Below are 72089 nucleotides of genomic sequence, written 5' to 3'. Positions count from 1 at the left end.
AAACAGAATACCCTGGAGTAGAGACCTTGCTGGCATTGAACGCCAGTCAGGAGGTAAACCCTGGGCGTTCAATGCCCAACAGAGGCACAGACCTGGCGTTGAACGCCAGGTAGGAGGTAGACCTTGGGCGTTCAACGCCCAATAGGAGGTACTTACCTGGCCTTGAACCCCATCCAGGAGCAAGAGCTGGGCATTTAATGCCAAGAAGGGGGCAGGAAATTTAAATTCTGTAGCCTCTCAAGACTAGTGGGTCCCATAGAATCTCCACATACCCCACCTACCTCACCCTCTATCTCTCCCTCTTTCTTCTTCTTCTACTCTATTCTTCCCTTTTTGTTCTTATTTGTTCGAGAATGAGCAAAGTTCTTAAGTTTGGTGTTACAAAAGCTTTACTTTTTAACTTCTACCATCCCTAAGTATGGCACGAAAGACTGGTGAAACCTCAAGGAAGAGGAAGAGAAAGGCACTTGCCTCTACTTCCCTCACCTCAATTGTCACCTATGCAATTCAATTGGAATTGTCATAGAAGAGGACAAACCCATCACTAAAAGAAGGATGGAGCATGTTAGAGAATCGGCACATGGACCACAGCAAGAGCATGTGAAGCCGCCTCAAGAGGAAATCCCTGAGATGCCTCAAGGGATGTAATTTCCTCCCCAAAATTTTTTGGGATCAACTGAGCACCTCTTTGGGAGAGTGGAGTTAAGACGTGGATCAGCTGAGGTTAGACCACCAAGAGCAGTCCACCCTCCTCCATAAGATAAGAGAAGATCAAAGAGCTACTAGGAAAGAGCAACAGAGGCAAAGACGTGACATAGAAAAGATTAAGCTCTCCATTAGATCCTCCAGAAGGAGTAGTAGCCACCATCACAAAGGTGGATTCGTTCCCTTAATCCACTATTGTCTATGTTATTTTTTGTTTTGTTTTCCATGTATTTTGCTTTACTGTCTATTTCTGGTGCATGATCATCTGTCTTTATTTCTTAAATCTATGAAATATTCATGCATCTCTTACCTTGCTTAACAGAAAATTTATTTTATTGAAAAAGAAAAGTAAAATGCATGAATTCCAAGTTTTATATTAGGAATAGTTCAATTATGTGATAAGTGGCATTGCTTTTGTTTTCTGAATGTATGAATAAATAGTGCGTATTTGAAATTGGAATTAAGAATGTTGGCTCTTGAAAGAATGATGAAAAAGGATAAGTATTATTGGTGATCTGAAAAATAAAAAAATTGATTCTTGAAGCAAGAAAAAGCAGCAAAAAGAAAAAAAAACAAGTAGAACAAGAAATAAAAAGCAGAAAAATCCAATAGCTCTTTAAACCAAAAGGCAAGAGTAAAAAGCCAATAGCTCTTTAAACCAGAAAGCAAGAGCATGGGTCCAAGGCTTTGAGTATCAATGGTTAGAAGGGCCTAAAAGAAACAAAATCTTGGTCTAAGCACTCCAAAGGAACAGTGTCCCTAACTATATGCTTGTGGTGTGAAGGTGTCAAGTAAAAATCTTGAGACTGAGCAGTTAAAGTCGTGATCCAAAGCAAAAAGAGTGTGCTTAAGAACTCTGGACACCACTGACTGGAGATTCTAGCAAAGTTGAGTCACAATCCTAAGAGGTTCACCCAGTTAAAGTGTCTGTGACATTTATGTATCCGGTGGTAATACTGGAAAACAAAGTGCTTAGGATCAAAGCCAAGACTCTAAAGAAGCTATGTTCAAGAATAAAAAAGAACATAACTAGGAGAATCAATAATATCATCTGGATTTTAAGTTCCTAAAGATGCCAATCATTCTAAGCTTCAATGGATAGTGAGATGCCAAAACTATTCAGAAGCAAAAACTACTAGTCCTGCTCATCTAATTGAAACTGAGCTTCATTAAGAACTCTGAGATTTATTTTATTCATCTACTTCTTTTTATCCTACTTTGTTTTTGGTTGCTTGGGTACAAGCAATAATTTAAGTTTGGTGTTCTGATAAGCGGATATTTTATACGCTTTTTGGCATTGTTTACATATAGTTTTTATTATGTTTTATTTGAGTTTTATTATATTTTCATAGGTTTTATTTAGTGTAAAATTTATATTTTTGGATTCTACTTTGAGTTTGTGTGTTTTATGGTGATTTCAGGTATTTTTTTGCTGAAATTGAGGAGATTGAGCAGAAGTCTGATTCAGAAGCAGAGAAAGCACTGAAGATGTTGTCAAGATCTGACCTCTGTGTACTCGAAGGAGCTTTTCTGGAGCTATAGAAATCTAAATGGCGCGCTCTTAATGGCTATGGAAAGCTAACATCCAAGGCTTTGTATAAATATATAATTGTTTATACTTTTTTCAGAATTGAAGGCCCAAAAATGGCGTTCAACGTCAGCCACCAGTCTCAATCCTGGCGTCCAGCGCCCACAAGGGAGCAACTAGAGTTTAACGCCCAAAAAAGGGTCCCTAGCTAGCGTTCAATGCCCCCAAGCGACATTAGCACGTGGGAGACACTCAAGCTCAACCTAAACACTCACCAAGTGGGCCCCAAAAGTGGATTTTCGCACTCCTAAATCTAGTCTATCATATTTCTGTAATCCTTAGTCATTAGATTAGTATATATAGGAGAAGATTACCCATGTTTATGATCTTCTTCCCCCTCCCCCCCCCCATTTGAATACTTTACTATTATGTACAAAATGAGTTACTAACCTCCTAAGGTTAAGGTTAGGAGCTCTGCTGATTTTCATGGATTAATAAAAGTACTACTGTTCTATTTCAATTCGTGTTTGATTCTTTCCTAAGATGTATCATCGTTCTTCAACCTTATGAATGAGTTGAACCGTCACAAGTTATCTCTATTCTACATGGGTTCAGTGAGCGTCTTTCATCGAATATTACTGAACCACTAGCTTGAAGATACATCTCTTAGACGGCTAATCCACGACTTTGTTGGGAACTTCTCGAGACATCAGTTCAGCCGAGGTATGGGGAGATTAGGGTCTTTGTGGTAAAGGCTAGAACCAAGGCACAGCATTCTCTGATCTGGAAGATTCGACCTTGTCTGTGGCATTTTGAGTAGGATCACCAAGGGGATGAACTGTAGGAGTTTCACCCTCATTCAGACTAGATGCACACTAAACCTGGTGTTCAGCCTAGAAAAAGATTGGCAGCTTCTCAACTGGCATTAATCACATACAGCCTGCTATAGAAGAAATCATTCACATATGGAGTAGACAGTAAAAAAGTATTGATCCAGAAGAACAAAGCATCTCTGAAGCCTTAACCACCTTCTTATCATTGAATTCACAACCACTGAGTAATGTTATTTTTATTTTATTTTACTTTTATGCGCTTAAATAACTAAACAACTTTTCTATCCGCCTAACTAAGATTTACAAGATAACCATTGTTTGATCCAAGCCGACAATCCTTATGGGATCGACCCTGACTCACCTCAGGTATTACTTGGATGACCTAATGCACTTGCTGGTTCAGTTGTGCGAGGTTAAATTCCGCGCACCAACGCTAGTGGCATTCAACGCCCCTACTTGGGGTTTAGTGCCAGGAGGCCAGTAACACTAGATTTGCTTTTTGTCCAGCGGCCCTAAACACCGATCCTAGTGTTTAACGTCAGTAGCACATTGTCCACTCTCCACATAAGGCCTTATTTGATTTTCTTTTATTAATTTTTAATTTAGAAAAAGATTTTATGAGGTTTAGAATTTTAATTTCAAATCAGTTAGGATTAGATATAAATGGAGAAAAGATTCAGTCATTCAGGCTCTCTGCTCTTCTTTTTCCTCATTCTGCACTTTCATACTTTTGCTTTAGGTTTTTCTCTAAGCCATAAGCAACTAAACCTCCACTGTTAAGGTTAGGAGTTATTCAGGAAAATTAAGAAGGAACTCGGATTGGACTCTCATTAAAGTTTGAGTTTTCTGCTTCCAACAATCAAGTAGAATATGAAGCTCTACTTGCTGGCTTGAAATTGGCTAAAGAAGCACGAGAACACTTAGCTTAGTTCTCAAAAATAGAGGTCCGACATAGAGCTCGAAAATCCAATATCCAAGCTGACACCCTCTCTAAATTAGCTAGCATCAAGCCAGAGGACAACAATAGAAGCCTGATCCAAGAAACTATTCACACACCATCAGTGTTAAAAGGAGACGACATATCAGACACAATGACTATATCCAACCAAAACCTATGATAGATGACCCCATAGTCGAATATCTTAAATTCGATGTCATTCCTGGAGAAGAAAGGGAAACAAGGAGACTCATAAGAGAAGTACAAAACTATACCATGGTACATAATGTTCTCTAAAAAAGAGGAGTATCCACACCTCTATTGAAGTGTGTCCTGACCTCCAAAACTAACAAGGTCTTAGAAGAAGTTCATAATGGCATATGATCACTTAGGAGCACAATCATTAGCTAAGAAAGTGATCCGAGCCGGCTTCTTTTAGTCAACCTTGCAAAGGGAGGCAGACGACTTCGTTAAAAAGTGTCTACCTTGTCAAAAGCATGCTAACTTCCATGTAGCACCTTTAGAGGAACTTATCAGCGTCACCTTGCCTTGGCCATTTACAAAATAGGGTCTTGATCTTCTCGATCCATTTTTACAGTTACCTAGGCAGGTAAAGTACCTTATAGTGGGATTAATTATTTCACCAAATGGATTGAAGTAGTGCCTTTGGCAACCATCACAGCCCAAAAAAGTTAGAAGTTCCTTTACAAGAACATTGTCACGTAGTTTGGAGTTCCATAATCCATCACCACAGACAATGGAACTCAGTTCATCGACTCAATCTTTAGAAGCCTGGTTGCCAGGCTCAAGATCAAGTACCAATTTACATCAGTAGAACACCCCCAATAAAATGGGCAAGCAGAAGCTGCGAATAAAGTCATACTGGTCGGTTTGAAATGTCGACTACAAGATGCGAAAAGTGCCTGGGCAGAGCTCCCTCATGTGTTGTGGGCATATCGGATAACTCCCCAATTAACAACTGGGGAATCACCTTTCTGACTTGCTTACGGCATAGAAGCCATGATTCCTGTAGAAATCACCAAAAAATCTCCAAGGGTTAAATTCTATAACAAAGTGATAAATGTCCATGTTCAAAAGGAAGAACTCGACCTTCTCCCAAAAGTCTGAGAAAAAGCTTAGATAAAAGAGGAAGCATTGAATCAAAGAATGGCCCTGAGGTATAACAAGAAAGTCATCAAAAGAAGCTTCGCCACAAACAACCTCATACTAATCCGAAATGACATTGGAGTTTAGAAGTCGGGCGAAGGAAAGCTGGCTTAAACTGGAAAGGACCTTATAAAGTTGTCAAAGTTTTAGGAAAATGTTACTATAAAGTGTCCGATCTCAAAGGGAACGAGCTCATAAGGTCCTGGCATGCGTGTAATTTAAAGAGGTACTATAGTTAGAAAGCGCATTTTGCTCCATGGTGTGCTCTTTTTTCCAACTTCATGGTCTTTTTCCGAGAAGAATTTTTCTAAATGGGGTTTTAACGAGGCACCATAGTGAGGGCTAAGGATTAAAATAAATTCCTTAGTAGCAAAAAAGACTTATGTAAATGTTGATGACAAGTCATCTTAGCCTAGTTTCACTAGTCTTTTTCTTTTGTTTTCACTTGAATTATGCACTTTCTTAAGGTCTAAGCAAGCCAATTTGGGTAGATTTTCATGCTTCCTTTGATTGAATCAACCATAGATGAATTAATGCAATTTCATGAGGTTTTATGCTATATTTGTTACATATTGTGAAAGAATGAATATCTCATGATTTTGAGCATAGCTTTGATGTGTTTGGTTGATTAATGATAGGTGAAGAAAGCTTGGAGAAAGGTTGAAGCAAGAAGGAATGACTAGGAGGAAGAGAGGACAAAAAGTTTGAGCAAAAGTTTGCCTCAAACTTTAGCTCAAACTTTTGGAATAAGTGAAAATGAACCAGGAAGCAAAAAGCTGGACCAAAAGTTAGCCTCAAACTTTTGCACAAACTTTTGGGTGAAAAGTTTGCCCCAATGTTAGCCCCTAACTTTTGGGCTAACGTTAGCACATGCAAAACTCTCCCTGGGCACCAAAAGTTTGCGCCAACGTTAGCCCCTAACTTTTTGACTAACGTTGGCGCATAAAAATCACTCCCTGGGCACCAAAACTTTGCGCCAACGTTAGCCCCTAACTTTGTGGCTAACGTTGGCGCATGAAAATCACAAAGGAGGAGCAAAAGTTTGCGCCAACGTTAGCCTCTAACTTTTGGGCTAACGTTGGCGCCATAAGTGCACTAAGGAAGGCCAACGTTGGAGCAAAAGTTAGACCCCTAACTTTTGCACCAACGTTGGTATCAGCAAAAACATGGAGGCTGATATGAAAAGTTGGAGTAAAAGTTTGCCTCAAACTTTTAGTCAAACTTTTACTCAAACTTTTGCAACATTCAAACCCGGTTCACTTGGTTCACTTCGGTTCCTCTCCAAACTCCAAGAGCAATCAACCAAGGCCTCTCTCAACCCAATTCCACCAAGAGCAAAGGCCCAACTCAAGGCTTGAAGATCATTTGAAGAAAGTGTATAAATAGGATAGAATTCAAGTTATTGAGGAGCTTTCTTTTTAGTTTTCATAGGGAGCTTTCCCTTTTAGTTTTCAGAATAGTTTTCGGAGAGCTTTTGGTATTGAGTGATCTTTAATTTCTTAGTTTCGGGGAAGGAGAATTCACTTCTCTTCCTCTTAGTTTTATTGCTTTCAATTTCAATTACAATTGTCTTGGATCTTGGGTTGGAGAATTGAAGAAATTCTGTTTCAATCTCATCCTTGGATCTCTCTGTTTATTTACTGCTTAATTGAATTTCAGTTTCGGTTAATTGCTCTTCATCTACTTTCTTTGCAATTTACATTTCCCTTGCAATTGTTCTTGTTGGATCTAGGAAGGCATTGAGATCTAGACTTGGTTTTCTAGTCTCTGGGTCCTGAGATCTGATTCCAAAGTTTACATTCTGTTTTTTGCTTTTCATGTTCATTTACTTGTTTTGCTTCAGATCTGATTCAACCCAAACCCTCTTTTACTCTTCTGTTTGATGCAATTTACTTTTCCTTGTTTAAATTCTGTAAATCCAATCCCCAATCCCCTTTATAATTCAAGCCATTAACATTTCTTGCAATTTAAGATTCTGCAATTTATATTTCTTGCGTTCTAAGTTTCTGCCATTTAATTTCTTGCACTTAAGATTCAGCACTTTAAATTTCAGTTCTCTTTAATTTCATGCAATTTACCCATTCCCTTTACTTTCCATGCAATTTAAATTCTGTTAATCACAAATCTCTCAACCAAATCTTGATTCGCTTGACTAAATCAACCACTAAACTAAAATTGCTCAATCCTTCAATCCCTGTGGGATCGACCTCACTCCCGTGAGTTATTATTACTTGATGCGACCCGGTGCACTTGCCGGTGAGTTTTGTATCGGATCGTTTTCCGCACATCAAGTTTTTGGCGCCGTTGCCGGGGATTGATTAGATTGACAATGATTAAGTGAAGTGGTGATCTAGATCAAGCATTTTCTTTATTTTTGTTCTCTGTTTTAGATTGAAACCAAGGTGTTTGAGTTTATGCCTCACTAAGAAATTCTCATCTCTGATATGAGTAATTTCAATTTTCAATGGTGTTGTGTTTTCCAAAGTTCAAATGGAGTTCAACTCATCTTATGATCAAACAAATTTTAGGGGATATTACCCACCATCACCAATCTCTAATGGTGGCTGGGAATATCACCAAGAAAATACAAATTATAAGTACTCCAATCCATGGAGATTTACTTCAGAGACACAAGATGAGCAGGAGAATCATATGGGATACCAACCACCACTATAAAATAATTCATATTATTATCCTCATGGTAGATGGGAGTATCACCACAGAATGAAAGAGCATCCACCCTCACGTCCCAGTTTCTCATTTAAAAGTTCTTCATCACTTGATTATGCCTCAATACAAAGTTTCCTCCAAAATCCATACCAGTCATCCCATCAATCACACAACTCATTCCACACCCCTCAACACAACTTCACCACAACACATTCACGTCACCAAAATTACTCTCAACCTTCATCTCTTGAATTAGCAGTTGAGGATTACCTTCAATGGTCCAAAGAACCCTTAGAACGCCAATGCGAAGCCATTGAAATACACAGAAAAGTCGTGGAAAGCTTCACACAACCCCAATCTTGGGAAGAAACCATCCTCAAGAAGATGAATGGACCCTTAGAGCAAACAAAGAGGAACTTAGAACCATCAAACAGTAAGGATGAAGACAAATTTGTGGGTGAGGAAGTGGAAAAGCAAGATGAGGAAGCCTCTGTGTCAAGAGAAATTTCAATGAAAAATGAGGTAGAGGAAACATTTGAACCTGACCTTGCATATTCACAGAAGCCACTTAAGATGACAAGGGAACATGAAAACTCACAACTCTCTCAAACCTCCTTGAAACAAAATGGCTCAACAATTGAATCCATGATTGAAAGATATGAAGAGGAGATGAAGAAATGTTGGGAAGATCAACAAACCTCCCCCATGAAAGAGCTATTAAAACAAATATTGAGTGTAAAAGAGGAAGTGGAAGAGCAAGAAAGTGAGAAAGACAACCAAAGAATTCCAAACTCAAGTGAAGCAGAGAAGTACACGGAGGAAGTGCTTACAGAACCACCATTGCAAGAGGCTCTTGATGAAAAGAAGACTCTAACAATCACACAACCACCAAGACTTGGATTCAAGAAAGTGAAGGCAATTAACAAAAGCACCGAGAAGAGGATTGTGACCAAGCTACAAAGGACAACATTCAAGAGAAGGTCAACTGCAAACAATCCTTCCCCTGAACTAGCAAGCAAGCTCAATCAAGCTGTGTACAAAAAGAGGCTTGCTGAGAAGAGACTAAGAAAGGGGACAACAGCCGAAACTTTCCCCCCCTTGAGGTCATTCCTCTTAACCAACTGGAAGAAAAGGAAGAAAGTGAAGAACAACATGTCAAGCTAGTGACAATAAAGAAGCGCTTGTTGGGAGGCAACCCAACCTGAGGTAGTTCTTTTTTCATATCTATTTCAATAAAAAGGTTAACTAGCTTTATCTAGATTGCAAGAAGCTAAGTTTGGTGTTGCACACCAAAACAATCTAAGGGAGAATGAAGAATTCTAAGTTTGGTGTTCCACCAAAATCCCATTATAACACACATTCTCACCTTATGCATAATATGGGCTTCAAGCATACTGGATGAATTAGTTAACTATTTTGCTGTTTTCTAGTTTTCAGCCTTATTACTTTTGAGAAAGAAAAAAAAGAATTTCACACATGGTTAATGAAAACCTTTGGCAAGGTACTAAGTTTGGTGTTCCCACACCAAAGTAAGTTCAAAAAGCCCACAAATAAATCATGCAGACTAACCACTGTTTCTAAGTGCTTGGGGAACAAGCAACTTCCAATATCACTGCAGAATATCATACAAACTTTTGGAGATTTTTAGCATCATCAACCAAAGAGGTGAAAGATGAACATGAAAGTCAGCATTGATGATGATGAGAAGAAGGAAAGCAAGTGAACTCCAACAGGTTGTATTGTTAAGTGATTGTTTTACATCAAATATTGCTGTAATTGAAAGTTGGATTGTATCCTTATTTGCCCTGCCTGTCTGCATAGTATAGTTTTCTTTATATACCCCTGCCTGCCTGCATAGCATAGTCTTTCTTTATAATTCAATAAGCAAGATGCTTGATTATTCACAACATTCTTATCTTCAAAACTTGTTTGCACTCAATTTTCAAGAATGCATCACATGAAAGTTCTTTGAAACGAAGGATTGAGGAATTAAACAATTTTGAGGTAAGCAAAAGATTAGGAGAAGTGGTGGTTCTAGTTGTATGATTATGTATTGAGGTTGCATGCTTGTGAAAACTTGCATGGGAGCTCATAGGCAGGATATGAAGTTCAAAGAAGTATTGTGGAGATTCTCAAAAATCAATTGATCCAAGAAGCAGCAAACAAAACAAAAAGAAAAGTAAAGAAAATACAAAAACAAAAAGAACATGGCCCAAGGCTCTGAGCATCAATTACTAGGCAGAAAAAGAAAGAAAGAAACAAAAACTCAAAGAGTTGTTATCCTAGTAAATGCTTGTGGTTGAAGTGTGTCAAGGAAAGAGGCTTGAGCAAGTAAATCCTTAGGGGTGCTTTAACACCTAATACCTTAAAACCAACTGGTTTAGGAGTATTGATTGAAAACTTATTTAAAGAGCCGCTTTGAGACATGACACTTAGAGTCGAGGCCAAAGCACAGAAACTATAAGCTGCTTCAAGGTGATTACATATAAAGAGATCTCTATGATACCATTCGGATGAAAATCCTAAGACCTACGACTCCTAATATGTAAGGACTAGTGAGCACTGAAGCCCTTGCATGAGCATATAATTTAGAGTTCGCCCCACTGTTACTTAATCACTTCACTCACTGTACTTTACAAGTGTTCTTCAATCCATCTTAATTGAAAGAACCTCTGAGCATAATTCATTTCTTGCTTGGGGACAAGCAAGCTTTAAGTTTGGTGTTGTGATGACAAGTCATCTTAGCCTAGTTTCACTAGTCTTTTTCTTTTGTTTTCACTTGAATTATGCACTTTCTTGAGGTCTAAGCAAGCCAATTTGGGTAGATTTTCATGCTTCCTTTGATTGAATCAACCATAGATGAATTAATGCAATTTCATGAGGTTTTATGCTATATTTGTTACATATTGTGAAAGAATGAATATCTCATGATTTTGAGCATAGCTTTGATGTGTTTGGTTGATTAATGATAGGTGAAGAAAGCTTGGAGAAAGGTTGAAGCAAGAAGGAATGGCTAGGAGGAAGAGAGGACAAAAAGTTTGAGCAAAAGTTTGCCTCAAACTTTAGCTCAAACTTTTGGAATAAGTGAAAATGAACCAGGAAGCAAAAAGCTGGACCAAAAGTTAGCCTCAAACTTTTGCACAAACTTTTGGGTGAAAAGTTTGCCCCAACGTTAGCCCCTAACTTTTGGGCTAACGTTAGCACATGCAAAACTCTCCCTGGGCACCAAAAGTTTGCGCCAACGTTAGCCCCTAACTTTTTGGCTAACGTTGGCGCATGAAAATCACTCCCTGGGCACCAAAAGTTTGCGCCAACGTTAGCCCCTAACTTTGTGGCTAACGTTGGCGCATGAAAATCACAAAGAAGGAGCAAAAATTTGCGCCAACGTTAGCCTCTAACTTTTGGGCTAACGTTGGCGCCATAAGTGCACTAAGGAAGGCCAACGTTGGAGCAAAAGTTAGACCCCTAACTTTTGCACCAACGTTGGTATCAGCAAAAACATGGAGGCTGATATGAAAAGTTGGAGTAAAAGTTTGCCTCAAACTTTTACTCAAACTTTTACTCAAACTTTTGCAACATTCAAACCCGGTTCACTTGGTTCACTTCGGTTCCTCTCCAAACTCCAAGAGCAATCAACCAAGGCCTCTCTCAACCCAATTCCACCAAGAGCAAAGGCCCAACTCAAGGCTTGAAGATCATTTGAAGAAAGTGTATAAATAGGATAGAATTCAAGTTATTGAGGAGCTTTCTTTTTAGTTTTCATAGGGAGCTTTCCCTTTTAGTTTTCAGAATAGTTTTCGGAGAGCTTTTGGTATTGAGTGATCTTTAATTTCTTAGTTTCGGGGAAGGAGAATTCACTTCTCTTCCTCTTAGTTTTATTGCTTTCAATTTTAATTACAATTGTCTTGGATCTTGGGTTGGAGAATTGAAGAAATTCTGTTTCAATCTCATCCTTGGATCTCTCTGTTTATTTACTGCTTAATTGAATTTCAGTTTCGGTTAATTGCTCTTCATCTACTTTCTTTGCAATTTACATTTCCCTTGCAATTGTTCTTGTTGGATCTAGGAAGGCATTGAGATCTAGACTTGGTTTTCTAGTCTCTGGGTCCTGAGATCTGATTCCAAAGTTTACATTCTGTTTTTTGCTTTTCATGTTCATTTACTTGTTTTGCTTCAGATCCGATTCAACCCAAACCCTCTTTTACTCTTCTGTTTGATGCAATTTACTTTTCCTTGTTTAAATTCTGCAAATCCAATCCCCAATCCCCTTTATAATTCAAGCCATTTACATTTCTTGCAATTTAAGATTCTGCAATTTACATTTCTTGCGTTCTAAGTTTCTGCCATTTAATTTCTTGCACTTAAGATTCAGCACTTTAAATTTCAGTTCTCTTTAATTTCATGCAATTTACCCATTCCCTTTACTTTCCATGCAATTTAAATTCTGTTAATCACAAATCTCTCAACCAAATCTTGATTCGCTTGACTAAATCAACCACTAAACTAAAATTGCTCAATCCTTCAATCCCTGTGGGATCGACCTCACTCCCGTGAGTTATTATTACTTGATGCGACCCGGTGCACTTGCCAGTGAGTTTTGTGTCGGATCGTTTTCCGCACATCAAATGTTTTCCTCTTATTAATGATAATCCATTTCCAACTAATTTTTCCATCCAAACGCATTAATTTAAGCTTAAAAAATTGCAAAACTTGTTGTCCGACCTAAATGGTTGGCAAGATGAAGAGATGAGGTACAAATTAGTGTAAGAAGTTATGTAAGCAGTTTGTGTTCTGACCTTAAAAGAGTGGGATCTAAAACGAAATGCAAGAGTAACTTGATAAGTCTAACTACTTAAAGTCAGAATTTTAGCGATCAAGAAAAAATAATATTTATATACGAAAGGTTCAAAAATGACTGGCCTACTCTGCCGACGTCTTTTCCTACTTAATGGAAATTTCTACTGAACTAACAGTAGTACCAACTAATGAAAGATGGTTAACAACACAATCATTCATGCAAAAAGCCACTATTAAAATAGTGGAAAAAAGTTTTTAAAACAAAATAAAAGTTGCTCAAACTACAACTATTACAAAAAGTTAAATTGTTCATAAAGACCCACAAGCCAGGTCATTCAAAGCAATGAGTTACGAAGGAATGAGCTGTTCACCAGTAGTAGTGTCTTCAGGCTGAGCAGAGGAGGTCAAAATACCTTCAGAAGAAGTAGGGAGTTCCTTAGGAGGAGGAGGTCAGATAGGCTCATTGTTCAGTTGAACGGCGACCTGAGAAGCTCCCCCGACTTACGTCTCTGAAATTTTGAAGTCAGGAATAGGAGTGTCCTCCTCATCTTTAGGAGCAGGGAAAATCTTCCTGTTAACCACCACATTTGTCAGGGCTGATGAGGGAAAGGTCTGTCTCAGGAGCAACAACCCAGAACTGAGCCTTCAGGTTCTCCACCATCTCATCCATACCTTCATCTATGGTTGCCTCAAGCTCTGTATATTTATCTCTGGAGTTGGTGACCTCATCTACTAAGTCGAGCTTCTCCCCAAAGACCCTACTGTAACTCTTCTCAGGCTTCTTTTTTTAAACCTTCCGCCATGGCTAAAACGGCATCAGCTTGTTTTACTCTTTCCCAAGATTTGGCCAAGTCAAACACAAGCGCCTCCTTTTCACCCTGCAACTCTTTTTTTGTCTCCCTCAAAGATGTCACTTCAGCTTGAAAATCGGTCATAGTACACTGAGTGGCACTAAGGGGAGTCTTTTCCAATTTCTTCAACAACAATGCACACACCCTTGCTGTCCGGATTTCACCACAGGCTAGAACTTAGAGATGACCTTTTATAGAAATATCATTCATACCAATAAAATTATTTGGAAGGATGTATTTTTCGGCCCAAGCTATGGCATCAAAACCTTGCTCATAGACTCCTACTGATTCGGTAGTCTTTCATTTCTTAGGCTTTGGGTCGGGATTGGGAAGAGGAAGTGTTTATTTCTCTGAACTAAAAGGATGAGGAGGAGTGGGATCAACAAATTTTTTTGATACCAAAGCACCTGAGTCCTACTTGGAGGGAGAAGAAAGATCGCCAGATCCACCGAACTCTTTCAATAATAGATTTCAGACAACGATATTCTTCTTGGCGGTCCGAAGAGTCTTCATGGCAACTGACTTAGGAGCCATCCTTTTTGCACGACATCAAAGTTAGGTTACAACAAAATCTAAGAAACAATCAATAAAATTACCTTTACAACATGTAAAAAAAGACTACTTAATTCGGGTTGCCTTGAATTTTCTAAAAATCTCTTAGTATCCAGATAAGGAGCTCGACCCCAACACTCTTGGATTAAAGATAGTACACTCTCCTCTGCCTCATCTAAATCTTCCAGGTTGTATTTGACTATTACGGGACTCTCCTCCCAATACAAAGAAAAGATTGGCTCATCCCTTTCACCTAGAAAGAAAGGTTGGAAACCCTCAACTGCTCAGATTTTGAGAAGTAATTCTTAAAGTCGTTGAAAGACTCATCAAAAATAACACAAACCTTCCTATCTTGGATAGCTCGAAAGGAGATCCAGCCATGATTTTGGAACTAAAAGGTTTAGTAAGCACAAAAGAGTAAAAGAAAGCTTTAGAGGAAGGTGGGACATCAAGTTCATGGTAAAGGAGTTAATAGATTTTCAGAAAACCTCCAAGAATTGGGATAAAACTGGGAAGGGGTAACGTTACAGAGCTTGAGAACTTCTACTTCAAAATCGGTAAAGGAAAGACTAACCCCCAACTGTGTGAAAAAAATTACTCATATACAAGTACATAAAGTGACGTTCTGATGATTGGATTTTTGACGGTTTAGAATTTTACAAATGAATTCTCGTTGCAAGTATAGTTTCTAAACCAACAATAATCCTTTCATACAAAAGATTGTTTGTCACAAGTAACAAACCCCTAATTTTATAAACCGAAGTATTCAAACCTCGGGTCATTCTCCCTAGGAATTACAATAATGTGTCTTGTTATTAGTTATGAGTTATTTTGGGGTTTTGGATAAGAAGCATGAAAAGTAAATGGCAATGAAAATAAACTAACAACTATAAAAGGCTCTTGGCAAGGTATGAAAATTAGAAGTCCTATCCTAGTTATCCTTCTCAATTGTGATGAGAATTGTTCATTGCTACCACTTAGTTAACCCTTACTAAATAAAGGAAAGTCAAGTGGATGAATTGACTTGAGCCACAAGTCCTAGCCAACTCCCAAGGAAAGACTAGCTTTAGTGCACTCCAAACCAATTAGCAATCTCTCCAATTATCAATCAACAAAGGAATTAGATAACTCAAGTGTCACTAATTACTCTACCTAGGCCAAGAGGAACAAAATCTACACTAAAACTAAAAGAGATATTTCAACAAACACATAAAGTGCAATAGAAGTAATCATTATTAAATGCAAGAATTAAAGGAATCTACAACTACAAAAACAAGAGATCAACAAATGAAAAGCAAAGAAGACACATTTAGTATGAATTACCTCTTATTGAATTGGAAGAATGTAGAAGGAACAATACTAGATCTACAACAAAATATAAGAACAACATAAAGGAAATTACAACAAAAGAGTAGAAGAAGATGAATGTATCAACAAAGAATTGAAAGGTAGAAGTAGAAGAAAGCAAAGATTAAAACCTAGATCTAAGAACTAATCCTAATCCTAATCCTAGAGAGAAGTGAGAGCTTCTCTCTCTAGAAACTAACTCTAACTACTAAAACTATGACTAATGATCAAAAGTATCTAAAGTATGAAAGTGTCTTCATTCCCCCTTCAATCCTTGGCTTAAATAGCATTAGAAATGAGTTGGATTGGGCCCACAAGGCTTGTAAATTCGCTAGCCACGAGTTTGCATGAAGTGATCACGTGCACCAACGGTGCGTGCGCGTACAGTGCACGTACGCATCCTTATACATATAGCAACAATGACAAATCTTATATCTTTTCGAAGCCCCGAATGTTAGCTTTCTAACCCAACAGGAACCGCATCATTTGGACCTCTGTAGCTCAAGTTATGGTCGATTAAGTGCGAAGAGGTCGGCTTGACAGCTTTTGCGTTTCCTTTATTTCTCCATGAGTTCTCCATTTCTACATGCTTTTCCTTCATTCCCTTGGTCCAATCTTTGCCTCCTAAACCTTAAGTCACTTAACAAACATATCAAGGCATCTAATGGAATCAAGGTGAATTGAATTTATTTATTTTAAGACCTAAAAAGCATGTTTTCACTCTTAAGCACAATTAAAGGAGAAGTTATAAAACCATGCTATTTCAATGGATAAATGTGGGTAAAAGGTTATAAAATCCCCTAAATCAAGCACAAGATAAACCCTACAAATGGGGTTTATCAACCTCCCCACACTTAAACCAAGCATGTCCTCATGCTAAAACCAAGAATGAAGTAAGGGTATGGCATTTATTCAATGGAAACTAACTAAATGCAATCCACCTATATGCAACTATCTACATGAATGCAATTGCTTAGTTAAAATAAATCAATCTCCAAGAAGCATATATGCACAAGGGCTAAGGACTAGCAAGTTTAATCCACAATTGAATTGAGTTATTAAATATTTTTACAAACTTGCATGAAAAGTGATGATTGTAGGTGGAAATATGAAATTGAGCATCAAACCCTCACCGGATGTATTTGCACTCTATTCGCTCAAGTGTTTAGGGTTGATTCACTCAATTCTATCATAATCATGCTTTCCAAGATTTGTTTTTCTTCTAACAATCAACAAATATTTCATGCATGCATACAAGTATCATGAGGTCTTTTCTTTAGGTTGTAATGGGGCTAGGGTCAAGGTAGGATGCATATTTGGTTAAGTGAGCTTGAAATTTGAATCTTTGATAAGCTTAAACTTCCCACCTAACCTATGACATCCTATACAATTAAGTTCTAACCTAACTACCCATTCTTCTCATTTTTTTTCACATACTCATGTATCCCTTTTCATTTCACAACACTTATGCATTGATCTTTATTGGACTTTGCTTTACTTGGGGCATTTTGTCCCCTTTTTATTACTTTTCTTTTTTTTTCTTTCTTTTTCTATTTTTTTCTTTTCTTTTCCATATTGTTTTTTTTTTCTTTTATTTTTCTCATTTTTTTTTCTTTCTATATACAAGAACCTCAATGCATAAGGTTTTACATTTGATCAATACATGAGTATGTACCCAATTCCCAATATTTTCAATAACAATACAAAACTTCCTTTTTATTCCCCCAATGTCCCAAGATTCCCACACTTGAATGGTACTCACACACACTAGCCTAAGCCAATCAAAGATCCAAATTGAGGACATTTATTGTTTTTTGCTTTAAGCTTGTAATGTGCTAAAAATAAGAACAAGTGGGTTAATCGTAGGCTCAAAGTTGACTAACAATGGAAGATAAAAGGTAAGGCTATTTGGGTAAGTGAGCTAATGAAATGATGGCCTCAATCATATAAATGCATGAATACATAAAATAATGGACATAAAGAATCAAACAAATCGAAGATTACATTCATAGAAAGAGAATAATGCACACAAGAAGGAAAAATAAGTGGTTATAAGATGTAACCATGCCATTAGGCTCAAATCTCACTTGCTTGTGTTCTTAGCTCAGAAACATGATCCACAAGATATATATAATTCAAGCAAGTTTTATGAAAAAGTTTTCACTCAAATCGATTGAGATGCCCTCTAGATAGAAATCCTTGAAAAATTTCATTATTTTGACTAAGCTTATTTTGTATATATATGCAAAATTAAGAAAATGCAAGTAAAAACCATAAAATCCTAGAATGAAATGCAAAAGTGTTGGGATTAGAAATTTGTCACCCAAAATTGCCGATCGGTCGGACGACCTCCCCACACTTAAAAGTTTGCACCGTCCTCGGTGCATTGAAGGATGAGCAAGGGGGTACGGCGAGTCTCCGGATTGCTGCATGTTCTTTCTTCCGCTTCCATGTGTGCTTGTGGTGCATTGTTCATGAAAAACAAAAATATAACACCATAAGATGAGAAGATATAAAAGCAAAGAAGCATACATTGTTGGAATGAGGTAAATCACTAGAAATGAGTGAGTGAATTAGTGTGACATTAATGACAAATAAGTGTGTGAATTCTAAATTAGGCACCTGTTAGAACACACATTAGCATAAAAAGTGATGTCACAAAAGAAGCATGTACTTCACTTATCCTAGTGTGCTTGAGATGCTTTAAGTAAACTTGTAAGGTAAAACAAGCATTAGAGAAGCATGAAAGCATTCAAGTCAAACATATGGATGGATATAATCATGAAATACAATGCATTAAGGTAAATGCTCAACATCATCCATCAAGAGATTGCCTAATCAAAGAATACGGTTCAAATCACATGGTGGCTAGCTACAACATGCAATTCAAAAGAGTTATAAGCTCGAAGGCAATTCTTATCACTTGGTATTTTTCAAAAGGTAAGCATGAAAAATTCAAAACCAAGTAGTAAAATATAACCTCAATCATAGAATCCAACAAAGATTATCTAAAAATATTCATGCTAAAATAGCATTTAGGCAATAAGGGGCAGCAATGTATAATAAACAAAGTCAATAATCCAACACTTATGATGAAGAGAGAGAAAATAAAATGAAAACTAAACTAAAACTAACTAATCAACTAACCAACTAACTAATTAACTAACTAAAATAAATGGTTACCCATGGTGTTTGGAAGTGTTGGATGAGGGATAAGAGGAGGGAAGGAAGAAAGAAGAAGGAAAGAAATAGAAAGAGGAGAAGAAAAGAAATGTGGTGAAGGAAGAAAATCCACGCGTACGCGGGCATGCCGCGCGCGCGGATGGTTTATTTCGAGAGTGGCGCGTACGCGTCATGTGCGCGAGCGCGTGAGTGGGGTTGTGCCAAAGGCACAACGTTGGCGCGGCGTAGGCATAACTCTCTGAAAAATGTATGGAATGTGGAACTTCTCAATCCACGCGTACGCACGCATGGCGCGCTCGCGTGGATGGTCGAAAACGCTTGATGCACGCGTACGCGTGAAGTGTGCGTACGCATGGATGGTGCTCTGTTTTTCAAAATTTTTCTATGTTTTTGCACCAATCCAAGCATTTCAAACCTCCAAACAGCTACCAAAACAACATAAAACCTTATTTAACATACTAAACTACCAAATATACTCAACTAACTAAACAAAACATGAAATTAGACTAATTCTACCAAATATTTACAAAAGAGGAAATGAAAAGATTTTACCATGGTGGGGTGTCTCCCACCTAGCACTTTCATTTATTGTCCTTAAGTTGGACTTATGGGGAGCTCCTCATCAAGGTGGCTTGTGCTTGTACTCATCTTGGAACTCCCACCAATGCTTGGACTTCCAATAAGCTCCATCATTCAAGATTAATATCTCCAAGCTTTGATGGAGTTCTTCACAAACCATGGGCTCCCAATGTTGATCCTCATGTGTTCCCGGATCCCATATTTTGTCTTCACACCCATCTCCAAGTTGATTATCATTAATCCATGTGGGTGGTAAGCAAGGTGAATTCTCAATAAAGTGACCAAACATCCTTCTAGACCCATGTAATCTAGTTCTACACCAAACCTTGCAATTAAGCTTTGAGCATGTGACCATAATGAACCTAGAATGATGCTTCCAACCACTAACCATCTCCTTTTTACTCTTAAAGCCACTAACTTTTCTGAGTTGACCATCCGTCTCAAGCAAACCATATTCAAGGGGAATAACAAAGCTTAAGTATAAGGAATTTACCCACTTGAATGCGAGAATGGATGGTGATGGCTTGGGGAGAGGTGTCTCTAATGTGCTTGCAAGCTCTACTCCCTTGTTTGCTTCCTTGTCAATCTCCACCTCTTCATAAACTTCTTCATTCTCAATCCTTTGTTCATCAACTTCATCTAATTCTTCTCCATCACTCAAGTCATAAATGGGAGGTTGAGAGAAATCTACCTCCACATCACTCTCAAATCCATTGGGAGAAGGTTCTTCAAATTCAAAGGATTCTTCACCAAGAAGATTGGATGCATGATCTTCATCACCAAGGGAACTCAATTCTTGCTTCATTCTCTCCAAGTCTTCATATAGAATATGCCTCGGAGGTTGTGCACATTCCTCCTCAACATCAAATTTACTCTTCTTGGAGGGATTTTCTTTGATTTTAGCTTCCCATGGACGTTCTGCATCTCCTAAGTCTTCAACCACTTCTTCCTTTTCTTCAATAATCATAGGCTTCTCCAATTGTTCTAATACAAAGTGGCATTCCTCATTTTCCACCGAAGTTTCCAATCTCTCCTTCATGCTATGCTCTTTAATTGATTCTCCACATGTGACCATGGGAGTGCTTTGAGTGCTCAAGCATTGGGAGGCTAAAATACTTACTACCTTGGCCAAGGTAGCCATAAATTCTAGTGTCTCCCTTTGCATTTCTCATTGCCCTTGAAGTATAAGGCTAAGGATTTCATCCATTGAGGATTGGGGTGGATAAGAGGGTTCATTGTCTTGGAGAAAGGGTTCATTATAGGAAGGTGGTTCTTCTTGGTAAGGTGGTGGTGTGTATTGAAGTGGTTCTTGGAAGTAGTAATCTTGGAATTGTAGTTCCATGTATGGCTCATATGGTTCAAAAGGAGGTTGGTATGGTGGGTAAGGATCATGGTCATATGGAGATGTTTGTTGAAAATAGGCTTGTGAGTGTGGTTGAGGCTCATGTTGAGGATATGACTCATAGGCATATGGTGGTGGTTCTTGAAAATCACAAGGTGATTCACCATAGCCATTGGATTGATATGCATCATAGAATGGCTCTTCTTCATAGTGCATTGGTGGAGGTTGTTGCCAAGAGGATTGATCATAAGCATATGGCTCCTCCCACCTTTGGTTATCCCATCCTTGATACACATTCTCATTATAGTTCTCATCACCTACAACATAATTGTAACTACACTCATAGCCAAAGTGAGAATTCATGGTAGCAAGAGAAAATAAGAAACAAAAAACTAATAAGAAATAATGAAACAAAATACTAAGACTAGCAAAAACTAACAAGCAATCCAAAAATCAAGCTATTCACAATATTCACATATATACAATAACCAACAACATAACACCATTGCAATTTCCCGGCAACGGCGCCATTTTGATGATTGGATTTTTGACGGTTTAGAATTTTACAAATGAATTCTCGTTGCAAGTATAGTTTCTAAACCAACAATAATCCTTTCATACAAAAGATTGTTTGTCACAAGTAACAAACCCCTAATTTTATAAACCGAAGTATTCAAACCTCGGGTCGTTCTCCCTAGGAATTCCAATAATGTGTCTTGTTATTGGTTATGAGTTATTTTGGGGTTTTGGATAAGAAGCATGAAAAGTAAATGGCAATGAAAATAAACTAACAACTATAAAAGGCTCTTGGCAAGGTATGAAAATTAGAAGTCCTATCCTAGTTATCCTTCTCAATTGTGATGAGAATTGTTCATTGCTACCACTTAGTTAACCCTTACTAAATAAAGGAAAGTCAAGTGGATGAATTGACTTGAGCCACAAGTCCTAGCCAACTTCCAAGGAAAGACTAGCTTTAGTGCACTCCAAACCAATTAGCAATCTCTCCAATTATCAATCAACAAAGGAATTAGATAACTCAAGTGTCACTAATTACTCTACCTAGGCCAAGAGGAACAAAAGCTACACTAAAACTAAAAGAGACATTTCAACAAACACGTAAAGTGCAATAGAAGTAATCATTATTAAATGCAAGAATTAAAGGAATCTACAACTACAAAAATAAGAGATCAACAATAGAAAAGCAAAGAAGACACATTTAGTATGAATTACCTCTTATTGAATTGGAAGAATGTAGAAGGAACAATACTACATCTACAACAAAATATAAGAACAACATAAAGGAAATTACAACAAAAGAGTAGAAGAAGATGAATGTAGCAACAAAGAATTGAAAGGTAGAAGTAGAAGAAAGCAAAGATTAAAACCTAGATCTAAGAACTAATCCTAATCCTAATCCTAGAGAGAAGTGAAAGCTTCTCTCTCTAGAAACTAACTCTAACTACTAAAACTATGACTAATGATCAAAAGTATCTAAAGTATGAAAGTGTCTTCATTCCCCCTTCAATCCTTTGCTTAAATAGCATTAGAAATGAGTTGGATTGGGCCCACAAGGCTTGTAAATTCGCTAGCCACGAGTTTGCATGAAGTGATCACGTGCACCAACGGCGCGTGCGCGTACAGTGCGCGTACGCATCCTTATATGTATAGCAACTATGGCAAATCTTATATCGTTTCGAAGCCCCAGATGTTAGCTTTCTAACCCAACTGAAACCGCATCATTTGGATCTCTGTAGCTCAAGTTATGGTCGATTAAGTGCGAAGAGGTCGGCTTGACAGCTTTTGCGTTTCCTTTATTTCTCCATGAGTTCTCCATTTCTACATGCTTTTCCTTCATTCCCTTGGTCCAATCTTTGCCTCCTAAACCTTAAGTCACTTAACAAACATATCAAGGCATCTAATGGAATCAAGGTGAATTGAATTTATTTATTTTAAGACCTAAAAAGCATGTTTTCACTCTTAAGCACAATTAAAGGAGAAGTTATAAAACCATGCTATTTCAATGGATAAATGTGGGTAAAAGGTTATAAAATCCCCTAAATCAAGCACAAGATAAACCCTACAAATGGGGTTTATCACGTTCTGACTTGTCAAGTAGGGAAAAACAAATCCTCACTTCAAGGCCGGCAACTATAATCTCATGTTTCCTCTCATCCTCTCGATTTTCATACAACCTATGATGTCCATGAGGAGTTTCATCATACTCATTATCAATAATGGAAATAGGAATAAGGACAGACATATCTACCTAAGTTAGGTCGAATAGAACTTTAGAAGACATGTTGTGAATTACTAACCGATACATAAAAGAAATACCTATAATACAACAAACACAGTAAAAGCATCACAACAAGTCGGGTATATCAAAGCAACTACAACAATCATAAGAAGTCGGGTCATCGTTAACAAACACCAAAAAATACTTATAGAATCTCAGCAACTACAATCACACTACCAAAATAGAAACGGCGCCATCTTCAATAGCTAAGGTAGGCGCCATCTTCAATAGCTAAGGTGATGCCATTTGGGGGCAACATAACGTAAAAATCCCACACTCAAGACATACATTAACAATCAAAAGTTCAGATTCAATAAAGAAAAGAAGCAAAGTTTTTCAAAACTTCTCCAACAAAATAAAGCAACAACACCATCTAGAGTACAACAAAACAGAAACAGAAATTTAAAAAAGATCAGCAACGCTAACCTTGAAGGAGCGCGAATCAGAACAGGATGCTTGAACAGTAAAAACACGAACATTCCACTTGAAAAGCGTAGAAAAATCCCATTCTCTTCAAGGTAAGGAAAATCTAGGATTCAAGAACGGATACGAAAATGAAGTAGAAGAAATTTTTGAAAGAAAATAGGCAAACATTTCAGAAGAAGGAGTGAAAAAGGAGAAAGAGAAAGGATTTGGGTATATAAGGGAAAAAGAGTAAATTCACACACCCTTATTAATAATGTGCATGATTCCCAAGGCAACCACAAAAATAACGTGTGTTGTACCATAAGGGGAGGCAACTAACATTTCGAAATTTTTCAAGAATACATCGAGTACCTGACCTACTAAAGGCGGTATACCTGACATAGGAGGTCAAACCTACAAATGCTCGAGCCCAACCTTATAAAAGCTCGAAATCAAGCAGGGACACTCTTCATACCTGACCCAAAATAAAACAAGGCCCACAAAGATAAAGCCAACCCAACGGAGGTAGCCTCATCTACTCCTATCCGACCTCATAGAGGTCGGGTGCGACAACAGAAATTCAGTTATAACTCTTTGAATAGATAACTAATCCCTAATATATCTTCTATCCATTTATAAGGGAGATCTAAACAACTTCTTTAGAAAAGGGGAATGGCCATCCACCATCTAAGATAGAACTACTCTAAAAAGTGGTTATCTTTTCTAGTATAAATACACTAAGACTCTCAGGTAAGAACTCAATCTACTAAAAACCTGCCTAAAGCATTTGTTAACTTAAGTATCAAAGTATCTTGCAGGTACCACCTCCCACTTCCTCATGAGGAACTCAGACGGCGGCACCTCGGCACCAGCACAAGTCGGACACTACATCAGAAGAAATTTAGACCTCACGTTCAAGTCCGAATATAACTCCGTTTCAGATAACTCTCAGAACATAACATATGTTAAAAAAATTATAATTACGATGATAAAAATTAATATAATACTTATTGAATATTTTAAAAAAAATAATTAAAAATCCAGTAAAATAATATTAAATTGGATACAAAAAATATTCAATTTCTCGAAGATGTATAAGAAAATAAAATTATCTGTAACTTAATTTGAAAGATTTAAATGATAAAAATTATGGTTTATAAATTCTTTATCAATCTATACAGATATAATAAAACTAATATTTATTGAATAATTTTTATTTTTATTTAAAAAAATTAAATTAAAAAACCAATAAAACATAAAATAGTATTTAAAGGAAATCAATTATTGTAACGATTATAATGATGACAAATCTTATTGTGTTCTACTAAATTATTATAATTTTCAAAAATGTATTAGTGTATAATTTTCAAAGTTCATTAACAAAAGATGTGATACAATATGGAGTGAATAAAGAAATTTGAGATAAAATTAAACTACTAATGAAATTTTGAGGGGCCACACCCCCCGCTTTTTCTATTAAAAGATCTGTCAGTGCCCTCTACTAACGATGTGAGTCCGATTCCTGTATAAAATAATTTCTCTTAATTATGCTCATAAAAAAAATATATAAATTATTATATTTTTAATAACTTATTTTTTGTTTTACTAGTAGACACTGTATCTTTTTTTACACGTTATTAACACATAAGAATGTTATTAGTATGACAGCCAAGAATTACGAATTAAAAACTCCTGTGAAGTACATTATTAGCTTTCTATATTCGAAAAAATTACCATTTGTACCCATAAATTTTGTGAACGCTGACAAAAGTACCTATAGAAGAAGAAAAATGACTTTGTACCCATGAAAGGCTGAATCCGTCTGTCGATAGTACTCAAACGTCATTAAAACATTAGCTCCGTTTACTTAATGGCCAACATAGCACGTTAAGTGCTTACCTGGCTTTGAAATCAGCAATCTGATGTATCCAAACATGTTGTTACCGTTATAACATTACTCAATTCCCTAATTTATCGTCAATTGTTTTTTTCAATTTCAATTTGAAAATCCTAGAATGTCTAGGAGAAGCAGAGGTTCGAATGGAAGCATCAGCGAAAAAGGTCAAGTCGCAGAAGTCTCAAACCACCCTCAATTTCCATTCCAAGCTGTCGCCAGTAGAAATCGGAGATGATTGGATACCCAATGTCTTTCAGTAGGTCACTAATGAAGAAGCTATTCAGAGTATCCACGTTAACTCTCTCCACCTCAGTAATTTCACCTTCTGCATAACACAACTTGCCATCCGACCCCCTTTCAAGTCTACCTCTATGGTGTATTACTAACGTGATATGCGTCGTTGTAGCCATTTCTGTCAATAACAAAAAAAAATTTCATATCTTCTAATATTACCCAACACCCAAATGAATGAATCATCAAAAATTGAATGAACCATCAATAAACATAATCAGTTTATAACAATACTCAACACCCAATTTTCTTCAACATTAAGACATGAATAAAATATCAAAAAATGAACAGTCCATATCGATACACCTACTATTGTATATGCTCATTTATGTTCAAGAATACATGAGTAAACAACTCAGCAATTCACTAAACAAAACATGGTATGCACTACTACAAATTTCACCAAAAATATTATTAAGAGCTAAAATCTGCACAAATTAACCAAACAAATTCACCAATTTGGTGTTCAACAAGGACATTCAACTGGCGCATAACCAAAGTTTAATCATAATCATCATCAAGAAGTTCAGAAAACTGCATATATGTGAATTAAAATGCCTAATGAAAATAAAACTTAAGCCATATGCTGATCAGACATAAGGTTTAAATCAAAGACTCCATTCAGGTGATATATCGAGCATGTGGTGTGCAACAAATTCAGACAGCATGTTTAGTTTGATGTAGGCATCAAACAACCTAGAAAATTCAATCACAGCAAACACATTAAATCCAAAACACAGAAATCATCTAACTTAACCTAACCAGATCACTAAAACAGAATGAAAAAGCAATAAAAAATAAAGAAAAAAAAGACAAGGAAGCAGGAGAAGGGAATGGAACCTGCGTTGATGAGAGGGAAGGACGAAGAAAGTGGGCGAGGCGGAGGAGTGTTGGTCGCAGTGGCACAAAAGTTCGCCACCGTTGGTTGCTCGCCGGACTGGAAGATGGGTAGCAGGGGCTGTTCGCGCAGAGACAGGGTGACTTCGCGCAAAGGAGGGAAGAAATGGGGAAATGGAAAAGAAAAGGGAAGAAGGATTGGGTGACGCTGGTCGCCAGTGGTCGTTTCGGGCGGATGGAGGCGGTTGGGCGAATTGGTTGATGGCGTAGGGTTCAGTACGTGGTTCACGTCTCTCTCTTTCTGTTAGGGCATGCAGAAGGATGGTGAGGAAGAAAATGGAATGGTGCGAAGTGCCTCTAATGTTTCTCTCTCTTTCTTCTATATCCACTTGGAAGGTTCTTAAAAAAAATAAAAAATCAAAATCAAAAGCCAAGTAAGCACTTAACGTGCCATGTTGGCCTTTAAGTTAACGGAGCTAACGTTTTAATGACGTTTGGGTACTATCGACAGACGGATCCAGCCTTTCATGGGTACAAAGTCACTTTTCTTTTTCTATGAGTACTTTTGTCAGTATTTGCAAAGTTCATGGGTACAAATGGTAGCTTTTCCTTGAAAATAAGAATACAACCTTAACTTGATGAGGAACGGTTCTAAGTATATTGGTGTGGAGGTAAGCGCATTCACTACAATTTGAAATTTTTTTGAGTAGTATATAATAATAATATTTATTTGTCCTCATTAGATTATTAAATTTAACCCATAATAATTTTTTACTCAACTATTGGTACTTAATCGTCAATTTAAAAATTTTATATTAGATATTCGTTAGAATAATCAATTGTCAGATTTAAACAAAATTAGTATTCTTTTTTAAAAATCAACTCAAAAAAATATTATTTATCTTCTTTTTAAATTAGCTTTAACTTTTGCGTAATAACTGTATTAATTGAAAGAACTTTTTTAACTATGAATATTAATAAGATTCAGCTTCCAATTTTGTTGGAAAGAGAATTTTTAAATAATTGAATAGTAATATATATGAAAAGAGAAAAAGGTTGATGGTAGTGTTAAGGGAAAAATTACTTAATTTTTTAAAAATATAAAACCTAAATAAATAGAATTTTAAATTATATATTATTATTTAAATTACTATTTTAGTGTTTTAATTTGTATATTAGATATTTTAAAGGCTAATTATATTTTACAATAACAAAATATAATCATAACAATAATCATGCTATATGTATATAAAAAATAATTATTTGTATAAAATATATATTAAAATATAAAATATATATTAAAAATAAATTAAACAATATATGTATTTATACACAGATATATAATAATTAATAGATAATTTAATATTTAATTTTTTATATATACATATTATTTTTATTATAAAAATTATTATTATATTATATCAATTTTGTCCTACTATCAAAATTTTTTAGATCTGTCACTTAGCAAAGATAGTTAACTGCAACTTGATGACTAGCAGCAACATATATATAGAGAGGACAAAAAACTATGGCATACTGTATTTGAAATCTGTTGGCTATTCCTTGTATTATGTTTTGATCTCAATTACCTATTTGCAATGCAAGTGGGCTTAAAATTGAAGAAGGAGCAAATCATCTTTATCTATATAGTTGATTAGTTATACGTACAAGAATACCATATATCGTGAAGAAATATATGTAATAAAAAATAATTAACAGTTATGTTTCATGAGTTCCAATATATCAGAGCATAAGTGTAAGTAATACTAAAACGGGTTCTGGTCAAGATTATATTGCCAAGTTGGAATGGTGGCCAGCCAAGCAGAAATGTTCGTTAAAACTGACCAATGAGAAGTTATGCTCGGTAAACAAACCTAGGGTCAAAAGTATGGAGACGGGATATCTAGAATTCAAGGCAATAAATGTTGGTTTTCTGTTAGAAGAAGTAATCATTATTTGATGCGTCCAATCCTAATAAGTTTTATCCTTTGAAATTAGGTGAATTTTATAATATTTTTGTTATGATGTTTAAATTATTTAACTTATTTTTTAAAATAAAAAATAAAATATTTAAAATAAAAAATAAATTATATAAAATTTATTAAATATTATTTATTTTTTTTTAATAACTTAAATACAATTTAATAAACACCCTATCATTCACTTTGAAATTATATATAGGAATTTAGGGAATGCAAGATCATAATTCATATCCAAGCCATACTATATATATGTGTGTTTCTATTATATTATTTGAACACCACTGATATCACGCATGCACTAGTAGTGGTCTCACATCTCATGTGAATGTGATCATTAGAGAGAATTCCATTAATTACTCCATCTTTACAAACACAGGCCAATCTTTGGAGCATATTGTTAGTGACGTACAAAATAAGAGACACGCACCTCCATCGGAAGGACCTGAAAACAAAGCCAAGTGGACCAACAAACAACGCCATGCATACGTATACTGTATACACAACTTTTATTTATATATGTAGATAATATATAGAACTACTTGTTAATTAATATTAGTTAATTTTTTTAATTTTAAAAACTTTTTGTTTTAAAAAATCTGAGATTTAAATTTAAAATTAATAATTTATTTTAAAATCTAAAATTTAAAATAAATTAACAAATTTTAAAAAATTAGTTAATATTAACTAAAAAAATAATTCTATAACATTATTATTGTTTTCATTAGTAACGAGATTGTTACGTCCTTTAATTTTGACATAATTAATAATCAAGCCCACTAGAGTCAACAAAAAAAGTCAACCCTAGTTAATAAAGTTATTAGGCCACAGTTACATAAAGTCACTTACTCCTTTTTTGAAAATATTTTTATTTTATTTATTATTTTTTTTTTCTTTCCAACTCCACGATTTTACCCATTACCACCAGCTATTCACCACCACTGTTAGTTAGCCACCAATTGCCGCTTCCATACACATCTACCTTAAATTTTAAATCTTAAATATTAAATTTTTAAATTTTAAATTATAATCTTAAATTTTAAATTTTTAAATCCTAAATTAATATTACTTTGTTTTACCTTCAGATTTTTTTTACTTAAATTTTGAATATTTTTATTTTTTTTAATTTTATATGTTTCTTTAATTTCTGCAGATAATAATCATTTCTTTTCAATCGTTAACCTATTTTTAAGTCAATTGGCTGGATTAATATTACTTTCTTATAATTTTTCATTAATAATAAATAACGTGATTTTTTAAACCTTAGCTTGAAATTAAATACTATATGTATATATCACAATTATTTTGAAATTAAACGAGTAATGATTTGTAATAATCCAATGATTTTTTTCCATATAACACGAAAAATTATAGGCCATACTTGGACTTTTTCCTTTTTGGGGTACAGTTCAATTTCTGGACCCTTTTTTAAATGAGAGTTCCCTACTTGACATTATTAAGGGCATCCAGAATTTGTTTTTAGATACATAATTTTGTTACACAAAGTTATATTTATTGAGAAAAGCGTGTGTACGAACACGGCATATATATGAATGTTTAGGGCACTCAGGGCCTGCATGCAAATTAAGCATTTAAAATGGATATCCAAGTACGACTTGGACACTTGTAAGCTGTAATATCTAAATGAATATGTAAGCAAATAAAAAGGAAGGATATGGATGGTAGGAGAAAGAGAAAACAGAAAGTTGAAATATTAATATGACAAGGCTAATGCAATGCAAGCCTTATTAGTCAGTGAATTTAACGTTCGACCTACTCAATATTCTATACTTATCTAACACCATTTAGAGATTAGAGATAATATCCAATCCATGATTAGAACAAAGATTCCGCGCGGCGTGTCACCGTTTGCATTACATCTTCCAAGAAGATTCATGGCCTCTAATTATTTTGATTAATCATTCCATTCCAATTTCCCTTACCCATCATCATAATATTATATCTTTTCATACATCAAATAAACCTTTTAGTTAGCACTGTCTAGATTTCTGCTTATGATGATTAACCAATTCTTTTAGGCTAGTGTTTTGATGTGTTATGATTAACAAATCTAATTAGATAAATTAATTGATTTATGCATGTGGTGTGGAACTTTCCAATAATATCATTGCAATTGAAATTGTGTTGTGACATGTGACTTGTGAGAGACCATACATACTTGTTGCTGCATTAAATTTCAGCGTACTTGTCATCCAGGCAATATACAGCTAAATCAAAATGAATAATTAAATGAAATTATTTTGTAATAAAAATACTAGTAATATGAATTAGTTTGGAAGTGAATAACGTCATCATCAAGGTGACATGACGTCGGCCCCATGGAGGCCTTCACTTTGAGGTGACACTCTTAGCTGTTAACAATTAACAGAAGATCCCATATCCCACGTACGGGTTTGATTTTTACACTTTCAAAGCTTAGAAAAATGAGGTACCAGATGTCGGAGAAAAGCACAAGTGAAGCAGTTTTGTGAGCTTCCTTCAAGAACAATAATAGACTACTAGCTCGTCACTTTCATCACACATCTTAATTAGCATTTTCCAATTTTCATTTTCAAACTACTACTATTTTCTATTTTGGTTAAAGATCATAGACAAGAGTCAGCCACATATCTTCATGATCTAATTCCTTTTAGCTTCTACTTCTTTATCTAGTGATAATAGTGCATGTCATTCTCAATCATGGCTAATTACTAACTAGTAGTGTAGTTAAGTGTTAATAAGTTAATTCATCAAATCAATATATAATATAATCATTAATGTACTTGTCACACCTACAACACAATTAAATTATATTTATATGAAATATTTTAATAGGGATTATTATTAGTTTGATAGATGTCCCTACCTAAGAGGGCGAAGTCGCCGCATAGTCGTGATGGGACCCACCCTCCAATCACGTTATCTAATCTAATAATATTATATTATCCATAGACGAGTTTGCACTAAGATTCACCATATTAACTGTAGATCTAAAGTTGATCTTCTCTAGCACATTAGCACATGGATATTCATGATCCACCACGTCTTTGTTGTAGACTTGTAGCAACAAGCATATTCTTCTCCCTCATTCCTCGCCCATTGCACAATCTTATCTACTAATTATATGAACACGATCTCCACAAGTATCTTAAATTCCTAACTCATAAACGTACATTCTTGCACTTTGAACTAACTATATACGTGTTCGTGGCAAAATTGCATCTTCAAATTAATATTATTCCATTATGATCCATGATATAATAAGATTGCATAAGATCTAAGTATGCCTATGTGTATCAACTCCATATTATAGAGTATTGTATTGAGGGGTAGGAGAGAGAGGAGAGATAACAATTAGGGAAGGAAGGGGCCAGCTACGCGACAGGAACTCGTACGTGGCTTCACTGGCTTGGTTCATTTTAGACCTGGCTCAATTCGGTTTATTTTATTAAACATGTCAAGTTTTGAATTTTTATAAAATTTATTAGTTAAAAAGATTAGATCATAAACTTTAAAAATTATTCACAAATCTTATTGGCACGACTTGTTAAAATATTTTTTTGTAAAAATAAATTATTCTTAATTTAGATTTTTAACTATTTATCTATATCAAATGTAAAATAAAATTAAAAAAAATCAATAGTTAAGATTAGTTAAGATGGTAACTTTTTTGTTCGTTAAAAAAAAATTATGGATTGTAAATATAATTATGATATATGACTAACGATTGGTATATAAATGAATTATGCTTTATAAATTATGAATTATAAATTTTAGAATACAATTAATGTCAATTTAATTTTTTTTAAGTTTATTATTTGAAGTTATAATAATTCACGAAACAGACGTTTTAAATAGGTTTACGGTCATGTTGGATTTTAAACAAGCTAGAATCGAGCTTAAAAAAAATCCTATAAAAAATAACAGATTATTTAAAATATAAATTAGACTCGTTAAAGTCAAATTTTAACTCAATTTAACCCATTTTTACCTCTAATAAAGGACACATGCACATTACTATTTATGCAATGTACAAATTAAATATCTAAAATACCTAATCATCAGTCAAACCGTGATTAAGTAATTAAATTTGGATTTAAATGACAATTATTCAGTCATGTTTCTTGCACATTAACTATTAAAATTAAAAATCAATTGGTTGATCTAATAGTTAGTTCACTTATTCACTTAAACAAGTATCAATATAACACCCTAATATTTCTAAACTAGGCATAAGCCTTATTTAGATATATTAATTGTTGATACTCAATTTTACAAAATTTATAAAATAAAATTTTATGTAAAATAATTTATAAAAAAATAGTGGATAATTAGCTTTTATTTTTTGAAATTAAAAATATCGAGAGCCTTGATCATTAGAATCGTTATTAGTTGAAAAATATAAGTAGATCTAATGATATTAATACAAAAAATAGACGTGCTAAATTATAAAGATAAAAATAATGACAAACTTTACTCATATCAAATAATCATATAAAAAATAAATATTATAGTTCACAATTGTAGTCACTCAATAAAGATAAAACAAGATATATAGAAAATCCTAATTCTCTCACCTTGCTTAACTATGACTAAAACAAGTGCCTATTCTCCATTCTTAATATAAATTTGAGCAAGTACTTAATGTTTCGTATCTATGTCCTTGATATCCCACTCTTAATAATGTACTGATCTTTCAGCTCAATCGAGTAGTGTATTACTTCGCACCGTGTCATTCCTAAAGATGGTATGAGAAAAGGAGTGAGAAACAAAAGTTTCTCAATAGTTTATCTTTATGGTGTCATCGTATCCATCTCTAACCACTCTAAATTTTAAAATAAAAGTAGTGATAATGCAATGTTGTTCAATTATTAGTTTCAAAAGTCTTGTTAGTCAGATGGTGTGATTTTTAGATTATTCTTATTTTCTTCTGTTACGACACATATGACTCATGACTAAATGCATATAACGTTAAAATCATACAAAATGCAAACATATGAATCTTGACTTAGTTTCTCTTAACATTCTCCTAACTTCTCTTTACATGAAAAGAAAATGATCCCTTATTGACATAAACTCTTATGCAATGCATGAAATTGACTTTAACTTTTCTTAAATATTCTTGTAACGTTATTTTGACTTTGGAGGGTATTGAGCTCAAATCGTGTATAAAATTAATGGGAGTCTCTTTTCCTTATCGAAGGTTCTTATTCCAAAAGCTTGTCGATTATACCTTCTCTTACCGAAAGATCACTTCGATTATCTTGTTTCTAGGGTTACCTTCCCTTATCGAAGGATCATTCCCTCAGTTTCTTAATGCACATAAGATTGTTATTATAATACTTAATGTGTATGTAATAAAAAAACATTATATTACGACATGCAATGCTAGCATCTAAATTCAAAAAAATTTAAGATACGACACAAAAAAGGTAGTATAAAACCACTACTTCCAGTGAAATTTGTAGAAAATCCTATATATATTCCAATACAAATAGATATGATTCGTTAGTGAAGAAAGACTTGTTCCACGGCTAAACTTTGTGTGTATTTTGATATAGGCATGAATCTTTGGCTAAGGGATTGATTTCATTCTTTCGATGAATATTGAGTTTGCGAAAAATATGAATCATATGCAAATCTCTGAGTCCGTGTTGGCCTTATTGTAAAAAGAAAATCTCCATATTTCTGGTATTCGTAGTTTGCATAGTTCAGAGAGGATACCTTCTCAAACAATATAGGAGTGAAATTTGTGAATAATTTGGCGAAGAGTTTAGAGTGAGAGTAAGGAAGTGAGAAAAAATGGTTTTTCTTATAATGAAGTGAAAAAAATATATGGATAACAGTTTATAGAGATAATAGAAGATAGAAATGATAGGTTACCTGGTAGTTTTGTATAGAAAAAGAAAATAGAATGAGAAAGAAAAGAATCAAATGACTTTTAGGTATGTGTAGATTATGTTAGGAGAATCTAACTCGTATTTAGATAAAATCTCCAACCTGAATCATCACTTTGCAAGCTATATAAAGTTTTCTATGTTGGAAATTTGGAAATAGCTATTAGACATAAATTTATAAAAAATTGAGTTAACTTTAAAACGAGCTTTGAACGAACTCAATCGATAACTATAGCTTGAGATATTTACAAAATACTGTTAGTATATCAAGCTGGTTAGTTAGAGCGCGATTTTATACTATGAACTTGTAACAGATTTATCTACATAATTTAATTTGAATTTGAGTTTTCACTAAACTCAGAGAATAAAACTAGTTTTCTTATGTTTTAATGTAGCCAAAGATTATTCAAATCCAATAAGTATGGAATTAGTTATGATTATATCATGAAAGGTTATTTATTATCGATTAGAAATTCGCTAAAACTAGTGTTTTTATATTTTTAAACACTAAAGGAAAAACGTTGAGTACCGTCAGATTTACTGTCGGATTTAGCGTCGCACATTAGCGCCGACTTTACCGGCAGATTTAACGATGGTTTTAGTGTGGGGTTCGTCATGTCAAATCATTACTAGCGTATTTCCATTTCTAACGGTAAATTTGCGTAATAATTGGAGAAAAAACGAGAAAAATAGGTGCGAAGTTTAGGACAGATTTACCGTCAGAAAAATTTGATGATAAACATTTTAGTGGAACACTTCATTTTGGCAACATGCACCCCATTACCGTCGGATTAATCGTGCTATAAATTTGAACCTCAAATACTCTTTCCTTTCATTTCGAATCTCTCTCTCTCTCTCTCTCTCTCTCTCTCTCTCTCTCTCTCTCTCTCTCTCTCTCTCTCTCTCCTTTCTGTCAACATCTTCCTTTCCAGCAGGCCCCTCCAACCGCACCCTCTTACCATTTTACTGTCATTGCTGCTGCAAATGCTTCGGCCGCCACTGCAGCAAACGCTTCTGTCGCCACTTTCGCTTTTGTTACTTGTTATTAGTTATTACAAAATAGGATTTGTGATGATTATTGTTGATTTGTGTTGATTATTCATGTTGTTTAGTAAAGTTTTCATTATATATTTTTTATTATTGTTAATTTGTTCTTAATATTTTACTTGAAAATTATTTTTTAGTGCTTTAATTTCCTTTTCAAATTGCTTGTTGCTTCAATTAGATGATAATTTAGAATCAGTTAAAGAATTTATAAAATAAAATTTGATAATGAAGAAATTAAAATAAATTATATGATTTAGGGTTTGTTTGTTTTACAAATTTAGAATGCTTTAAAGGTTTAGCAAATGTGTGCATTTGAGTTTATTAGTAACAATGCTTGAAGCCTCCTAGTGGATGGATTAGGATTTGAACTCTTGTATGTTGCCTTAAAAATGATTGAAAAATCAAAACAGAACAGAATTTAAAGTTACATAACTTTCTCATATGATGTGATGTAAGTCTGAAACTTGTTCTAAATCAAATTTAAAGGTGTCTAGTATAGTCCCACCAAAATTTAGGAACAATGAGTTAGAATTGAATTTTTGTTATTTTTGTAAAAACTTTGCTGCCTGCTGTTTTTTAGAAATTGCTAGGACCGGGACAGAACTTTGAAAAATTGTACGAAATTCAATTTTAAAGTGATTACAGTGAAACTTGATGTGAATTAAAGCTTAAGATCCCTATAATACCTCCACTAAAAGAAATAGCTCGTGCACGAACTTTTCGCGACGTGTCTCCACCCTGCAAGAATATAAGACGTTGTATCGGATAATGTATTTCTTTAACTAAGTTTAACATAGTTTATTTTGATTAAGCATTTTGATTGATGTTGTGAATATGTTCAGAAAATTTCTAATTGGTATGCTTTTTGCAGACATGCGGATCAACCTAGTAGTCGTGGTAGAGGGAGGATTTCTGTCGGTATCCCTGAAAATTCTGGATCCTCTCCCTCTAACCTGACTACCCCGATGACGTCACAGGTTGCGGGTGCATTAGAACAACCTTTCATCATGGTGCCTAACTCCAACTACGCCGCTGCATCTACGGCGATGATACTGCCTCCATTCGCTCAGCAACACACTATCTCAGCGACGTCGCCTCCAGCGACGAACACCACGGTGCCAGAATCCTCTCACAGAAGCTAGTCAGCTAATGTCCCTCCACCACCTCCCATCATATGGTTGATGATCTGTTCTAATGACAAAATGGCGTAAGTACTATTTTAAATCTGTTATATGCTGAAAGTATTTGATATATCTTGATTATTGATTATTGATTATTAATTGTAATTTTAGTGGATTTAGGGTTGTAGGTTTGAACCGCTAAAAGTGTTTAATATATCCTAATTAATGATTCTAGTTTAGTGGATTTAGTGGATTTATAGATTTCGCTTCTTGATTATTTACTATTGTTCATTGATTGTTGATAATTTGTGCTGTTTAAGTTAATTGTTGATGGATAAAGTTTGTAGCGCATTCCATTTATAGATGCAACTTTGCCAAAATTTATAAAAAAATCTCTATATATTATGATTTTTTGCTTCTGAAATTTTAATTTATATTGACATATTGGTTTGTTTATGAATTATTGATAAGTTTGCACCAAAGAACAATGCATATATTCAAGAGATGACCAATATCATCAAGCTGATGTATGATCATCCATGGCCGAGCTACAAGAAGATCCCATCTGAGACCAGAGAGCAATGATTTCAAAAGTGGACAGTAAAAACTTAGTATAGTCAAACCTTATTAGTTAGTTTATATCTTCTGTTTTGTTTAACTAATTTCAAAGTTTTTTGTGCAGCTTTTCTTTATATGGGACAAGGAGCATGATGCTCTCATCAGGAAGATATATGACTATCGAATGGGTAGGCGGCTGCGATAGATGCTGGAGGATGTATGTGAGAGGCACAACTACCTCACTACCTAGCTCCACCCAGAAATTAAGAAGGCTTTGTATGTTCACTGGGAGACCGATGAAAGATTCAGGCATCAGCGTCTCACAAACAGAGCTAATAAGGTATCGATCAAATCATACAAGTATAACGACGGCTCAGCGACCTTCATGGAGACTAAGGCCAGGGTGTTATGGGTTAAATTCTTTTATATATCATTAGTAGAACAAAGTCTTTCAGTGATCTCTAATTTTGTCATTAAATTAGTTAAATCCTTTGAGATATCATTAGTAGACATCCTAACATATTGTTTCAATGCAATATGTGTAGTCGAAGTCACTGGATTGCGATGCAACATTGGCAAAGACCATTAAGTACACCCACACTTTGAAGAAAAACAAAGAGAGATTTGCTAATACACTGTGTATAATAGCTCTAATAATAAGATTCTGTACAATATCAATAATATAGATCGCTTTTAGTACTATTTTTCTAGTTTGATAATATGATAAATTTGTTTATTTTTGAAATACTATGAATATAATTCAAATACAAATTAGATGAAATTTGTCTTGATTAAAATTATATTTATTTTGTATGGAATTAGGTTTATTTTGCAATGGTAAAATCTAAAAAAAATTATGTTTTACCTTACCGATGGATTTACAGATGAAAAATTCATCTGTATTCAGAGTTCGAAATACTTTTTCAGGCTCCAATTACCAACAAAAATTCTGTCGAAAAATCTTATGCTAATTACCAACAAAAAATTTATCGAAAAATCTGACTTTTTAGCGAAATGGAGGAGATGATTACCAAGAAAAAATATGTCAATAAATTATCGACGGGAAAAAATTTGTCGGTAAATAATTTTCAATGCTACTTTTATAGAGGCACAAAATCTGGTAATCGAAAATTCGTCTGTAATAAAGATCAAATCTTTTTATAAATCCGTCTGTAATAAACAATTTTCTAATTGTAAGAGGAGAATGCGTTTTCAGTTTCAGTCCATTGTTCTCCGTTTTTTTAATTTCAAAAACGGCATCGCTTTATGTAAACCGGTCGAATTTCGATTTGATCTAATTAACCGATACTCGGCTGATTCAACAGTTCAACAACCATTTTCATAATTGTGATTTTTCTATTATAACCGAATCGCAAAAACATCTGGTTCTCAGTTGAACTGGTCCAGATTTTAATTTGGTCCGATGTGATTTTTAAAACCATGTATATGACTATTAATTAATCCCTTTTAATAAATGAAAAATACAAAAATATATGTACTACTGATGAATTTGGCTCTTTAATCTGTTGCAATGATGATCATTGATTGCAATGATGATGAAATCACATCATGGAACTATGTTAAACTACTGTTGAAATGACAACAAAATTTTGACGGAAGTCGTTATTGAAGTTCTATAGTACTTGCGTTGTGTTGTTTGTTCTTGGCTCCCTCTCATCAATTAAAAGAGTGCGTGGGGTCACAAGATCCGTGAACGCTCTTTTTTTCTTACTTTCAACCTCCTCCTTGCAATTGACAATCTATCTTGTTCGATCTTTCCAGTTACTACCTGATAATGTATCTTTGCCACTCGTCATGTCGCTATTTAAACTTAACTACTCTTATTAAGACACTACGTACGTTAGAACAATAGAACCTATAATAATCAATGTGAAAGCATGCTATCTGGTTTCCCCATAAATGAATTTTTGGAGTATATTTGTTCTTCTAGTTGTTAATTAGAGTGTTAGAAATATAATAATTTATGTTTTTTTTATCGGTTTAAATTTTTTAAAAAAATAATTTTTAATATAATATTAAAATTTTTATGACTAAATAAATTTAATTTTTGTTATCTCTTAAAAAAATAACATAAAATAAAAAAAATATTTATGTAAAAATTTAAATAAATAAAAAATATTTGAATGAGATATATTAAAAATATAATTATTTATATTTTTTATTAATTTAAAATTAAAAAAAATAATTTTATGATATAGAAAATTGATTAGTCATAACCTCATGTATAGGTTGCTGAGAACTGAAAATTTACTTCTCGTCGGAACTCAATCACTCTTAGATTAAGAAATAGGGTTTCATCGCTATTATAATAATGTATTAGTGTCTATATAATTTTTGTCTAATTTACTTAAAAGTAGTAGAGATAGAATAAAGTGACAATCTCCTCTTTATTTTTAAATTCTATGAGTAAATATTAAACATCATACAAGAGACTATATTTAAAATAGAGCGATCGTTATGATATTTTTAACATAGTGTCTAATTTGCTAAAAAATATAAATTAATAATATTTTATAAATTTTAAATATTTAATTTTTTATTTTAAAAAATAAATTACACAATTTAAACACTAAAATAAAAATATTATAGAATTGACCAATTAAAAAAAAACATAATAAAGATGTTTTTACTTGATAAAATGAAATACTACTTATATAAAAGTATATAAATATTTTTAAAGACAACTCGACCTCTCCGAGTATGAGAATTGGTAAATTTAAAAGTGATTAAGTAATACTATAAACTAACACTAGTCCATTAAACCGACAAATAAGAAAAATCCCTACGGTTTTGGAAATTATAAATAAAAAGAAATCCACCCCCAAACAACCACCATATATATTTGATCCGTGCGGATCTGGCAGGAAGTACAGTTGTCACTAGTCAAAATCAGATAAATCTTTGTAAAAGGCTATAAACTACTCAAAGTAAGTGGGCTTTATAGCTTTAAGTTTGCTACCAATAATTGATTATTCATTTTTTATTTTTTTTATTTTCTTAGTGGTAAGCGCGCCAGCCAAGTTGAAGGGAACGTTTTTTCTATTTCTTATTGCATCACTCTTAGCTCAAAGCTTATATATAGCGTGAGTTTTATGACAAGTTTCTCATTCAACACAGCACAATCTCTCATCATATATCAGAATCTCTCTTTCATTCTTCTCTCACAACATACATAATACACACCAACATAACATATATAATTAAGAAACTTTCGGCTTTGTTACTAAATATTAATCCGTACGCTATAATTAACAAGCTAAGAAGCAGCTAGATATAATAATGGGTATTGAGATTGAGAAACCTTGCGTGGTGGAGCTTTCCAATATTGCAGTTTCTAACACTCATGGAGAAGACTCTCCTTATTTCGCTGGTTGGAAAGCCTACGATGAAAACCCCTATGATGAACTCACTAACCCTTCTGGGGTTATACAAATGGGACTAGCAGAGAATCAAGTAAGTAATTACATGCATTATTATAACCACACTATAAACATATTATACATATATATTAGAATATGAACACTAATCTTGTTATTTTTTTTATTGTGCAGGTTTCATTTGATTTACTTGAGAGATACTTGGAGGAACACTCAGAGGCCACAACATGGGGTAAAGGAGTTCGTAATAGTAGCTTCAGAGACAATGCTTTGTTTCAAGACTACCATGGACTTCACTCTTTTAGAGCTGCAATGGCCAGCTTCATGGAGCAAATAAGAGGAGAGAGAGCCAAATTCGAGCCTGACCGACTCGTCATCACTGCTGGTGCAACCGCAGCCAATGAACTCTTAACCTTCATCCTCGCAAACCCTGGAGACGCTTTGCTCGTTCCAACCCCTTACTATCCAGGGTAACAAAATACTTTATATATATATATATATCTAATTATTTATTATATGTATTATCATGATTATAACATTTTAAAAAAATATATTATTAAAATTAAAATAATATTTTTTACTATTAAACAATATATTTTCAATATTATTAATTAAAAAAAATTATCAAAATAAAAAATATATATAACTTTAATTGTCAACACTTGCATAATTATTATAATTACTAGTTTACTATCAAAAAATTGGGGTCATTTTTTCTTTTTAATTTTTGGAACGTAAGTTCTAGCTAGAAGAATCTAATTGTGGCGATTCTACAGATTTGATAGAGATTTGAGGTGGAGGACTGGGGTGAAGATAGTTCCAATTCACTGCGACAGCTCCAACAACTTCCAAATCACTCCAGAAGCGTTAGAAGGCGCATACAAAGAAGCAGAATCCATGAACACAAAGGTGAGAGGAGTGCTAATTACAAACCCCTCAAACCCATTAGGTGCAACCATAGAGCGCTCAGTTCTGGAGCAAATTCTGGAGTTTGTTACTCGCAAGAACATCCACCTGGTTTCCGACGAGATCTACTCAGGCTCAGTGTTCTCTCCATCAGAGTTCGTGAGTGTTGCGGAGATCCTGGAAGCACGCAATTATAAAGATGCTGAAAGAGTTCACATTGTTTATAGCCTCTCGAAGGATCTTGGGCTCCCCGGCTTCAGAGTGGGAACCATTTATTCTTACAACGATAAGGTGGTTACGACCGCGAGGCGGATGTCGAGTTTCACACTGATATCCTCTCAGACGCAGCATCTCTTGGCTTCCATGTTATCGGATAAGGACTTCACGGAGCTCTACATTAGGACCAACAGAGAGAGGCTGAGGAAGCGCTACGAGATGATCATTGAAGGGTTGAGGAGCAATGGGATTGAGTGCTTGAAAGGTAATGGAGGATTGTTTTGTTGGATGAATATGAGTCCGTTGCTTGAGAAGGCAACCAAGGAAGGTGAACTTAAGCTATGGAATGCCATTATTCATCAAGTGAAGCTCAATATATCACCAGGGTCTTCATGCCATTGTTCCGAACCAGGTTGGTTCAGGGTTTGCTTTGCAAACATGTCTGAGAACACCCTCCAAGTTGCACTCGAAAGAATACGTAACTTCGTGGATAAAATAAGGACTCACACTCTCACAGCTGGTTCTAATTGACGACTCTATGCTATACATATACTTATGATTAATTAGTCCCTTAACTTTTTGATAAATGGTACACTTGTTAATTCCTTCGGGCCATTTTGATCAATTCTTTAAAGGGGTAAATGGCCGGGTACTTAATTAATACTGTAAAGCATATTATTACTTTTCATCTTAATAATTGTCATTGGTTGTATTTGTTTGCTTGCTTTACTGCTTAAGCAAGTTTCTTGTAACTCTAGTGCTACTTTTGTTTTGGAATTATATTGCTGATCAATAATGAAAATAGATCTTCTCTATCTACAGTTTATATATAGAAATATTGACTGTGAAACGGCGTTGGAATAAAAAAAACAAATGCTCGAGTCGAGTCTCGGTATAATTTATTATTTTTTATTATTATTTTTAGCTATTAATTTAATTCATTTAATTTACTAGTCCGATAAAAATCACAATTCACTCCAAAAACAAAATGCACCATTCATGCCACGACAACATTTTACACGAATAATAAAAGTATTTGTAACAATATATAAAGTTAATACAGAGAGTTGACTATGATTTTAGTGTCCAATTTTTTTGGACTATATTAATCCTATAATAAACTATTTCATAAAGTAAATTATAAGAATAAAATAGACATAAAATTTGTTTTAAAAAATTCAATAACTTCCTACTAAAATAAAAACAATTTTGTTACTTTTGTAACTATAATAACACATCTTCTATTATCTTCATTCATTGCAGTTTGATTTTTACTCTTTTATATTTGTGGCTGTTCTCCTTTCTTCAACACTCGCCTCCATCCTCTTCCATTTTTTTCATCTGTTGCAAATTTTCTTCGGCAGTTATACTTTTACGCGTAACATTCATTTATATCTTTTCTTCTCTTTAATTTATTTATCTAATCTATATTTTCACGCAGACAGATAAAAATATTACTATATCACCTTTTATTTTTATCAATTTAATGTAAAAAGAAATAATTTTTTTAGTCTTATCAATTTGATGCAGAAATAAAACCGTTTCTTTTTATTTGATATCTGTTTTTATATTTTTTTATATGTCTTTGACTATTAATGATTGAATGAAAATTTCATAAATTTTTTGTTATTTTTTTAAATTACTTTGCAATAACTTTTTTTTAATTTTCTAAAATATTGATTATGTATAGAGTATTATATTCAAAATTTGAATACATAAATATTTACTTTGAAGTTAAATTAAATTATTAATTTTATCTACCATAATATTATTTGTTTTACATATTGGCTAAGTTATTTTATTGGCATATACATAGGACACAAGAAAGTTTGCATCTATCAAGGATTCGATAAGAATATTAATATGTTAATTTCTTAAACTATCTAAGTACTGGATTTGATATTTAATTATATATAGAGTAGTAGGTTTGACATTTATTAATTTCCTAAATTGTAATGCAAGAAAATTAATTAATTTAATATTATTTATTTGTCACATAATTAACATATAAAAGCTAAAAAAACTTACACCTATCAATGGTAGAATGAAAATTTTTCACACATATTTTGTCAATTTTTTATTTATAATTTATTTTACATTGGATAATATTTTTTATTCATTATTAGTTCGATAGATAACACAATAAATGTAGCAATATAAGAACTTTGTTAATTGATTTTTCAAATAATCTGACAACCTAAGATAAGAATTTTGTTAATTGATTTTATTAATCTCTTTTTTATTTTTAATCTATTTTACATTTGATAATATTATTTTTTATTAATTATTAGATTGACATATAACATTTCAATATGACAAGATAAGAGAATTATGTTATACATTTTTTATTATTTCAACCTTTATGATTTTTTTTTCTCTTTATTTTTCTATCTCATGAGCCAGGTAAGTTTTAATTTATTATTTTATATATATATATATATATATATATATATATATATTGTTAACTATTTTATTTTATTAGATTTTTTTAATTTATTTTATTGTATTGTTCTTTTACTTTGAAAATTTTAAGGACCTAACGATCTTTTATTTAAATGATTCGAATTATATGATCAAGAAGTAGTTCAAGAGAATATAGGTTTGAATTTTAGTAATTTATTAAGTCTAATTATTATATAAAAAGTTAAAAATATTCTGAACTTAAAAAACTATTTAATAATAAAATTGAGTTTGTTCAAAATCGTAGAGAGGGACAAAGAGAAAGAAAAAGTTAAAATTTTTTAACTAATTATAAAAATTCATCACCATTAAAACTATTAAATTTGAGTATATTATGTGAGGATTAATAAGAAGCATACTAAAACCATAAATCTAAAAGTTTTCTATCTCTCTTTATATAGTGTTTCACTTTAAGTAACTATTTTAAATGGATAGTATTCAAATGACAAATAAAATAATAAAAAGATTCGTATTAGATTATAAAAATTAATCTCATCCTTATAATACAGTGGCATTATTTCAAAAGATGTAAAATAAAATAATAAAATACACTTTAATTAATGTGCACAATAAAATAAATGTGAAACTTAAATAGTAGCAGTCAAACATGAATAATAATGGTTGCCTTTTGTCCTTGCCTTTTGTCCTAAGGTACTATATTAAATCGTGACTTAATTTTTTAATTATTAATTAAAAAACATGCAATTATGTATTATTTTTTATTATTTTAGTTAAAATAATATATTTTGAGATTATTTTTTGAAATTATTGACATTAAATTTTGATAATTTAAAAAAAATTAAATGCTTTATATCTTATTTCTTTTAACAAAACTTCAACAACTCATAAAAGTTAACAGAATAGATTGTTATAAATCAAAGTAATAGACAAAGATTAAAAGTTACGATAATAATACTTGGTGATAATTAATTACGGTCGGGTCAAGAGAAGGTGGAAGGAGAAAAAAAAGAGAAAGGAGAACAAGGTAATATAATAATAGCGACGAGACAATAACAAATATGTGTATAGAGAATAATAGTAGGAGAAAGAATATTATTAGATATAGTAAGGGGATATAATAAAAATATAAATTAATAATTTTAAAAAATAACAAAATTAAAGATAATTTAAAAGATTAAATATAAAATAAAAAAATTAAAATATTTTTTATCAATTAGAATTATGCACGAAAATAAATAGTATTTTAAATATAAATTTTTATCTCAACTTCAAATTAAATACTATTAAAAATAAATAACTAAACTTAATACCGTTTATAAATAGTTAATTTGTAAATAATATTTCTAAATTTTAATTTTGATTTTGTTACACATAATAACAACATAATAAATTTATTTAATATCTTATTTAATTTAAATTTATAAATTTATACATTCTAAAAGTTAATTTGATAATTTGGGTAAAAATTTTAAATGCTTTATGTCTTACTTCTTTTAGCTAAACTTCAACAATTCATAAAAGTTAATAGAATAGATGATTATAAATCAAAGTGATAGACAAGATTAAAAGTTGCGATAATAATACTTGATGATAATTAACTACGATTGGGGTGACAAGAAGGTGAAAGAAGAAGGAAAAAATGAGAAAGGAGAACAAAAAAATATAATAATGACGATGAGACAATGACAAGTATGTGTTTAGAGAATAATAGTAAGAGAAATATAATAGTGTTTAATATAGTAAGAGGATATAATAAAAATATAAATTAATAATTTTAAAAAATTAATGAAATTAAAGAAAATTTAAAAAATTAAATATAAAATTAAAAAGAAAAATAAAATATTTTTAACAATTGAAAATATGTATGAAGATAAAGATTCTTTTGAATATAAATTTTTATCTCGACCTCAAATTAACTACAATTAAAAATAAATAATTAAACTTAATAACGTTTATAAATAATTAATTTGTAAATAATATTTTTAAATTTTTATTTTGATTTTGTTACACATAATTTTTAACTAATAATCTTGAAGCGTTTATATAGTCATTTATATGATCAATAAATCTGACAGTTTTTCAAGAATCGAGAAGTTATCGATAAGGAGATGTATGATGAATTATGAATGATTTTTTTCGGATACACAATTTTTATACTCTCCTATTTTACTTATTAATTATTCTTATAGTTTGATATTTAAAAACAAAAAAAATAAGCATTCTCATTACTTTTATTTTTCACTATTTATAAAAAATAAGACTTTTTTATATTCAGATCTATATTTTGACCTACCACTTAAAATAGATGAAAACAAATATGAATATCCATGATATTTAAGTAAAAATGATCTTTTGTAAATAATTAATATTTTTACTATTTATAAAAAAAATAAAGACTTTTTCATATTCAGATCCATATGTTGACTTACCACTTAAAAAAAGATAAAGATAAATATCAATATTCATGATATTTAAATAAAAATTATCTTTTATAAATAACTAATATGTATTTTGATTTATATATATTCTTTTTGAATCAGGATAATGTTATTATCATTATTTTTAAATTATATTTTTTCTGATAATATATATATACTTCTTTGTTGTGAGTTTTTATAATTTAACATTTTAAAAATTTTTTATAATAATTTTAATTTTAATAAAATATAATATAAATAAGGTCAAGTCAATATTAAAATAAAAAATACTTATCTAATAAATTTAAAGGATAAATAATATATTAACAAAAAAATAAAATTAATTTCTTAAAAACAATAAATTGAGCCGCTAGTATACATAATCATATTAGCTATACATTAAAATTAGATACTAATATAAAATATTTATTAAAATATAAATATATATTAAAAATAAATTAAATAAAATATATATTCATATATAAATATATTAGTAATTAATTTTACGGTACAAAAATATATATAATATTATATGCACACAAAACAAAATAGTAGCCATCAATAGTTATTTATTATTGGAATATGAATTAGTTTTACAATTTCAGAATATGTATACGAAAAATTGATTGCGGACGAAAACTTGGATATATATTTGTGTACAATTTATTCTTCAGATTAATTTACTTTCTGTGTATTTTGTTCCTGTTGTATATTCTGCATAAAAATTTTCTTAATTTATTGGTTAAAAATTAAGAATTTAAATGTTAGATAAAAATTATACTAAAACGATGCAAAAGATAATAAAAAATATTTAAAATTATTTATATTAAGTATTTTAATTATTAAAACATTAAATATAAAAAATTAATTTCTAATTACTTTATTTTTAAAGCATCAAATATAAAACAATTATTTAAAATTGAAAGCTTTGAACTTTTCAATATTATTGTATGTATTAGAAAAAATTTAAATATTTACATTAAGTAATATTAATAAGTATTCTTAGAGGTGAGAACATTTGTTAACCAGTCCTATAAAATTATTATTGATATAAAATCAGTAAAAATTGGTATTGAAAAGTCTTTATACATTTAGTCATTATTGGTTTCATGGATTTAGACATTTAGTAGTATTCGTTAGACATTAGCAGTGCTTGTTGTGACTTTGTGAGGGACAAAGCTATACCGTACCGGCGTACCAGGTCCAAGGTGAGCACACGTGTGCGTGTGAGTGATCGTGTGCAAGCGCGCAACAGCTAGCAAGAAACCAACCCTATGATATGATGTGGAAACTTCATCTCAAGGTCGTTTTCATTATTTTTTCCCAAAGTATCCCTACTTCTGACATAATAAAAATTAATCTGTGGTAAATTTAGATTTTTTTTAAGATTTTGAGGCATATTTATTAGACTTGGCATGCACGTGATGTTCTAAAACAATTGCGAATCTATATGTATCCATGTATTATAAGCATGCTTATAGGTACAAACTAATTTGAGCTAAAACTAACACCGATGATAATACAATAATCTCCTCCAATTCATTACAACAACATATATAATCATTATAAAAAAATTACTTAAGAGACGTTAAAAAAAATATGAAATTATTTTATTTTATATTTTTAATTATTATTACAATAATTAAATAATATTAAATATAATAAATATTTAAAATTATACATATTAAATTAAATAAAATAACTTTAAATTGTTATCCTTTTGACATTATTATAATCATCATTATATGTCGAAGTGTTCTCATTGCTTTCAACTTATAGTACTAGAGAATAATAAATTAATTACATGATAAGAACTGAATACTATAATCTAAGTCAATATTTGTATAATAATAGAGAGACTAACTAGCTCATCACTTCATCATCATCAGGAGTTTAATATAATTATTAAATTATTTAATTTAGTACTAATTACTTTAAGAGTATGGTTTGACTTTGATAATGATCCATCTAGCTACTTTTCTACTAAATACGTACAGACGCTGCTGATGATTGTTTGTATTTGTAATAATAGATATGAGAATATTCTTGTCGGTTTAACTTCTTAATGCGAAACATCTGTATGTATATACACACAGACCCCATATACTAAACAACGTAATACAAGATACTTACTTAAACATGGCTTGATATCCAATCAAACGTGACAACTAGTTTCTTGTGCCAATAAACAGAATTTATTAAAAAGGCGAAGTCTACTCTTCATATACATAGTTCGAGTTACGTTGTGTACTTCTCTTACGAGCGATGATTGAATGAAAATGATTTAGTCAACCTCAGTTGTGTGGTCAAAATATTTTTGGCTTACGATGATCACGATAATATTATTATTTTATATTAATTATGTTAGATTTACATTAAAATAATCATCAAAATTAATTATTAGTATAAAATAAAAAAAATGTTAGTTATTCTTTATCTTTAAATTTTTAGTCAGTTTTTTTAAAAATTTATTATTATTTAATTAATTTAAATACTCATTCTATATATTATTAGTTAGTCAAAAAATAAAAAAAATACTTATATTTTATTTTTTTTCTCTTTTAAAAACTGAATAAAAAATAATATTTAAAAAATATTTCGCTATACTGATAAAATAATATATGTTAAAATATAAATATATATTAAAATTAAATTAAATTATATATATATTTATATACTCAAATATTAATAGTTAATTTTAGTAATTAATTTTAATGTTCAAATAACATTTCTAATTTTATATTCCATCAGTCTTTGAACTAGATTTGTATATCGCGTTACTCCTTTTTTTTTTCTTAGTAATATAGCCCAAGACAGCAAAGTATAGTATCACGTTGCATTTGACTATTTCTTTTGTTAGTTGGCAATAATAAATTATATAGGCAACTATTTATTAAATATAGCAAAAACATTTGTTTATGAAGAAATTTAATTTAAAAGGCTAATTTATTTATTTAGTCACACTTTAAATAAATACAACACTTTTATAAATATCAAAATCTAACCATATAATTCATCATCTAAAAAAAACTATATTTTTATATAAAGATAATTATAAAATATCCACCAACTATATATTCCTGGTACGTAAATTAAAGGTTGATATGCAGTAAAATAGCGATTTTGGGATGCATGATGTGAGTTACTTTTCGGTGTATAATTAGTACCATAATTTAAGTCCGTTCGAAAAATTAATTAAATATTGCGTAGAATAATTATGCATGCGTATGAGAATCGCGGTAAGTTTTGTATCTTTCTTAATTTGTATGCACAAGATAATATCCTCCTATATAGTATATCCCAGATTGCATAACAGAAGTTTTCTTGTTTGTTGTTGACAATTTCTGCGCATATGAACCAATCATTCTGTGCTATGAATTTAATTAAGATGGAGAAATGTTGATGACAGTTCCTCGAAACAGTTATTATTATGCGTGTGTTGTTAGCTAAAACTGATATATCCTACCAAACAAAGACGAGTGTTGGGTTGGGTCCCATCTGGCTCCTCAAGTTTAACCATAGCTGCTGGTTGTGACAAATATAATTACTTATGTGTTTTTTTTATTAGTTTAATTTTTTAGATAAACAATTTTAAGTATAAAACAACTAAAAATAATTTATGTAAAAATTCATAAATAAAAAAATCTACATTTATATTTCTTTTATCAATTTAATATTTTTTAACACCTCTCATAGATGCCTTCAAATATTTATATTTATATAAATATTGTCATAAAAATTATGTAAACGAGTTATTTATTTTGTTACTATTTGATTCGTCCGAACACTGGGAGGCCGAGCTTAAGCACTTCCGAGCAAGTCGTCAGCCGAGAGGAAGAGCTTTACGTCGGCCAAGACCAAACACCGCGGCGGGAATACCTGCAAAAGATACTCCGACGCTCAAGTTAGTGACAGTCTCAGGAAAGAGAGAAAGAATAATTAAGCGAGAGTGGGGTAGGTGAACTTAGAGTAAAAAGTAAGAGACTGAGAGTGGTTAAGTGAGAGAGGATAAGTGAGTATGAGAACTGATAGATGAACCTGATCTCAGCCGAGACTATTAGTCCGGATTTATAGAGATTGTTTTACCATTTCCATATGGATAAGTCCTAGTTTATAGATTGGTTAAGATATTCGGTTTTGGTGCTATAAGCCAGTTGAGCACGTTTCTTATTTTCCGTTGGGTGATGCTGCTTCGGTCCTGATCGTGTGCCGGGATTTTCGGACGGCTGATACGGGACCGAGCTTCATAATGCACGTGTCTTTTTATTCGATTGGGTGAAGCCGAGCTTATCTGCTTTTGTTCCGAGTTTGTTTAATGTGACGTTAGCCTCAGGTATTCGTATGCCGAGCATGCCGGGCGACCGAGGATGCAGGTAACGTATCATAGCCCCCAAGCTAGCCTTGGTGTGGACAGGACTAAGGCGAGCTTTCGGATCAAGAGTATTGGATCCTCGGTTGCCGATTTTGTCGCGCATGGTCTTCGTAGCCCCCAAGCTCGGCTTGGTTCTGTCTGGGAAAACAGAGCGTTGCGAGTGGCTTCGTTCTTCGCGCCAGTGACATGATTGATGTGAAAACCGCTCCGCTTTTCTAGGCACCCCTGTCCATTGGATTCTGTAGTGGTTTAATGCTTCTCTTTTTTGCTGTTCTGGAGTAAATGCATAGGGTTTATTAACCGTTTCTTTTGTGGGATTGTATGTTACTTTGTGTTTTCTTTTTATTTCCAACTGCTGTATTCTGGGATAGAGATTTTGTCTTCTCCTTGTCTGAGAAATGAGCAAGCAAGGTCAGTGCTAATCCTTCTCTTGTCCTCATCTACTTGCCTTTTTCTTTTCTTGCCTTCTATGGAGAACTGTAATGTGAGTGGTTTATATGACTGGGTTGACGCTAAGGTGAGGGAACGCAAGTCCCAATTTGATGATGAAGAGTCTGTGAAGCTCTTAGGATCGGGTGTTTGGGTTAGGCCTGGTAGTAATATTAGGATTGAGTTGCTGCCTTGTGGGGAGGAGGACCGTGTGTGCGACCGGTTAAATGATTGGTCCTATTTTTACATGTACAGTTGTCTTTTCACAGAATTGGGGGTGAGGCTTCCTTTTACCGATTTTGAGTGTGGTGTTCTGTACTGGTTGAACTGCGCCCCGACCCAATTGCACCCCAACTCATGGGGCTTCGTTCGAGCTTTTGAGGTGTTGATGGAACTTTTAGAGTGTCCGCTGTCTCTTAGGTTGTTTTTCTCTCTATTCCAGGCGAAGGGGGTAAACAGGGGTTTGTGGGTAAATCTCAGTAGCTATCCTCGTAGGGCAGTGTTTGGTTTGTATAAGTCTTCGTTTAAGGATTTCAAGTCAATGTTCGTTAAGGTTAGGAGCGTCCCGGAGGACTTTCCCTTCTATTTGAACGAGCATCTGGTTGAAAGGTTTCCTTTGTTTTGGTGTGCTAAGCCCTACCAAGCTCTGGATGTAGATGATAGGTTACTTGATGATGATATTGTCATGGATTTCCTGTTTAAGTCTTTGGGTCCGAAGGGTTTGTTGTCAGTTGCCGAGATGTTGAAATGGGATTCCGATAGGCAAGCAGTTTATAAACATATAGGTAATTGTGTTTTGTTATGTTTGTTTTGTATTCTTGCTTATTTTGCTGTGTCTTAACTTGGTTGTTTTCAATCTGTAGCCGAGAAGGCTCCTGCCATTACCACTGCCAGGTTGAAGTCCTATTTCAATCAGCGTAAAAAGAGTGAGAAAGAGGTTTCCTCTAATGTGGGAAGAGGCGCTGCTGCTGTGGTAACCCAGTATGGTCCTGGGCCGAGGTCGAAGCGAAAGAGGGGTCAAGGCAAAGGTGGCCTTGCTGAAGTGCTGGATGGTAAGGGTGAGTCATCGCTAATACTACAAATGGTGGAGTCTGCTTACGAATCGCAGAAGAAGCTTCATGGGTATGATGAGGACGATCATGGCAGATCTTTGTGGGCGAAGCTGTATCCTTTTGGTGTCATGGCTGACGAGCTCTGCTATTTTCCCGACGATATGAAGAGGATTGATGATGTTGGTCGAGCAGGTGTCAGTCGGTTTCTGCAGGTATGGGTTACTTTGTTGTTCTTTTTGAATTCTAGCTGGTGTTTACTTATTTATTTCCTTATTTTGTAGGTGATTGGCGCTCGCATTGTTGCTATTGGTCGTTCTCAGGAACTTGCTTTAGAGCGAGAGGAAAAAGAGGCTACTCGTGTTGAAGAGTTATCTGGAATTATCCAGGAAAGGGATGAGAAAATTGTTGAGCTGTCTTCCTCCATTGAGAAGAGAGAGCTTGAATTTGCTGAGGAGCGGAAACTGCACGAGGCTTCTTTGAAGAACATGAAGTCTGAGGTTGATCAGTTGTCTGCTCGGGTCAAAGAGTTAGAAGGCGGGGTTTATGAGGCCTTTGCCCAAGGTTTCGATCGCGCTGTTTCTCAAGTCAAGGTGTTGTATCCCGAGGCTGACCCTTCAAAGCTCGATGTTATGAAGGTTGTTGTTGATGGTGAACTTGTGGAAGATGAAGGTGTTGCTGGAAGTGAGAGTGAGGGATCCAGCATAGGCGATAAGATAGAGTAGTTTCTTAGTATTTGTCTTGTTAATGCTTGTTGTATCTTTGGAACTTGTTGCTATTTTGTCTTTGAACTTCTTCCTGAATGTTTAACAGTGATGTTTTGTGTTCTGAGTATATAGCTCGGTTTGGAACAAATAGCTTTGATTAATGCGATATATATTTTGGTTAGACCATATTGGTGTGCCGTTATGAGAAAAACGACTGCTTTGTGTTTACTGACGGTGGTTGAAACCATTCTTTGTTTGGTTGATCTGTTGATTAGGATAGTAGCGGATTTAATGTACTGTTTTGATTATCCCTTGGGCTTCCCTCGAAATAACTTGTTTGTCGTATTTTGCATGTGCTTCTCCGAGTATTATTATCGGAATGCGCGCGTTATTCTCCGAGTATTATGCTCGGATTAATTTTAAATGTTCATTTGTTAGAAGGTAGGGACTAATGTTGAAAATGCTGGTGTGTACTTGTCCGAGTATTATGCTCGGCATGCGCGTGTTGAATTCCGAGTATGAAGCTCGGATTAGTTATGTTTGTTAGAAAAAAAAAATTTTGACTTGCTTTTGTGGTGGAGGTAATCCGATAAGTAAGCTCGGATTGCGATGTTAGGGTTCCAAGGATTATGCTCGGATTACCTGAAATATATGTTTAATTGTCAAAATGTGAATCATTTTGATTGCTCGATAGGTTGTATGAGTACAATGATTTGTTGCGTCCGGCCTCGTTAAAACCCTCTCCGAGTAAAACCCATGTATTTTGGGAGAAAACCTTCAGAGGGGAAAAAGAGTACCATCATTCGCAAATTACAGATTACATCATGACTGATATTTCCTTAAGGAGGAGATGTTCCATGTTCCTGGAAGTTGATCTCCTTGAAGGGTTTCGAGCTTGTAAGCCCCCTTTCCAAGACTTTGGAGAACTCGGAAAGGCCCTTCCCAGTTTGCCGCCAATTTGCCATGTGCCGGAGGTTTCCGGGCTTCTTCTGTGCGTCTGAGTACGAGGTCTCCATTGTTGAAAGACCTGTGAACTACTTTTCTGTTGTGTCGTTGCTCTAGGTATTGTTTCCTGGCTCGTTGCTTTATGGCGAAAATATCTCTTTCTTCTTCTACAAGGTCCAACTCGGCTGTCCGAGCTTGTAGGTTACTTGTTTCATCATAGAGCTCGGTCCTTAATGTTGGGACGCTGACCTCTACTGGGATAAGTGCTTCTGCGCCATATACTAGTTTGAAAGGAGTCTCTCCTGTGGCAGATTGAATGGTGGTATTGTAACTCCATAGAATTTCTGGAATGAGGTCGGCCCATTCTCCCTTAGCGTCGCCGAGCTTTTTCTCTAACCCCTGCAAGATAATTCTGTTAGCCGATTCAACTTGTCCGTTAGTTTGCGGGTGCTCTACTGAGCTGAAATGATGTTTGATGTTAAAGTTTGTTAGAAAGGTGGCGAGCTTATGATCTGTAAATTGTGTCCCGTTATCCGAGATTATCTCTCTTGGGATACCGTATCTGCATATGATATTTTTCCATAGAAAAGATCGCACTTTTTCTGCCGTTATGTGTGCTAGTGGTTGTGCCTCTATCCACTTAGAAAAATAATCTATTGAAACCAAAAGGAACTTTACCTGGCCTGGCGCTTTCGGGAAAGGTCCGAGGATATCTAATCCCCACCTATCGAAAGGCCAGCTTACCTCTGTGGTGTAGAGTTCTTCGGCTGGGGTCTCCGACAGGGTGGCATGCTTTTGACAATTATCACATGTCTTGACTTTGGAGATGCAGTCTCGTTTTATCGTCGGCCAATAATATCCTGTTCGCAGGATCTTTGCTGCTAATGCTCGGCCACCGATATGGTTGCCGCAGACTCCTTCATGTGTTTCGGCCATAACCTCCTCGGCTTCCTCCTTGTTGATGCATTTGAGCAATGGTTGTGAATGTCCTCGTCTGTATAGGGTGTTTCCGAGCACTGTATAGAAACTTGCTCTTCTTCGGAAGAGCGGCAAGTTTGGCTCATCATTTGGAATGGTGCCTGTATTGATGTAATCGAAAAAAGGTGCTCGCCAATCTGGGACCTGTGTAATACTCAAAATTGTATCCTGCTCAAAACTTGGTTTATCAAGTGTTAGCTGGGACAGTGTCGATGTGTTTTCGGCTTGCCGAGTTGTGGCTAACTTAGATAACACATCGGCCCTGGTGTTTTGTTCTCGGTTTACATGAATAATATCAAATTCTTTAAATTTTGAAATCAGATCCTTCGTTATGAGCCAATATTTCTCTAACAAAGGATCTTTTACCTAGAATTCTCCTTTTATTTGATATACCACTAGTGAAGAGTCGCAGTAGGCTGTTATTCGAGGTATTTGTAGTTGTAGGGCGAGCTTTAGTCCAGCAAGTAGGGCTTCGTATTCCGCCTGATTGTTGCTTGCGTTGAAGCGAAATTGTAGTGATTGCTCGGCCACCACTTTGCTTCCTTCTTTGAGTAGTATCCCAGCTCCACTGCCTTCTTTGTTGGACGCTCCATCTACATGTATGGTCCAACTGACTTCTGTATTATGTGTGTCATTGGTCATCTCTGATATAAAGTCGGCTAGCACCTGTGACTTCAGTGTTTTTCTTGATTCGTACTGAATGTCGAACTCGGAGAGCTCGACCGACCATTTTATTAATCTGCCAGCGAGCTCGGGCCTGGTTAGTATCTGCCTTAATGGTTGGTCCGTTCGTACTATGATTGTGTGACTCTGGAAGTAGTGCCGCAGTCTTCTTGCTGTTGTGATTAGTGCTAGCGCCAGTTGTTCTATCTTTAGGTATCGTGTTTCTGTTGGTTGTAGCACCCTACTGATGAAGTATACTGGGCTTTGGTTTCTTCCTGTTTCTGTTACTAAAACTGAGCTTATAGCATGGTTAGATACTGATAGGTATAAATATAATGGGTTACCTATCTCTGGTTTCTGGAGGATTGGTGGTGATGTCAAGTGTTGTTTAAGTTCGGTGAAGGCATTTTCACATTCGTCTGTCCAGTTGAACTTCTTGCCTTTAGAGAATGTCTGGAAAAAGTGATCAGATCGGTTTGCCACTGCAGGTAGGAAACGTGACAGGGCAGCTATTCGTCCTGCAAGTTGCTGGACTTCCTTTACTGTTCTTGGGCTTGTCATGTTTAGCACGGCCTTGCACTTTTCTGGGTTGGCCTCGATGCCTCGAGATGTAAACATGAATCCCAGGAACTTCCCTCCTTGTACTCCGAACGCGCATTTGTCTGGATTGAGTCTCATGTTATATGCTCGGATTTGTCTGAAGATTTCTACTAAGTCGTCACAGTGTGACCCCTGCATTGGTGTTTTTGCTACCATGTCATCTACATAGACTTCCATGTTGCGGCCTATCTGTTGTTGGAATACCTTGTCCATTAGCCTTTGATACGTCGCACCTGCATTCTTTAGGCCGAAGGGCATTACCTTGTAACAAAAATTCCCATGTTCTGTTATAAAAGCTGTTTTGCTTTGGTCTTCTGGGTGCATTAGGATCTGGTTATAGCCAGAGTATGCATCCATGAAACTCAAAGCTTTGAAACCAGAGGCGTTATCAACTAATTTATCAATGCAAGGCAGTGGATATGCATCTTTAGGGCAAGCTTTATTTAAGTTTGTGAAGTCGACGCACATGCGCCATTTACCTGAGCTCTTCCTTACCATTACCACGTTAGACAGCCATGTGGTGAAGCGAATCTCTCTGATGAAGCCTGCATTGAGGAGCTTCTGGGTCTCTTCGAGTGTTGCTTGTTTTTTCTCTTCTCCGAGGTTCCTTTTCTTCTGCGCAACTGGTTGGGCTGTTTTGTCAATTGCTAGTTTGTGGCAGATGACCTCTGGGTTTATTCCGGGCATGTCATCTGGCGTCCATGCGAAAAGGTCGGCGTTCTGACGCAGTGTGTGAATGAGTCTTGCTCGGTCTGCCCCTTCTAATGCTTCTCCAACATATGTGCATTGGTTGTCGTCTGCTGTTAGTGTTACTTATTGAAGATTGTCCATTGGCCGAGGTCTTTCGCCGAGGTCTTCCCTAGGGTCAAGATCGGCTAGTGTCGCTGTGTTGGCAGACGTTTGGATGGCTTGGACCTGGGGTCGAGCTTCCTGTTTTGTTTGTACTGGTTTTAGACCAGCGTTATAGCATTGCCGAGCTTCTTGATGGTCGGCATACACCGCAGCGATCTTGTTTTCCTGCACTGGAAACTTGACACACAGATGTAATGTGGATACCACTGCCCTGATTGTGTTCAGTGCGGGTCTCCCAAGTATAATATTATAAGGGCTGTAACAGTTTACTATTAGGTATTGAATATCAATTGATTTTGCCATAGGGATCTCTCCCATTGTGGTCTTTAGCCATATGTGTCCCATGATGGGGACTCTCTCTCCGGAGAACCCAATTAGCTCTCCAGAGGAGGGTTGTATCAATTTTTCTGATAATTTCATTTTAGTAAACGTAGAGTAAAATAAAACGTCAGCACTACTACCTGGATCTAACAATGTTTTTCTTACCAACAGATCTCCAACCTGGATTGAAATTACCACAGGGTCGTCGAGGTTAGGGCTTGCCGATTTGAAGTCTGTTTGGTTGAAGGATATTGTGACGTCTGGTCCTTTGTCCTTCTTTGGTTGTATGGTTCCTTCGATTGCCAGCATTGCTCTGTAGCTCCGCTTCCTGGCCGAGCTTGTTTCTCCTCCGCCTGCGAATCCTCCCGATATGTGGTTGATGACTCCTCATGGCGGATCAGGAGCGATCCTCTCTTTTTTGTCGTCAGCCGTTGCTTGCTTATGCTCTGCCCTGTCCGAGTTTCCTCCTTTGCCCTTCCGGGTCTCGATGTACTTGTCCAGGAGACCTTGGCGTGCTAGTCTTTCCAGGAGGTCCTTCGCGACGATGCAGTCATCTGTGGTATGACCGAACTTCTGGTGGAAGGCACAATGTTTTGTCTTGTCCACGAATCGTTGATCCTGGTAGTTCCCTGCTCGGGCTGGTGGTTTTATGATTTTGGCGTTGAGAATTTCTCTGATGATGTTTTCTCTTCTGGTGTTGAATCTGGTGTATGTGTTGTACTTTGACGCTGGCTTAAGAGGTTTCTTTGTGTCCCTATTGCCTGGAGATCTAAAGGGCCTTTCCTCATCTCTCCGGTGTGGTTGTTTGTCTGATTTCTGGGCTTCTCGGAGTTCTTCGATTTCCATTTGACCTGCGGCCCTTTCTCGGAACTCCTCCAGGGTCTTTGGTTTTGTTATGGCGATGGTTTCCCGGAATTTACCAGGTCTGAGTCCGGCTTTGAGGGCGTGCAGGTGAACGGCTGGGTCCAAGTCTTGGATCTCCATGGTGGCGTCAGCGAACCTGGTCAGGTAGTCTTTCAGGCTCTCATGCTGGCCTTGCTTGATGGTGCCGAGATAGTCCGATCCGTGCACATAGATTCTTGACGCGGCAAAGTAATCGATGAATGATCTGGCAAGATCTTCAAAAGAGGAAATTGATCCTTCAGGGAGTTTGGAGAACCAGAGCAATGCAGCACCGTCGAGGTAGGTTGGGAATGCTCGGCAAAGGACGGGCTCGTTCTTAGGGCCGTTGAAAAACATCATTGACTGGAATTTCTTTATGTGGGCTCGGGGGTCGCCGAACCCTTTGTATGGTTCCAGTGCGGTCGGGAGAGTAAAATTTTTCGGCATCTAATAATTTGTGATCTCCTCGGAGAAGGGGTTGTCGAGGGTGAGCTTCTCCTTTGGCAGGGCGATGTTCAAGGGATCTGTAGCACCTTGAGCCGAGTTTTTGGAGCTTTCTCCATTGTTCTGCGTAGACAACTCGGCTATTCTTCGTACTTCCGCCTGCAGCTCGGCGATTCGAGCTAGGAGGTCATCATGTGAGAGTTGTGGGCTTTCCTTGTCAGCCATGTTCGAGGATCGGGAATCCTGCAAAATAGGGTAGAAGACTAGACAAAGAAAAAAGTGGGGTTAGATGTACTCCGGGCCCCACGGTGGGCGGGAGGCCGAGCTTAAGCACTTCCGAGCAAGTCGTCAGCCGAGAGGAAGAGCTTTACGTCGGCCAAGACCAAACACCGCGGCGGGAATACCTGCAAAAGATACTCCGACGCTCAAGTTAGTGACAGTCTCAGGAAAGAGAGAAAGAATAATTAAGCGAGAGTGGGGTAGGTGAACTTAGAGTAAAAAGTAAGAGACTGAGAGTGGTTAAGTGAGAGAGGATAAGTGAGTATGAGAACTGATAGATGAACCTGATCTCAGCCGAGACTATTAGTCCGGATTTATAGAGATTGTTTTACCATTTCCATATGGATAAGTCCTAGTTTATAGATTGGTTAAGATATTCGGTTTTGGTGCTATAAGCCAGTTGAGCACGTTTCTTATTTTCCGTTGGGTGATGCTGCTTCGGTCCTGATCGTGTGCCGGGATTTTCGGACGGCTGATACGGGACCGAGCTTCATAATGCACGTGTCTTTTTATTCGATTGGGTGAAGCCGAGCTTATCTGCTTTTGTTCCGAGTTTGTTTAATGTGACGTTAGCCTCAGGTATTCGTATGCCGAGCATGCCGGGCGACCGAGGATGCAGGTAACGTATCACTATTAATTCTTTATTATATTTTTTATTTGAATATAACTACAGTCTTTAACAATCTCCAATTTTCCAGGAGTCATCTATCTTTTGGAAGCCGAGATGTTAATAAGTTTTTTACTCAGAAAAAAAATACAAAATTTTTTAAACGAGTTGGTTTGATATTTATGATCTGGGAGCGAAATATATTTCTCTTTTGCATATGCTAATTTTTAAAATACACCAAAAGTTCTATTTTGAATAAAATAAAAGGTACCAAAAAATAAAACATAAACTGGAATTAAATTTTTTGAATTTAAAATTACAGAAAATAAAGTGAATGACTTCAATTTAAAGAAAGTAACAAACGTCTTTAATATAGTTGAAAGATTTTGGAATGAAAATGACTGTATAATTTAAAGAGAAAAAGAAATTACTTTGCTGGATGAGAAATTACAAGAAATTGAAAAGAAAAATGTAAAGACATGAATTGAAAGACATGGAAAAAATTCTACAGAAATGAACTTAAAGGTACACTTAAAAATTTGTTAGGATGTGAGTGTGCATAAGTGTTTTCTGAAGACAAATTCCAACCCGTTGCTTCTTTTGAGCTTCGTTAATTTATAGATCAATTCGACCAATCTTGTCCTGATGCCAGATGTCATCTCTGAGAAGTCCGAAAAAAAACCATTTTCGCCAAGTGTAAAGCCAAATAACCGTCCTTGTGCAATACACCATTGATCTTGACACGACGTCTGTTAATCTCATTCTTTAACAAGTTATGGCAGATCGAGACCTTTCTATCAACACCTATTTTCCAAGCTAACATCCTTACTAGTTCGACCAACAATATTTTGATTCACAAAATTCTTCCACTAATAAATTGCCCCTTAGGATTATTATTATCCTTGAAATCTTTTTTAAAGATGAAATAATTGATCCTGATAAGATGTACCTTATATTCTGGATAAACAAATAGAGAAGAGAGAAAGTCCATTGATGATTGGATTTTTGACGGTATAGAATTTCACTATTGAAGTCTCGTTGCAAGTATAGTTTCTAAACCAATCAAAAATCCTTTCATACAAAAGATTGTTAACAAGTAACAAACCCCTAATTTTATAAACCGAAGTATTCAAACCTCGGGTCGTTCTCCCTAGGAATTACAATAAAGTGCCTTGTTATTGGTTAGAAATGTGTTTTGGGGTTTTGGACAAGAAGCATGAAAAGTAAATGGCAATGAAAATAAACTAACAACTATAAAAGGCTCTTGGCAAGGTATGAAAATTAGAAGTCCTATCCTAGTTATCCTTCTCAATTGTGATGAGAATTGTTCATTGCTACCACTTAGTTAACCCTTACTAAATAAAGGAAAGTCAAGTGGATGAATTGACTTGAGCCACAAGTCCTAGCCAACTCCCAAGGAAAGACTAGCTTTAGTGCACTCCAAACCAATTAGCAATCTCTTCAATTATCAATCAACAAAGGAATTAGATAACTCAAGTGTTACTAATTACTCTACCTAGGCCAAGAGGAACAAAATCTACACTAAAACTAAAAGAGACATTTCAACAAACACATAAAGTGCAATAGAAGTAATCATTATTAAATGTAAGAATTAAAGGAATCTACAACTACAAAAATAAGAGATCAACAATAGAAAAGCAAAGAAGACACATTTAGTATGAATTACCTCTTATTGAATTGGAAGAATCTAGAAGGAACAATACTAGATCTACAACAAAATATAAGAACAACATAAAAGAAATTACAACAAAAGAGTAGAAGAAGATGAATGTAGCAACAAAGAATTGAGAGATAGAAGTGGAAGAAAGCAAAGATTAAAACCTAGATCTAAGAACTAATCCTAATCCTAATCCTAGAGAGAAGTGAGAGCTTCTCTCTCTAGAAACTACTTCTAAAACTAAACTATGACTAATGGTAACTAACTTCCTCATCCCTCTTCAATCCTTGGCTTAAATAGCATCAGAAATGAGTTGGATTGGGCCCACAAGGCTTGTAAATTCGCTAGCCACGAGTTTGCATGAAGTGATCACGTGCACCAACGGCATGTGCGCGTACAGTGCGCGTATGCGTCCTTATACGTATAGCAACTATGACAAATCTTATATCGTTTCGAAGCCCCGGGTGTTAGCTTTCCAACCCAACTAGAACCGCATCATTTGAACCTCTGTAGCTTAAGTTATGATCAATTAAGTGCGAAGAGGTCGGCTTGACAGCTTTTGCGTTTCCTTTATTTCTCCAGGAGTTCTCCATTTCTACATGCTTTTCCTTCATTCCCTTGGTCCAATCCTTGCCTCCTAAATCTGAAATCACTTAGCAAACATATCAAGGCATCTAATGGAATCAAGGAGAATTAGATTTAGCTATTTTAAGTCCTAAAAAGCATGTTTTCACTCTTAAGCACAATTAAAGGAGAAGTTATAAAACCATGCTATTTCAATGGATAAATGTGGGTAAAAGGTTATAAAATCTCCTAAATCAAGCATAAGATAAACCCTACAAATGGGGTTTATCAACCTCTCCACACTTAAACCAAGCATGTCCTCATGCTAAAACCAAGAATGAAGTAAGGGTATGGCATTTATTCAATGGGAACTAACTAAATGCGCGATGCAATCTACCTATATGCAACTATCTAAATGAATGCAATTGCTTGGTCAAAATAAATCAATTTCCAAGAAGCATATATGTACAAGGGTTAAGGACTAGCAAGTCTAATCCACAATTGAATTGAGTTATTAAATATTTTTATAAACTTGCATGAAAAGTGACATTTATGGATGGAAGCATGTAATTGAGCATCAAACCCTCACGAATGTATTTGCACTCTATTCGCTCAAGTATTTGGGGTTGATTCTCTCAATTCTCTCCTAATCATGCTTTCCAAGATTTGTTTTTCTTCTAACAATCAACAAATATTTCATGCATACATACATATATCATGAGGTCTTTTTTTTAGGTTGTAATGGGGCTAGGGTCAAGGTATGATGCATATATGGTTAAGTGAGCTTGAAATTTGAATCTTTGATAAGCTTAAACTTCCCACCTAACCTATGACATCCTATACAATTTCAAAGCTAGCCTAACTACCCATTTTTCACCTTTTCACATACTCATGCATCCCTTTTCATTTCACAACACTTATGCATTAATTTTATTGAGCTTCACTTTGGGGCATTTTGTCTCCTTTTTACTTCTTTCTTTTTTTTTCTTTCTTTTTCTATTTTTTTTCTTTTCCATATTATTTTTCTTTTTCTTCTTCTTTTATTTTGTCTTTCTCATTTTTTCTTTTTTTTTTTATATACAAAAGCATCAATACATAAGGTTTTACATTTGATTAATACATGAGTATGTACCAAATTCCCAATATTTTCAATAAAAATACAAAACTACCCTTTTATTCACCCAATGTCCCAAGATTCCCACACTTGAATGATACTCACACACATTAGCCTAAGCCAATCAAAGATCCAAATTAAGGACATTTATTGTTTTTCGCTTTAAGGCTTGTAATGTGCTAAATTAAGAACAAAGTGGGTTAATCGTAGGCTCAAATTTTACTAACAAAGGAAGATAAAAGGTAAGGCCATTTGGACAAGTGAGCTAATGAAATAATGGCCTCAATCATATAAATGCATGTATACACAAAATAATGGATATAAAGAATCAAACAAATCAAAGATTACAATCATAGGAAGAGAATAATGCACACAAGAAGGAAAAATAAGTGGTTATAAGATGTAACCACACTATTAGGCTCAAAACTCACTTGCTTGTGTTCTTAGCTCAAAATATGATCCATAGCATATATAATTCAAGCAAGTTTTATGAAAAGTTTTCACTCAAATCAATTGAGATGCCCTATAGATAATTTTCTCAAAAACTTTCATTATTTTGACTAAGCTTATTTTGTCTATATATGCAAAATTAAGAAAATGCAACAAAAATCCTAAAATCCTAAAATAAAATGCAAAAGTGTTAGGATTAGAAATTTGTCACCCAAAATAACCGACCGGTCGGACGACCTCCCCACACTTAAAAGTTTGCACCGTCCTCGGTGCATTGAAGGATGAGCAAGGGGGTACGGCGAGTCTCCGGATTGCTGCGTGTTCTTTCTTCCGCTTCCGTTATTGCTTGTGGTGCATTCATCATGAAAAACAAAAATATAACACCATAAGATGAGACAATACAAAAGCAAGGAAGCATACATTGTTGGAGTGAGGTAACTCACTAGATTTGAGTGAGTGAATTAGTGTGACATTAATGACAAATAAGTGTGTGAATTCTAAATTGCGCAGTTTAGAACACACACTAGCATAAAAAGTGATGTCACAAAAGAAGCATGCACTTTACTCATTCTAGTATGCTTGAGATGCTCTAAGTGAACTTGTAAGGTAAAACAAGTATTAAAGAAGCATGAAAGCATTCAATCTAAGCCTATGGATGCATATGATCATGAAATACAATGCATTAAGGTATATGCACAACATCATCCATCAAGAAGTTGCCTAATCAAAGAATACGGTTCAAATCACATGGTGGCCAAATCATGCAATTCAAAAGAATTACAAGCTCGAAGACAATTCTCATCACTTGGTATTTTTCAAAAGGTAAGCATGAAAAACTCAAAACCAAGTAGCAAAATATAACCTCAATCATAGAATCCAACAAATATTATCTAAAAACATTCATGCTAAAATAGCATTTAGGCAATAAGAGGCAGCAATGTGTAGTAAACAAAGTCAATAATCCAACACTTATGATGAAAAGAGAGAAAATAAAATGAAAACTAAACTAAAACTAACTAATCAACTAACTAACTAACTAATTAACTAACTAACTAACTAATAACTAACTAAAATAAATGGTTATCGATGGTGTTTGGAAGTGTTGGATGAGGGGTAGGAGGAGGGAAGGAAGAAAGAAGAAGGAAAAGAAATGGAAAGAGGGGAAGAAAAGAAATGGATGGAAGAAAGGGCATCCACGCACACGCACGCATGACGCGCGCGCGCGGGTGGTGGAACAGAGAGAGGGGGGCGGACGCGTCATGTACGCGCGTGCGTGAGTGGGGTTGTGCCAAAGGCACAACGTTGGCGCGGCGTAGGCATAACTCTCTGAAAAATGTATAGAATGTGGAACTTCTCAATCCACGCGTACGCACGCATGGCGCGCTCGCGTGGATGGTCGAAAACGCTTGATGCACGCGTACGCGCGCAGTGCGCGTACGCGTGGATGGTGCTCTATTTTTCAAAAAAAATTTTCTATGTTTTTGCACCAATCCAAGCAATCTAAACCTCCAAGCAACTACCAAAACAACATAAAACCTTATTTAACATACTAAACTACCAAATATACTCAACTAACTAAACAAAACATGAAATTAGACTAATTCTACCAAATATTTACAAAAGAGAAAATGAAAAGATATTACCATGGTGGGGTGTCTCCCACCTAGCACTTTTATTTATTGTCCTTAAGTTGGACTTATGGGGAGCTCCTCTCAAGGTGGCTTGTGCTTGAATTCATCTTGGAACTCCCACCAATGCTTGGTTCTCCATTGTGCCCCAAGATTCTTCATGGATTGAGCCAAGTCTTGATGGAGTTCTTCACAAGCTTGGGGCTCCCAAAGTTGATCCTCTTCTTGTGATCCGGGATCCCACACTTTATTTTCACACCCGTCTTGAGGTTGATCATCATTATTAGTCCAACCGGGTGGTGAGTAAGGTGAATTCTCTATATAGTGGCCAACAATCCTCCTAGACCCATCTATTTGAGCACTACTCCAACCTTTATATCTCATGTTTGATGCATCAACCATAATGAGCCTTGATTTGCAACGCCCACCACAAAACCTTTTCCGCTTACGCTTCATCCCACAAACTTCCCTAAGTTGGCCATCCGTTTCAAGCAAACCATATTCAAGTGGGATAATAAAGCTAATAGAAATGAATTTCACCCACTCAAATGAAGGTGTAGATGGCAACCTAGGCAAAGATGCTTCCAAAGATCTTGACAAAGCATAGCCAACCCTCGTTCTTCTATTTCTAAGGACTTCCACCTCTTCACAAGATCTCTTAATCTCAATCCTTTGTTCAACAATTTTATCTAAACCTTTTCCTTTACTCAAATCATAATAGGGAGGGTGAGAAAAATTTACCTCCTTAACGCATTCAAATCCAACCGGAGAAGGTTCTTCATGCTCAAAGGATTCTTCACCACTAAGACTTGATGCTTGATCTTCATCACTAAGGGAACTCAATTCTTTCTCTATCCCATCCAAGTCTTCATATGGAATATGCCTTGAAAGGTGTGCACTTTCCTCCCTAGCATCAATTTCAATCATCTTGGAGGGGTTTTCTTCAACTCTATGTTCCCATGGAAGCTCCGCATCTCCTAAGTCTTCTTCCTTGTCTTCAACAAGTAAAGCTTCCTCCAATTGTTCCAATACAAAGCAACTTCCCTCATTTCCCACCGGAGTTTCCAATCTCTCCTTCGTGCTATATTCTTCATTTGATTCTTCACATGTAGCCATGGGGGTTCCTTGAGTGTTCAAGCATTGGGAGGCTAATTGATTTGTTACCGCATCCAAGGCGGCCATGAAATTTTGCACATCCTTTTTCATCTCTTCTTGCCCTTGAACAAGAACACCAAGGGTTTTATCCATTAGAGATTGGGGTTGGTGGAAGGGTTCCTCATTTTGGGAAAAGGGTTCATAATAGGAAGGTGGTTCTTCTTGGTAGAGTTGTGGTGGTTCAATATTTTCCATTCTTTCCACTTGTTGCACAACACACTCTATGGTTGCTTGAAATTAATCCAATGCTTCCTTGAGATGATCCCTTGACTCTTGTTCCTCTTGGATAATATGATTAGGATCATGTGACTCTTGGATCAATGGATATGAGTATTCTTCCATGGGAGGTTGTAGTGGAAAGTAGTATTCATCTTGTGGTTGAAAATGTTCATATATTGGAGGTGGTTCATCTTGGTAATAATGTAGAGGAGGTGGCTCTTGAAAGTGGTGATGTTGGGATGGTGGTGGCTCTATGTGTGGTTCATATGGCTCATATGGTTGTTGGAATGATGGATATGGATTAGGGTCATATGAAGGTGGTTGGTAAGAAGGGGCTTGTGAGTATGGTTGAGAGTTATGTTGAGGATATGGTTCATAGGCATATGGTGGTGGTTCTTGAAAGTCACAAGGTGATTCACCATAGCCATTGGATTGATATGCATCATAGAATGGCTCTTCTTCATAGTGCATTGGTGGAGGTTGTTGCCATGAAGATTGATCATATGCACATTGCTCCTTCCACCTTTGATTGTCCCATCCTTGATACACATCCTCATTGTAGCTCTCATCACCTACAACATAGTTGTAATCACACTCATAGCCAAAGTGAGAATTCATGATAGTAAGAGAGGGCAAAAAAAAAAAGGAACAAATAAAGAGAACAAACTAAAAACTAACAAAGAGGCAAAAAGTAAACATATTCACAATATTCACATATATACAATAACCAATAACACAACACCATTGCAACTCCCCGGCAACGGCGCCATTTTGATGATTGGATTTTTGACGGTATAGAATTTCACTATTGAAGTCTCGTTGCAAGTATAGTTTCTAAACCAATCAAAAATCCTTTCATACAAAAGATTGTTTGTCACAAGTAACAAACCCCAATTTTATAAACCGAAGTATTCAAACCTCGGGTCGTTCTCCCTAGGAATTACAATAAAGTGCCTTGTTATTGGTTAGAAATGTGTTTTGGGGTTTTGGACAAGAAGCATGAAAAGTAAATGGCAATGAAAATAAACTAACAACTATAAAAGGCTCTTGGCAAGGTATAAAAATTAGAAGTCCTATCCTAGTTATTCTTCTCAATTGTGATGAGAATTGTTCATTGCTACCACTTAGTTAACCCTTACTAAATAAAGGAAAGTCAAGTGGATGAATTGACTTGAGCCACAAGTCCTAGCCAACTCCCAAGGAAAGACTAGCTTTAGTGCACTCCAAACCAATTAGCAATCTCTCCAATTATCAATCAACAAAGGAATTATATAACTCAAGTGTCACTAATTACTCTACCTAGGCCAAGAGGAACAAAATCTACACTAAAACTAAAAGAGACATTTCAACAAACACATAAAGTGCAATAGAAGTAATCATTATTAAATGCAAGAATTAAAGGAATCTACAACTACAAAAACAAGAGATCAACAATAGAAAAGCAAAGAAGACACATTTAGTATGAATTACCTCTTATTGAATTGGAAGAATGTAGAAGGAACAATACTAGATCTACAACAAAATATAAGAACAACATAAAGGAAATTACAATAAAAGAGTAGAAGAAGATGAATGTAGCAACAAAGAATTGAGAGATAGAAGTGGAAGAAAGCAAAGATTAAAACCTAGATCTAAGAACTAATCCTAATCCTAATCCTAGAGAGAAGTGAGAGCTTCTCTCTCTAGAAACTACTTCTAAAACTAAACTATGACTAATGATAACTAACTTCCTCATCCCTCTTCAATCCTTGGCTTAAATAGCATTAGAAATGAGTTGGATTGGGCCCACAAGGCTTGTAAATTCACTAGCCACGAGTTTTCATGAAGTGATCACGTGCACCAAAGGCGCGTGCGCGTACAGTGCGCGTACGCGTTCTTATACGTATAGCAACTATGGCAAATTTTCTATCGTTTTGAAGCTTCGGATGTTAGCTTTCCAACCCAACTGGAACCGCATCATTTGGACCTCTGTAGCTCAAGTTATGATCAATTAAGTGCGAAGAGGTCGGCTTGACAGCTTTTGCGTTTCCTTTATTTCTCCATGAGTTCTCCATTTCTACATGCTTTTCCTTCATTCCCTTGGTCCAATTCTTGCCTCCTAAATCTAAAATCACTTAGCAAACATATCAAGGCATCTAATGGAATCAAGGAGAATTAGATTTAGCTATTTTAAGTCCTAAAAAGCATGTTTTCACTCTTAAGCACAATTAAAGGAGAAGTTATAAAACCATGCTATTTCAATGGATAAATGTGGGTAAAAGGTTATAAAATCTCCTAAATCAAGCATAAGATAAACCCTACAAATGGGGTTTATCATCCATTCACATGCTTGATAAACTGTCTCTATTAGCACGATCCCATTAATTGTGCACATCCTGCGTGTCACTATTTAATTCTCTTTTCTCTGTCTCTTTTGCATTTCAATTTTTCAGAATGATATATTTAATTAAAACATCCTTCACCTTCAAAATTCAAAAAGTTTCCAAAACCAGTTACCTTCAACAACAATAGTTCTCCTTTTCACCTTCTTCTTCCACTATCATTATCATGAAAAACTTCAAGCTTCAAACTTTACTAATCTTGTAAGAATCGGAGTTTTCTCGTAAAACTGTTTTAATAATAATAATAATTTTAAGTGTCCGAGATAGATTCAAAATTTAGATGTTTTAATTTAAAAATATAAAGATAAAATTTGATTTCAATGAATTTTTCTGAATTGGAAAATGTATCTTTTTTGAAAAGTTTCTATAAAAATGTGTACTGGTGCTTAAGCTGCCAGTACCGGCTCTAGTGTGTTCAGTACCACGTATTTTGGAAAGTAAGATTTTAAAAATTGATTTATTTTTTTGAAAGGATAAAAATAATTTAGAATTAAAAATCGGACACTAATCTTAAAGGTTTTGACCCAAAGTGGACCAAACGGACAAAAAAACGCTTCATAGTTGGACCAAGCCTAAGTTGGGCCCAAGCCCAACTCATATAAAGCAAAAAATGAGCCAAAGAAGCTCATTTTAACACCAAGTGAGAGAGAGAGAGAGAGAGAACTCGGATAGGGAGAAGAGAGGAGATGGAAGCCATTGTCACTATTCACCTCCTCCTTCAAAGCTCCATAACTTTTGATCCGGAACTCTGATTGACAAGCCGTTTGCGGCCACGTGAAACTCTCATCGAGCTCTTCATTTATATCTAAGAAAATCTGGTAAGATCTCTCAACTCACGCTCCAGTCTCCGGCACCAAGAGTTCTGCATTTTTGGGTTTGATTTTTGAGTAAGTTTTGCAATTTTGCTTGTTTAGGTGATCTCTAGTAGCGGGTAATTGTTGAATTTTACTCTTAATCGCGTTGGGCAAGGTAAGTGATAAACCACTATTTTATGGTTTATCTTGTACTCAATTGAGTATTTTTTATCTATTCTTTACCCACTTATTCATACTATTTGCATGGTTTTGTATTTGCCTTCCTAATTATGTGCTTTGATTAAAAACATGCTTCCTTGGCTTTTATTTCCTTTTATTTGATCCTCTCTTATTACCATTAGATGCCTTGATATGTGTGTTAAGTGATTTTAGGAATTACAGGGCAGGAATGGCTTAGAGGATGAAAATAAAGCATGCAAAAGTGGAAGGAATACAAGAAGTTGAAGGAACTGCAAAGCTGTCAGCCTGACCCTCTCGCACTAAAACCATCATAACTTGAGCTACAGAAGTCCAAATGATGCGGTTCTACTTGCGTTGGAAAGCTAACGTTCGAGGCTTCAATTTGATATATAATTCGCCATAGTGGCCGTACAGATAAGCGACGCGAACGCGCGCTCTACGCGGACGCGTTGCATCTGCGAACTTCAATCCGCGCGGACGCGTGGATGACGCCTCCGCGTCACTTTGCCGTGACCTGTACGGACTAGATTTCACAATCAGCGACTTCTGGGCTGTTTCTAACCCAGTTTTTGGCCCAGAGAACACAGATTAGAGGCTATAAAGTGGGAGAATGCATCCATTCATAAGAATGCTTTTCATAATTCAATTTTAGGTTTTAGATGTAGTTTTTAGAGAGAGAGAGGTTCTCTCCTCTCTCTTAGGATTTAGGATTAGGATTAGGATTAGGATTTCAACTTCTTCATCACAGGTTCAATGTTCCTTTAATTTATTTTCTACTTTTATTTATCACTTTAGTTGATTATTTGATGTTGCCAATTTGGCTTATGGATTTCTATGTTCAATCTAACCTTCTATTTAAATATAATTTGACGTATTTCAGACTTATGATTGTTTTCTCTAATTTATGTTATTGATGCTTGTGCTCTATCCAAATTATTTTCATTCAAGTAGATTTTATTCCCTTTTGGCTTTGGTTGATTAATTGGTAACTCTTGAGTTATCAAACTCATTATTGACTGAAAATTGGAATTCTTCAAGAATTAATTCGAGATCCAATAATTCTAACTTTTCCCAAGGAAAGACTGAAATTTGAAGATTCGAATTAATTCATCCACTTAACTTACCTTCATAGTTAGAGGTTAACAAAGTGGGAGAAAAATCCAATTCTCATCACAATTGATAAGGATAACTAGGATAGGACTTCTGATTTCTCATATATTGCTAAGAGTTTATTTTACAGTTATTTATTTATTTTTCTTATCATTTACCATACTTGTTCCTCACTTTCAAAACCCCCAATTTACAAACTCATAACCAATAATAAGAACATACCTCCCTGCAATTCCTTGAGAAGACGACCCGAGGTTTAAATACTTCGGTTATCAATTTATTTAGGGGTTTGTTACTTGTGACAACCAAAACGTTTGTAAGAAAGGTTGATTTCTTGGTTTAGTAACTATACTTACAACGAGAGTTTACTATAACCTCTAAACCATCAATCTTCAGTTCTTCAAAATGGCGCCGTTGCCGGAGAATGGCAAACGTGTGCCTTATTATTGGTTATTGTAAATATTTTTTTAAAAAAATATTTTTTTGTTTACTTGTTTATTTGTTTTCTCTCTTCCCTCTTATTTCTGATAGCTATTATGAATTCTCACCCTTCTCGCTTTGAGTTTGGTTATAATTTTGTTGCAAGGAATGGAAGCTATAACAGGACTATGCATCAAGGTCTAAGCAATCAAAGATGGATAGAGCCACGAGGATCTGATCACTCCTTTAGGCAACAACATCCTCCTAGATATCATGGACAAAGACCATTCTACAATGCATACCCAACTGATAGATTCGGTGGACTGCCTTATAACTACCAACAAGCCCCACCCTGTGCTCAGAGACCATCCTCTCGACATAACTTCGAACCACCACACTCACAAGCTTCTTTTCACCATTCACTACCACATGATCCTTATCCACCCCAACGCCAATCCAATTACTCCCAAGAACTACCACTCCCCTATACACCATGTCCATATCCATCAAGCCCAGAATCACAGGTTCGCCTCGAAGAATCAGTAAAACAATTTATTGCAACCCTTTATCAACTGGAGCAAGCAATAAATCAATTATCTTCCAGACGTTCAGCCCCTCGACAGACTCCCATGGCTTCATGTGGAGAATCTAATGAAGAACGCAGTACGAAGAAGACACTAGAGACTCCAGTGGATAGCATAGAGCATAACTTCGTACTGGAATAAGTAGAGGACGCTATCATTGTAAAAGAAGAAGAGTTGGTTGAAGATTTAGGAGATGCTGAACCTCCACAGGAATCCAGAGTTGTGGAGAATTCTGTCAAAGACGTTACAATTGATGCTAAGGAGGATAGTGCACAGCCTCCAATGCAAGTATCTTATGAAGAACTGGACGGAGTAACCCAAGACGCATGTTTTCTTGATGATGATAGTCACCAGTCAAGTCCTCCTAGTAATGAACTTGCATCTGCAAGTGAATTCTTTGAGACAAAAGAATCTTCCCCAAGTGAATACGAAGATGATGCAGAGGTCGACTTTTCTCAACCTCTTAATTATGACTCAAGTGATGAG

At 34.8% G+C, this 72089-nt stretch overlaps 3 protein-coding genes across 3 annotated transcripts; 1 reads left to right on the top strand and 2 right to left on the bottom strand.

The window, feature by feature from the left end:
• The first annotated feature begins 40049 nt into the window (after positions 1-40049).
• Positions 40050-42033, top strand: LOC130970218 (1-aminocyclopropane-1-carboxylate synthase 7-like). The gene is made up of 3 exons (XM_057896230.1): positions 40050-40293; positions 40392-40687; positions 40994-42033. Exons 1-3 carry the CDS (start codon positions 40120-40122, stop codon positions 41868-41870), a joined length of 1347 nt encoding a protein of 448 aa, XP_057752213.1. The 5' UTR covers positions 40050-40119; the 3' UTR covers positions 41871-42033.
• A 14700-nt stretch (positions 42034-56733) lies between these two features.
• LOC130966458 (uncharacterized) lies at positions 56734-57402 on the bottom strand. The gene has a single exon (XM_057891268.1). The coding sequence runs from the start codon at positions 57400-57402 to the stop codon at positions 56734-56736; it is 669 nt and encodes a 222-aa protein (XP_057747251.1).
• A 78-nt stretch (positions 57403-57480) lies between these two features.
• Positions 57481-58422, bottom strand: LOC130966457 (uncharacterized). Its single transcript, XM_057891267.1, has one exon. The coding sequence runs from the start codon at positions 58420-58422 to the stop codon at positions 57481-57483; it is 942 nt and encodes a 313-aa protein (XP_057747250.1).
• Positions 58423-72089: the final 13667 nt, after the last annotated feature.

This window comes from Arachis stenosperma, chromosome 3 (genome assembly GCF_014773155.1).
Source record: "Arachis stenosperma cultivar V10309 chromosome 3, arast.V10309.gnm1.PFL2, whole genome shotgun sequence".
Lineage (NCBI taxonomy): Eukaryota > Viridiplantae > Streptophyta > Magnoliopsida > Fabales > Fabaceae > Arachis > Arachis stenosperma.
Note: the sequence above shows the minus strand (reverse complement) of the source record. Positions and strands in the feature narration are given on the sequence as shown.

What these genes read in the sequence shown, in the direction of transcription:
- LOC130970218 (XM_057896230.1), top strand. Translation starts at nt 40,120, where the DNA reads ATGGGTATTGAGATTGAGAAACCTTGCGTGGTGGAGCTTTCCAATATT. An exon ending in TGGGACTAGCAGAGAATCAA is followed by an intron (nt 40,294 to 40,391) that starts GTAAGTAATTAC and finishes TTTATTGTGCAG; the next exon opens with GTTTCATTTGATTTACTTGA. An exon ending in CCAACCCCTTACTATCCAGG is followed by an intron (nt 40,688 to 40,993) that starts GTAACAAAATAC and finishes GCGATTCTACAG; the next exon opens with ATTTGATAGAGATTTGAGGT.
- LOC130966458 (XM_057891268.1), bottom strand. Translation starts at nt 57,402, where the DNA reads ATGCTGGCAATCGAAGGAACCATACAACCAAAGAAGGACAAAGGACCA.
- LOC130966457 (XM_057891267.1), bottom strand. Translation starts at nt 58,422, where the DNA reads ATGCCGAAAAATTTTACTCTCCCGACCGCACTGGAACCATACAAAGGG.